This window comes from Vicia villosa, linkage group LG7, assembly GCF_029867415.1.
Source record: "Vicia villosa cultivar HV-30 ecotype Madison, WI linkage group LG7, Vvil1.0, whole genome shotgun sequence".
In the NCBI taxonomy this organism is placed as follows: domain Eukaryota; kingdom Viridiplantae; phylum Streptophyta; class Magnoliopsida; order Fabales; family Fabaceae; genus Vicia; species Vicia villosa.
Window position 1 is genome coordinate 21,519,487 of NC_081186.1, and position 60,948 is coordinate 21,580,434.

At 38.1% G+C, this 60,948-nt stretch overlaps 1 protein-coding gene and 2 long non-coding RNA genes across 3 annotated transcripts; 2 read left to right on the top strand and 1 right to left on the bottom strand.

Annotated features, from left to right (window-relative positions):
• The first annotated feature begins 14,073 nt into the window (after positions 1 to 14,073).
• LOC131617014 (uncharacterized) lies at positions 14,074 to 15,587 on the top strand. Its single transcript, XR_009288393.1, has 3 exons — positions 14,074 to 14,367; positions 14,487 to 14,593; positions 14,809 to 15,587. It is a non-coding gene; the product is annotated as an uncharacterized LOC131617014 (long non-coding RNA).
• Positions 15,588 to 32,114: 16,527 nt separating this feature from the next.
• LOC131617016 (uncharacterized) lies at positions 32,115 to 33,413 on the top strand. Its single transcript, XR_009288394.1, has 3 exons — positions 32,115 to 32,408; positions 32,528 to 32,634; positions 32,850 to 33,413. It is a non-coding gene; the product is annotated as an uncharacterized LOC131617016 (long non-coding RNA).
• Positions 33,414 to 41,698: 8,285 nt separating this feature from the next.
• On the bottom strand, positions 41,699 to 60,627 carry LOC131620376 (uncharacterized). The gene is made up of 2 exons (XM_058891432.1): positions 60,049 to 60,627; positions 41,699 to 58,778 (listed from the first exon to the last, which is right to left on the bottom strand). Exon 2 carries the CDS (start codon positions 58,385 to 58,387, stop codon positions 57,350 to 57,352), a length of 1,038 nt encoding a protein of 345 aa, XP_058747415.1. The 5' UTR covers positions 58,388 to 58,778; positions 60,049 to 60,627; the 3' UTR covers positions 41,699 to 57,349.
• Positions 60,628 to 60,948: the final 321 nt, after the last annotated feature.

Genomic DNA, 60,948 nt, shown 5'->3' on the forward strand with positions numbered 1-60,948 from the left:
AAGTTAAAATTTGTAACAAATGGAAAATTGGTAACAATAAGTGGGGAGCAAGCCTTGATGGTGAGCCATTTGTCCAATTTCTCTTTCATTGGTGCTGATGATGTGGAAGGAACTCAGTTCCAAGGTCTCTCTTTAGAAGACGAATCTTCCAAAAGGAAAGCATCAATCTCTTCTTACAAAGAGGCGGTGAAAGTAGTAAAAGATGGAACTACCACTGGCTGGGGGCAAGTTGTGATCCCGACCAAGAATGAAACTAGAGCAGGACTCGGATGTTCACCAACATTCTCAAACTGCACCAAGAAGGATGAAACCCTTCGTCCGATCAAAGAAACGTTCCATAGTGGAGGGTTCCTTAACCCAATTCCTCAAGAGGTTAATGTCCTTATTGAAGAATGCATCGAAGAAGGTCTCTCTGATACTGAAGAAGAATGGAAATGTTATCTCAATGACTCGGGATACATATCTCAGGAAGAACCATATCCTCCTTCGGAGAAACCCAAAGGCAAAGAAACTGAGCCTGTTCCTGCAGAGATCTGGGACACCTTGGGACAACCCAGTGGAAAATTTGATTATATGGTGAAATACACTGCACCTGAAAGTTCAAAGATTGCGATTGAAGATATCCAACCAACTGGATGGGGAGATCCCTTTGAATATAATAGTCAACCAGAAGAGGCTTACCAATGCTCTCAATTTTCTCAGCAGCCTGAAATTACTGAAGATTTCGGATTCAATGCATCTGCCAAGGTTTATAATCCTGAAGATGGTTATTATCACATAAATGCCATTTTTGAAGATGAAGGGGAAGATGGTCCCGCAACTGACTCGGAAAGTGTCGCTGACAATGAGTCTCTTCATCCTGAAGATTGGGAAATACATCCTGAAAATTCTGAAGATTGTGACTCATCTTATGCTCTTCAAGAAGTAGAAGAAGACCGTTTCAACTCTACAAAGAACAAGGTTGACAAACCAGGACCTTCAAATCCTGCTCGACCAGCGGTCAATGTCAATACTGAAGATGACTCTGGGGAGAATTTTCCTGAATACATAATACACAGAGGAGTTCGTTGCTACTGGAAGGCTGTCGACGTTCCGAATGTTGTTCGCCGCTCAAAGTAATCACCTCGCTGTTATTTTGACCTCCTGCCTGGCCCAAAGCAGAGAGATGTTTTATAGGGCTTTGCTTTTAAATGTTTTGCCCAAATAACTTTGTGTATAGGGCTTTGTTTTAAAAGTTTCCTTCTTTGTCCTGCCCAAGACAAATGAGTTTGTGTTTAGGGCTTTGTTTAAAAAATGAATCATAAATAAAGTGTCATTTTGAATTCCCTACATTATGTATTTTATTTTTTGCTTTTTTCTGGAAATGGTAATCCTAAAAAACCAAAAAAAAAAAACTTTTTCAAAAAAATCTGCATACACTCTTGCATTCATAAATTTTCTGAAATGAATATAAATCATATGTGCAGATTTACTATTGATAAACCCATTGAATGCAATAACCCTATGCCCTCTCCCAACTTTGAGTTTCCTGTGTTCGAAGCCGAAGAAGAGGAAGAAGAGGAGATTCCGGACGAGATCTCTCGATTACTTAAGCACGAGGAAAGAGCCATTCTGCCTCACAAAGAGCCTTTAGAAAAGATCAACTTGGGTTCTGAAGAAGACAAAAAAGAAGTGACCATTGGATCGTTGCTTGATGCTGATGTCAAGAGTAAGTTGACAGACCTTCTCAAAGAATATGTTGACGTGTTTGCCTGGTCCTACCAAGACATGCCTGGGTTGGATACCAATATTCTTCAGCATTACTTGCCATTGAAGCCAGAATGTCCGCCGGTTAAGCAGAAATTGCGAAGGACTCACCCTGATATGGCTAACAAGATCAAAACAGAAGTTCAAAAGCAACTCGACGCAGGTTTTCTTGTCACCTCAGAATATCCTCAATGGTTGGCCAACATAGTGCCAGTTCCGAAGAAAGATGGAAAAGTCAGAATGTGTGTTGACTACCGTGACTTGAACAAGGCCAGTCCAAAAGATGACTTTCCATTACCACATATTGACATGCTGGTTAATAACACCGCTAAGTTCAACGTCTTTTCCTTCATGGACGGGTTCTCCGGTTATAATCAGATCAAGATGGCTCCCGAAGACATGGAGAAAACATCTTTCATCACCCCATGGGGTACCTTTTGCTACAAAGTGATGCCGTTTGGATTAAAGAATGCAGGCGCAACTTACCAAAGGGCAATGACTACTCTCTTTCATGACATGATGCATAAAGAAATTGAAGTTTATGTGGACGACATGATAGCCAAGTCCAGCACAGAAGAAGAACATATTGAATACCTTTTGAAGTTGTTTCAACGGTTAAGGAAATATCAGCTTCGCTTGAATCCTAACAAATGTACTTTTGGGGTTAGATCTGGAAAACTCTTGGGTTTCATTGTCAGCCAAAGAGGTATCGAAGTAGATCCCGACAAAGTCAGAGCTATTCAAGAGATGCCTGCACCAAAAACTGAAAAGCAAGTAAGAGGATTTCTCGGACGATTGAACTATATCTCCAGATTTATCTCTCAAATGACTGCTACTTGTGGGCCAATTTTCAAGCTTCTCCGCAAAGATCAAGGGGTTGTATGGACTGAAGATTACCAGAAAGCGTTCGACAGTATCAAAGAGTACCTGTTAGAACCACCAATATTGATTCCTCCAGTTGAAGGAAGACCACTAATCATGTACCTTACCGTGTTGGAAGAATCCATGGGCTGTATGCTTGGACAGCAAGATGAAACTGGTAAGAAGGAGCATGCCATCTATTACCTGAGTAAGAAATTCACAGACTGTGAGTCTCGTTACTCCATGCTCGAAAAAACATGTTGTGCTTTGGCTTGGGCTTCAAAACGTCTCCGCCAGTACATGATCAACAATACTACTTGGTTAATCTCCAAAATGGATCCGATCAAGTATGTCTTTGAAAAGCCTGCCTTAACAGGAAGGATTGCCCGATGGCAAATGCTGTTATCTGAATATGACATTCAGTACCGTGCTCAAAAAGCGGTCAAAGGAAGCATTCTCGCCGATCACTTGGCGCATCAACCAATTAATGAATATCAATCTCTCAAGTTTGACTTTCCTGATGAAGATGTCTTGTACTTGAAGATGAAAGATTGTGACGAACCGTTACCTGAAGAAGGTCCTGATCCTGGATCAAGATGGGGCCTAATTTTTGATGGAGCAGTAAACGCTTTTGGCAATGGAATTGGGGCAATCATCATCACTCCCAAGGGTACTCATATCCCATTCTCCGCCAGATTGCTATTTGAATGCACCAACAACATCGCAGAATATGAAGCTTGTATCATGGGTCTAGAAGAAGCCATTGACTTAAGGATCAAGATCCTAGACATATATGGAGATTCCGCTCTCGTGATCAACCAAATCAAAGACAAGTGGGAAACTTACAACCCTGGCTTGATTCCCTACAGAGATTATGCAAGACGTCTGTTGACTTTCTTCAACAAGGTTGAATTGCATCAGATACCTCGAGATCAGAATCGAATGGCAGATGCCTTGGCTACTCTATCTTCCATGTTCAAAGTCAGTCACTGGAATGATGTGCCTAAAGTCAGAATCACGCGCCTTGAAAGGCCTGCCTATGTGTTTGCAACTGAAGCAGTCATCGATGATAAACCGTGGTTCCACGACATCAAATGCTTCCTTCAAACTCAAGAGTACCCACTTGGGGCATCAAACAAAGATAAGAAAATTCTAAGGAGACTTTCTGGCAGTTTCTTCCTGAACGGAGATGTGCTATACAAAAGAAATTTCGACATGGTTTTGCTCAGATGCGTGGATAGACACGAAGCAGACATGTTAATGCATGAAGTGCATGAAGGGTCCTTTGGAACTCATTCAAATGGGCATGCAATGTCCAAAAAGATGTTAAGAGCAGGATACTATTGGTTGATAATGGAATCTGATTGTTGTAAACACGTGAAGAGATGTCACAAGTGCCAGATCTACGCAGATAAGATCCATGTGCCACCGACTCTACTCAACGTACTCTCATCTCCATGGCCTTTCTCCATGTGGGGTATTGACATGATTGGAATGATCGAGCCGAAAGCTTCAAACGGTCATCGTTTCATCTTAGTAGCAATTGATTACTTCACCAAATGGGTCGAAGCAGCATCTTACGCCAATGTTACAAGACAAGTGGTTGTGAGGTTTATCAAGAATAACATCATTTGCCGATATGGTGTTCCCAGCAAGATCATTACTGACAATGGTTCAAACTTGAACAACAAGATGATGAAAGAATTATGTGAGGAATTCAAGATTGAGCATCATAACTCTTCTCCTTACAGACCAAAAATGAACGGCGCCGTTGAAGCTGCCAACAAGAACATTAAGAAGATTGTCCAGAAAATGGTCGTCACTTACAAAGACTGGCATGAAATGCTGCCATTTGCTTTACATGGGTACCGTACTTCAGTGCGTACTTCAACAGGGGCAACCCCTTTCTCTCTAGTATACGGCATGGAAGCTGTGCTCCCCGTAGAAGTTGAAATCCCATCAATGAGAGTCCTCATGGAGACTAAGTTATCAGAGGCTGAATGGTGTCAAAGCAGATACGATCAGTTGAACTTAATCGAAGAAAAACGTATGACTGCTCTATGCCATGGACAGTTATACCAAGCAAGGATGAAACAAGCTTTCAACAAAAAGGTTCGACCTCGTGAATTTCAAGAAGGCGGCCTCGTGCTTAAAAAGATCTTGTCTTTTCAACCAGATTCTAGGGGCAAATGGTCTCCTAATTACGAAGGCCCGTATGTTGTCAAAAGAACATTTTCTGGCGGCGCAATGACTCTTGCAACCATGGATGGTGATGAACTCCCACATCCTGTGAATGCTGATGCAGTCAAGAAATACTTTGTCTAAAAAATACAAAAGAACAGCTCGGTAAGTCGAAAACCCGCAAAGGGCGACTTAGGCAAAAATGAGCGTCTCGGTGGACTGAAAACCCGGAAGGGCGGTCCAGGCAAAAATTAGAGACAATAAACAGAAAAAATTCATCCTGGTAGATTGAAAACCTGAAAGGGCAATCTAGGCAAAAATTAGGGATTTATGACAAAGTAACTGCATCAGTCCATACTTCGTCACCTGAAAAGTCTGTACGTTATCAAAGGATCTTCGATCAAATTATCGCCAATCTAAAGCGACCAGCACAGTTGGAACTCAAAGTTGTTGGGGGAAATAGTGGTTATTGCTTTCAATGTAGCCTTTTCCGCATAATTACCATTTCCAACTTTTGTAAATACTCTATGGAATCACGCCTTTAGCTGATTGCCATCCTATTAAATAAATTTGAGCCTTGTGCCCATTTGTTTGCAATCTTTAATTTCTTTCAGCTTGCAAAATGACGCTTTAATTGTGTTATTCACTTTTGAAACAAAAAGAAAAATAAGTTTTAAATGAATTTACCTCATTTTTCTTTTTTCAAAATAAAAGCGAAACTTTCCTTTGAGTTGTGAATAACGGAAGGAACATCAGCAGTCTCCGTAGGATGAACAAAAGGATTCTCCCTGAAAATTGTTAAGACAACGGTATTCTGGTCCCGGAAAGAATTTCTGAAGCAATTACCCCTCGAGGTAAAGAAGCTCTTCTATCCCCAGTGAAGAAGCTCTCCTATCCTCAGTGACGAAGATTTTCCATCTCCAGTGAAGAAGTTCTTCCATCTCAATAAGAAAAGATGCTTATCTTCCCCAGAGAAGTTTAAAGCACACAACATCATTCATCACCTGTGTTATCTACACCGTGTTGAAGAACATTTACCAAGTATCTGGTTGTATTGCGACATTGGTCCATCTCTAGTATATACTTCTTTGTCTGTCAGTATCGTCAGCATGCATGCTACATTCATGACATTCATATTTGCATCATTTATGCATTCTTGCATTTTTTAATGATTGCTTCGAAATCATTCATTCAGGATATATTTATCCTCAAAAAGAAAAAAGAAAGAAAAAAAGAAAAAAAGAAGAAAGAAAAAGAGGAAAAAGAAACAGTATGGGCGTGTCATCTCTCCAAGTAGGTTGTCACCCATAAGCAGAAATAAAATCTTCTTTCTCCAGTTCCCCACTGAGATCATTCCTCGTGGAAGAAGGTTGCTTCAGTTTCTCCTCTCAAAACAAAGGAGAAAATCCCCATTTGAGTTCATTCCTCATGGGAACAAAGTCTTGTTTGACTGTTTCTTTCCAATTCATTCATGGTTAGAACTTTGTCTTTACCAAAATTCCGATTCTCCAAATAGAGTCAAGAAAAAATTGAACCATAAACAATCGCCTCGTCATCTGAGCAGTTTATGTTTCTTTCAAAAATTTCCTCTCAAGGAAATCAATCATGAAGATCATTTGACGATCAGGGCCTTATTACTGTTCACAAGGCTGAATATCCAGTAATTCCCCTATCAAAGTCTCCAGGATCATTTTATCACTCGGCTGATAACTGATCATGTCTTCAAAACCACTATCACGAGGCTGGTAGTCGGTAACCTTTTGTTTTGGTTATATTATTTAACATGTCTATCACAAGGATGATAGTCGGTAATATTAACCGAACCTTTGAAACTCTTTTTACCTTGTCAAGTCTATCGCCATGCTGATAGTCGGTAATACAGTTTCATACCTTTCACCTTCGCATTATTAAACGAGTCTATCCCCATGCTGATAGTCGATAATGTCGATAGGTAAGCTTTTCTTACAAAGCTATCATTCCCCGGTGAAGCATACACTTGCTTTCCCGAAAAGACAAAACGGATTCTCTTCCTAAAACGGATTGAGACATCCTTCCCGATCTCTTTTCCCCAGTGGAGTCAGTTATTGATATCCCCTCGGTAAAGATATCCTTGCATCATTCGCAATTTTGGTATCTTAGGTCCAAAATTTGCGTCTTCTGATATTTAAGTCTCTTCCACCCTATCAAAACAAAGATTTTCAATCTTCATATCTCAGGTTGAAGAAACTTAAATAGGGGCATCTGTCATACCCCAATTTTTGACCTAAGATACCACCTCATATCATTGCATATGCATCATTTGCATCTCTAACAAATTGCATAGTTTGTGTTTGCTACTTGTGACTCAGCAGGGATTTAATCAAGAAATCACTCATCAGTACAAGCAACAATCAACTAGGGTTTTGTTCTCCCTTCATCTCAAATGAATCATCTTCATCAACAATCAACATTTGGTCCCCAGAGATTCATTTCAACAAACTCAAAGACTTTGAATCAACCAGATTAGGGTTTTGACTGAAGACAGTATACTCCTGACTTTTGCTCAGGATTTGACCTAATGACTTGGGACATGACCTCAAGACCCCAAGTACATCATTTTGGCCTAATCTATTGACTCAAGACATCTCCTACACAAGGATTGATCAACAGTGAAATTTCAAATCATCAGATGAGGGTTTTGAACTATCAGGGACTGAAATCAGGGATCACATTTGAGAAACCCTAAAAATCCCCAGGAAGTCAATCAAAGGTTTCAATCATCTTCAAATAATCCCTATGACAACATCCAATGGAAATTACATCTCAATTCAAGATCCACAGTCATCAATTTCATCAGATCGACAATTAGGGTTTTTGACCTAAATCACCTGAACAACTGACTTTTTTATCAGAACATGGTGCCACAACTTAAACCATGGCTCAATATCCTCTAATGCTTCAATATGATCCATTCATACCATTCATTTGGTGAGGATAGCCTGGTTCATTTGAAATCTCCAGAAACGCGATTCGTTTGAAAAAGTCAACTGTACAAGATCACCATTGACTTTTGGGGAATTTTGGTCAACCATGACTTTTGAAGTTTTGAATCATCAATATATGATATATGAAGTCATTTGATCAAGGAAAATCAAGAAAATCAATCAAGAATCAAAAAGTCAAAAGTTTGACTTTTCATACTTAGAAAAATTTCTAAGTGTTTTTCATGGTTTTTTCCAAACTTTGGAAGGGAATTTCTCAAAATTTTACCTACAAACTGAAAAAAACTTCCAGCATGAAAGTTGTAGATTTTGATCCAATAAACAACTTTGACACATATAATTTTTTTCCATAAGATCAACCATTTAAGAGATATGGAGCTTCAAAGTTGGAACTTTATGAAAATTTCACTTAAAATCTCATTTTCTTCAAAGTTCATGGATCTTTTTCACCCATTTCCTTAAAGGTCTTGAAGAAACTTTCAACTAGGGTTTTGAAGTGTGTAATATGAGCTTTCCAAAATGTCCAAGAGCATGAAAAAACATGGAGCATAGCTATGGTTTTGAATTTTGTCATTAGAGGTCCTTATGCATGAAATTATAAGCCATTTTTACCAAAGTTATGCACTATTCTACTAAATGATCCAAGTAATGATGCATAGATGCAATAATTGGTAGATATTTTCTGATTTGAGATCAGAATGGAAAGAGATAAGAAGCTTGGCCAAAATAACCATGGTTTAGTTACTTTAACCATTTGCATTAAATGTAAAGATTCCACTTTATCTCCAAATGCCAAATCACCAATTCTTGAGCAAGTTGCAAAGCTCTGCATTCAGAACTCATGGCCTATAAATAGAGGTCATTTCCACTCTTCAATTCACACCAAAACCTCACAATTATAGGTTTTCTCTCTTCTTTCTTGAATTGCAAGTTTCATGAGTTTCAAAGAGGAGAAAGTGCAAGTTCCATCCCTTGCAAGATCTGAGCAAATTGATTCTTCCCACAACTCATAAACATCATATGGGATGTGTTTGATCCATCCATACACCCCAAAAACACCTAAAACTCAAAATCACTACCTCACTTCTCAAATATGCATAACATGAGACTTATCATGCCAATTTTCATTCAGGCTCAATTCTGTCCAAACTATCACTTCTAACATCATCCATATATCACATATGAACTATCCAATCCATCACATGTAGCCAATAACCTCAGAATCATCAAATTCGATTCACTCTTGAAGCTTATGCAGATCGGGTACCATGGCCATGCCCAGATGAATTCAGATGGTTCCAAGCATCCAGACACCTTCCATAAGGTCCATTGAAGCTATCCAGATCATCAAACAACTTCTGTAACACCTCCAAGCAAGAATTCGATTCTCAGTTGTGCCGTTTTTAAGGTAAGTGCTCATGAACTTCAAACTCATACTTGCACGCGTCATAAATGAAATGTGAGCATACCATCTTGTTTCTGCACCTATGAGGATCATTAACCCTCAATCAATTGCATCATAACTTGCACATACACGATTTCACATTGAATTTCAGTTCTAGGGTTCTTCATGTTCATGCGAAAATTGACCCCCTTAGAGCAAAAATAAATGAATTATGAGGGCACCATCATGTTCCTCGTGAAAAACCGAGTGAGATAGACCCTTTACTTGATCAAAACAACACAGTTTTGGAGATTTTCAAAATTCAGTTGAAGGTGTGTTCTTGGCGCCATTTTTGATTCAGAAATTTCAAATGTTAAGTTTAATATATAATTAAATGGAAGCGTATGTATTACAAGCCACAAGCGTGGCTCAGTTGGCAAGAGTTTTGGCTGGTGAGAGAGAGGACGTGGGTTCAAACCCTGGTGAGGCCAAAAGCTTATTTTTTATCATTTTTTTTCCTTCAATTTCTTCACAACTTCATCAATTAATTTAACCAATCAAATCAACTTATTTTTTCTTCATTTTTTACACACCTCTTATTTAATATACATATTTTGACAATATCAAAAAAAAATCACAAAAAAAGATTTATTTAATATGTTTTTAATTAGGTTTAAAATGATACATTTTTAAGTGTTTTTAAATACTTTAAATATTGTTTTTTCATTTAATTTTTAACCTAATCACTTGTAAATATTTTTTGTGATCAAACCTTAATCACTTAGGTCTTAACTAAGCAAAAGATTTGTTTTTACATTAATTAAGTTGATTCAAACCATTTTAAAACAAGCGATCGCGATTCTTTTCAAAAAACGATAAACCATTTATTTTTGATTTCAAAGGAAACTTTTGATTAAATCTTTGTAATTGATCAATTGATTTTCAAAATGAAGTGGGGCCTCTCGAATATTAGAGAGTGTAAGTCCCATTTCTTTTCTTTTTGTACAGTTTTCGAAACAATAAAACTTCTTAACAAAATCTTTTCAAAACAGTTTTCAAATCATTTTCAAAACAACAAAACTCCAAAGAAACAAAATTTTTCAATATACCATGGGCCTCCATGTAGGTATAAGTCCCAAGCCCCTTTTTGTACAAACCTTTGCCTTTGTACAGTTTTTCTTCAAACAGAAAACTTCTTTCAAAACAACTTTCAAATAGTTTTTCAAACGACGCGTCTGTTAATAAAACAATCAACCATGTTTTATAAAATAAAACATGGGCCTCCACATAGGTATAAGTCCCATTCCAGTACATGAAATTAGGTATTTCATTGTACGCCTTTTGTACATATCTCAATCAATTTGTTTTTAACCTTGAATAACTAATCAAAAATGAAGGTTTTTCTTTAAATCTTCCCAAAAATACCATGGGCCTCCATGTAGGTATAAGTCCCGAGCCCTTTGTAAATATTTGTTTACATAGCCATGGATAAACTCAATGGGTCTCCTCCCCGAGTATAAGTCCCGAGCCCCCGTGTTTACAAACGGATCATGCTTACAGGTATATTTCCTTCATAAACTCCATTATATACACACACTTTGTCATATATATAACTGTTCATATTTGTTCATGTACTTGTTCATGTTTGTTCGTACTTTGTTCATACTTGTAATTGTGTTATATATGCTTGTTCAACTTAGTACAACACTAGGTTCCCCATAGCCTCCTATTGGGCTTCGTGCAAAGAATCTCCCTAGTTTAGGTTAGGACATAGAGTATGGTTTCCCGGTGAAATCGCTCTAAGAGCTCAAACCAACTATACCATGCCTCCCCTTGGGCTTCGTACAAACGAGCGACCCTCCCATAGCCTCCTCTTGGGCTTACAATGCAAGGACCCTGGATTGTCCCTCCCATAGTGTCGCGGGGAAAAAATCGTTCGTCCTTTTTCGGGATGAGACACCTGATGCCTTCTTTGGGCTCGAGTGCTCAAAAAATGATTTTTCTTTTGTACCGACCAAACTTTTTATTGTTTCCAAAGTAGGAAAAGGAAAAAAGCTGCAATAACCTAAAAAGTGGGGGAGAGATTCCGGGTAAGAGGGTTGGTTATACGAAGGGAAGGTATTAGCACCCAACGTATCTATAGTACTCTATAGGTTTCTTTGTTTTGTTTATTCCATTCTTGTTGTGGTGGAGGTTCTTGTGAAATAGGTGCGACCTAAGGTGTTTGTTTGATTATGCTCGCAAAGATCATCGCGATCCTCTGCATACATATCCCTTAGAGGGAATCAGAGCATCTGTAGCTCGGGGTCTACGGGTGCTAAGGTTTGAATGGTTTTTTTTGTTTTGTTTTGCTCGCCAAGGATCGACCTTGTGCCTACGTATTCTCAAAGGGATGTTGAGAAAGTCAGAGCAATCGTAGTTCCCACTTATGCTAGTGGAAGCAAAGGAAAATAGACAAATGTCGTCTAAATGCTAGATGTATCTAATCTATATCATCACATACACCTATTTGATTTGTTTGAAAATCTTTTCATTATAAGCCCGGGGCCATGCCACTTAGGGTGCTTAGAATGATAAAGATGTTTTTGGTGTTTAACCAGCCTTGTGGCAAAAGTTTCAATGAAGTCAGCCTTGTGACAAAAACTTTGATTAATCAGCCAGCCTTGTGGCAAAAGTTTCAATGAAGTCAGCCTTGTGACAAAAACTTTGATTAATCATCCAGTACGGTGGTAAAACAGTTTGATTGATTAGCCAGCCTTGTGGCAAAAAAGTTTGATTTTGATTGATTGATTGTTTGTGATGATATAGAAGAGACACTCCTAGCATAGAGATGAAAAATGTCTAATCTCCTAGGGTATTTGTTTTGGATTATGGGGATGCTTATAAGAAGCCCGTGGGTCCTTGTACGAAGCCCAAGAGGAGGCTATCCGAGGGTCCTTGCATTGTAAGCCCAAGAGGAGGCTATGGGAGGGACAATCCAGGGTCCTTGCATTGTAAGCCCAAGAGGAGGCTATGGGAGGGTCACTCGTTTGTACAAAGCCCAAGGGGAGGCGTGGTATAGTTGGTTTGAGCTCTTAGAGCGATTTCACCGGGAAACCATACTCTATGTCCTAACCTAAACTAGGGAGATTCTTTGCACGAAGCCCAATAGGAGGCTATGGGGAACCTAGTGTTGTACTAAGTTGAATAAGCACACATATCACACATATGAACAAACATGAACAAGTATGAACAAACATGAACAGGCATGAACAATTATATATATGACAAAGTGTGTGTATATAATGGAGTTTATGAAGGAAATATACCTGTAAGCATGATCCATTTGTATACACGGGGGCTCGGGACTCATACTCGGGGAGAGGTCCACTTGAGTTTATTCAAAGCTATGTAAACAGGTATTTACAAAAAGGGCTTGGGACTTATACCTACATGGAGGCCCATGGTATTTTTTTTGGGAAGATTTAAAGAAACCTTCATTTTTGATTTGTTACTCAAAGTTTAGAAAAACAGATTGAGATATGTACAAAAATGTGTGTGTACAATGAAATACCTAATTTCATGTACAGGAATGGGTATGTACAAAAGGGGCTTGGGACTTATACCTACATGGAGGCCCGTGGTATATTGAAAAGTTTTGTTTCTTTGAAGTTTTGTTGTTTTGAAAAATGATTTGAAAATTATTTGAAAAGGTTTTACTTTGAAAAAAGCTTTATTGTTTCGAAAACTGTACAAAAAGAAAAGAAATGGGACTTACACTCTCTAATATTCGAGAGGCCCCACTGTTTTGAAAAACAATGGATGATTTGAAAGTGAATTGATTACTGTTGTAAAAACAGTTGATTGAGTTTTAGGCTTACCTCGAAGAATGAGAAAATTGGATTTCTGAGTTTGAGGTGTTACCGTGATCCTCAAGTGATGTGCTTGGAATAAATTAGGATCTCAACAGATATGAAGCATCCTCACCAGCAGAAAAGAACGTCAGGTAAGTTCACAGCTTACAGCATTCTTTGATCATCCAGTAATTGTTTAAGGACTTCTACAGCAAACGGAAGACCAAACAAAACAGACAAAGCCAGAGAACAACAGAGAAATAATCTCGAAGTCTCGGATGAAGTTAGAAAATTCAAGCAATGTGCAACAGAAATCAAATAGAAACTTAAATGATTAACTACACAAAGATAATATGAAAATATCAAATTCAAACAAAATTAATCTAAGAAAAGATATTTTTTTGTGATTTTTCATGAAGGAAGAAAATAATTAGAAAACATAAAATTAAATATGCATCTAAAATATTTTTGTGTTTTTTTAATAAGGATTAGAAAAGAAAATTAAATCCTATATTAAATAAAATACTAAGTCCTTTTTATGCAAACTATTTTTCTAAAGAAAATTAAAAGAAATAGTTAGTAAAAAAACTAAGTAATTTGGCCAGAGGTGTGGAATCCGGATTGGGGGTATGCAGCCCAAACTGAAACAACAAGCTGAATAAAAAAAAAGATTGCTGGGCCGGACCGGGTCGGGTCAGGAAGGACCCGGATCCGCCTCTTCTCTCCTACAGCAAGATTGGGTTGAAAACCCTAAGGAAAACAAACAAGAGGCAGCGCCTCTCTTTTTTTCTCACGTCTCAAATTCTTTGTTGGAAAACAAACTTTAAGAAAGAAGAACTTCATCTTCTCAAAACAAGCTACAACAGCAACTCGTTCTCTCTCTCTCACTCGATTTCTTTCTCTCTTCCATGGCTAAAACAAGACATAAAACTCTCCTTACTCAGACAACAACAACAGCGGCCTCACTCTCATCTCTCGAGCTCTTTCAAGATTTCCTCTCTCGATGAAACGAAAAATAACAACAGCAAAAGCCTCTCTCTCGGATTCGCGGCCTCTCTCTCAGTCTCTCTTCACTCGCGGTAACAACAACAACTACTGTCAGCGGCCAAGAGGAGCATGAAGAAGCTCAAATATGAACCCAGGTATCTTATTCCTCAAATTTGCATTCTTTTGTTTTTCTTTGATGACAACTCGGTGATAACTTTTTCTCTGTTTCAATTTTTGCTTCGGGTGAACAATAACAACAACATATACCTCTTTCCATGTCGTATTCGTCGCCTCTCTCTTGGTGGACAACAAACAGAGTTCAATTTATATGTTCTTGTTCATCACTGATTTTTACAAGTCCAAAAGATTCAACCAAAAAAACAGACAATTGAAGGTATGACTTTTAAATGATTTCTATGAAACTGGTTCTGAAACTGACATCACCAACAATTAGTTTTGTTTTTTTCCTTTATGTTATAGCAAAAGATGTTTATGCTCTCTGTTTTTTTCCAGTGAAGTACAAGAACAACAAACTTGCAGTAACAATTATAAGTAATATTGAGAGCAAGAGCAGAAATGATTTACCTACGGCGAGAGTCGTTCGCCGGATTATTGTTGAGGTATGCGTATCAATTCTTTATGATTCTGAAACTATGCTATGACTGCTGCGTTTCTGTTGCAATCGATTGTTGATTCTGAACCTTCGCGTTTATTGAACGATTCAAAACCGTGGCTTTGCTGAATTTTTGAATCCGTTTGTGAACTTTTGCTTCAATTGATGTTGTTACAGCCGCTGTTTCGTGAATTGTTGTTGCTGAATTTTGAACTGCTGCAGGTACAATCAACGGTTAATGGATATATGGAGAGTGAAAGAAAATAGGCTTACCTGCGGCGAAGATGTTGAAGATTCATCTATGGAGGCTCGAAGATGGGAGCCATCGTTGAAGGCTGCTAGAAAGCAAGGTATGAAGGCCTTCCCTCTTCCTCTTTCTTTTGTATTTTGTAACTTAGAAGTTACAGAACATTGGCTGCCTTCTCCCCTCCTTTGTAACTATGGAACTTTTTGAAAATTATGAAAAGAGAGAAAGCAAGAACTTAAGTTCTTTTGGTCTGTCCAACTTCAAAGAAATCACTTCTTATTTATAGGCAAAATTTAGGGATGTGTTAGGAATTAAGAAACTTGATTGGGAGGTTATAGTCATCTCAAGAATGAGAATAAGAATAAGAATATATTCTTCATCATTGCAAGATAAGAATAAGAATAAGAATATTCTTATGCAAAGATATTTTTCATGATATAAGCCATGTGTGTAAATTTTTATGTCATTTTATGATATCTCTAAGTTGCATAATTTTATGACATAAAAATCTCTCTTTGACATTCTTTGACTTTTGCTAATCTCACCCCTCTTTTGTTTTCTTTTTCATGTCACATGAGAACTCTTGAAGAAAGAATGAAGAATCTTGAACTTGAAGAATGAAGACTTTGAAGATTGAAGAATTCAAGAATGTCTTTGAAGTTTTATTTTTCTTTTCCTTGTAATTCCAACTTTGTATGAATGAAACTTTGTAATTCTTGAATTTTAAATAAAGTCCCTTCATTTGTAATTCATTTGTTCCATGTAAAAAAAATATCATTTGTGAATGCTTGAATTTTTTGTTAGAACTTGAATGAAGTTACTATTCTTGAATGATCTTGAATTGAATTTGAATTCCTTTTGAATGTTGAAAATTTGAATGAACCCTTTTTTGAAAGGAATTGGTAGAATATCCTTGAAGTAGTGAACTTTTGAATTTCAAGTCTTGAAACATATTATTGCATCATGAATTTGAAATGATCTTGAACTAAAATTCTTGAATCCATGATCTTGAATCATTTTTTTGAAATAATTTTCCAACGATGGTCATTTTCTTTGCAACTTTGATGAAATTCCCATGATCAAATAATTCATATGATTCAAATCTTCACCATGAGCAATCCATGAGCCTAAAAAACCAAGAAATATATTCCAAGCAATCCATGTGAAACACTTTCTTTCATGAATGACAAATCCATATGCCGATTCCTTGAACAAATTCCAAACTAATCTCTTGAATCGCACAAATTGAAAATGGCACACTTCAAATGAACACAAATTGATGACTATGGATCTTGAATTGAGACACAATTTCCATTGGATAATGTCATAGGGATTATTTGAGGATGATTGAAACCTTTGATTGACTTCCTGGGGATTTTTAGGGTTTCCCAAATGTGATCCCTGATTTTAGTCCCTGATAGTTCAAAACCCTAATCTGAGGATTTGTCTGATCAATCTTTGTGTAGGAGATGTTATGAGCCAATGGATTAGGTCAAAATGATGCACTTGAGGTCTTGATATCATGTCCCAAGCCATTAGGTCAAATTCTGAGCAAAAGTCAGGAGTATGCTATCTTCAATCAAAACCCTGATCTGGTTGATTCAGTGCCTTTGAGCTTGTTGAAATGAATCTCTGAGGACCAAATGTTGATTGTTGATGAAGATGATTCATTTGAGATGAAGGGAAAACAAAACCCTAATTGTTATTTGTACTGATGAGTGATTTCTTGTTTAAATCCTGTTGAGTCACAATTAACAAACACAAGCTATGCAATTTGTTAGAGATGCAAATGATGCATATGCAAATGATATGAGGTGGTATCTTAGGTCAAAAATTGGGGTATGACAGATGCCCCTATTTAAGTTTCTTCAACCTGAGACATGAAGATTGAAAATCTTCGTTTTGATAGGGTGGAAGAGACTTAAATATCAGAAGACGCGAATTTTGGACCTAAGATACCAAAATTGCGAATGATACGAGGATATCTTTACCGAGGGAATATCAAGAACTGACTCCACTGAGGAAAAGAGGTTGGGGAGGATGTCTCAATCCGTTTTAGGAAGAGAATCCGTTTTGTTCTTTTTGGGAAAGCAAGTGTATGCTTCACCGGGGAATGATAGCTTTGTAAGAAAAGCTTACCTATCAACATTATCGACTATCAGCATGGGGATAGACTTGTTTAATAATGCGAAGGTGAAAGGTATGAAACTGTGTTACCGACTATCAGCATGGTGATAGACTTGACAAGGCAAAAAGAGTTTCAAAGGTTCGGTTAATATTACCGACTATCAGCCTTGTGATAGACATGTTAAATAATATAACCAGAACAAAAGGTTACCGACTACCAGCCTTGTGATAGTGGTTTTGAAGACATGATCAATTATCAGTCGAGTGATAAAATGATCCTGGAGACTTTGCTAGGGAAATTACTGGATATTCAGCCTTGTGAACAGTAATAAGGCCCTGATCGTCAAATGGTCTTCATGATTGATTTCCTTGAGAGGAAAAATCTTTTGAAAGAGACATAAGCTGCTCAGATGATGAGACTATTGCTTATTGTCTTTTTTTTTTCACGACTCTATTTGAGGAATCGGAATTTGAATCTTTGGTAAAGACAAGGTTCCAACCAAGAATGAATTGGAAAGAAACAGTCAAACAAGACTTTGTACCCAATGAGGAATGAACTCGACTGGGGATTTTCTCCTTTGTTTTGAGAGGAGAAAACTAAAGCAACCTTCTTCCACGAGGAATGATCTCAGTGGGGAACTGGAGAAAGAAGATTTTATTTCGGCTTATGGGTGACAACCTACTTGGAGAGATGACACGCCCATACTTGTTTCTTTTCTTTTTCTTCTTTTCTCTTTTCTTTTTCTTTTACTTTTCTTTTTTTTTTTGAGGATAGATATATCCTAAACAAGTGATTTTAAAGCATACATTGAAAAATGCAAGAATGCATAAATGATGCAAATATGTATGAATGATGAATGTCATGAATGTCGCATGCATGCTAACAATACTGACAGATAATGAAGTATATACTGGAGACGGACCAACGTCGCAACACAACCAGATACTTGGCAAATGTTTTTCAACATGTTGTAGATAGCACGGGTGATGAATGGTGTTGCATGCTTTCAACTTCTTTGGGGAAGATAAGCATCTTTTTCTCACTGAGATGGAAAAATCTTCTTTACTGGGGATAGAAGACCTTCTTCACTGGGGATAGAAGAGCTTTTCCTATCATAATCCTTGATTCGTCCTATGGAGATAGCTGTTGATGTTCCTTCTGTTGTTCACAACTCAAAGGAAAGTTTCGCTTTTATTTTGAAAAAGTGAAGTAAAATTCATTTAAAACTTTTTTTCTTTTTTTTTTTGTTTCAAAAGTGAATAACACAATTAAAGCGTCATTTTGCAAGCTGAAAGAAATTAAAGATTGCAAACAAATGGGCACAAGGCTCAAATTTATTTAATAGGATGGTAATCAGCTAAAGGCATGATTCCACGGAGTATTTACAAAAGTTGGAAATGGTAATTATGCGGAAAAGGCTACATTGAAAGCAATAACCACTATTCCCCCCAACAACTTTGAGTTCCAACTGTGCTTGTCGCTTCAGATTGACAATGATTTGATTGAAGATCCTCTGATGAAGTACAGACTCTTCAGGTGACGAAGTACAGACTGATGCAGTTACTTTGTCATAAATCCCTAATTTTTGCCTAGATTGCCCTTTCAGGTTCTCAATCTACCAGGATGAATTTTTTCTGTTTTTTGTCTCTAATTTTTGCCTGGACCGCCCTTTCGGGTTTTCAGTCCACCGAGACGCTCATTTTTGCCTAAGTCGCCCTTTGCGGGTTTTCGACTTACCGAGCTGTTTTTTTGTATTTTTTAGACAAAGTATTTCTTGACTGCATCAGCATTCACAGAATCTCCTTCTTGAAATTCACGAGGACGAACCTTTTTGTTGAAGGCTTGTTTCATTCTTGCTTGGTATAACTGTCCATGGCATAGAGCAGTCATACGTTTTTCTTCGATTAAGTTCAACTGATCGTATCTGCTTTGACACCATTCAGCCTCTGATAACTTGGTCTCCATGAGGACTCTCATTGATGGGATTTCAACTTCTACGGGGAGCACAGCTTCCATGCCGTATACTAGAGAAAAGGGAGTTGCCCCTGTTGAAGTACGCACTGAAGTACGGTATCCATGTAAAGCAAATGGCAGCATTTCGTGCCAGTCTTTGTAAGTGACGACCATTTTCTGGACAATCTTCTTAATGTTCTTGTTGGCAGCTTCAACGGCGCCGTTCATTTTTGGTCTGTAAGGAGAAGAGTTATGATGCTCAATCTTGAATTCCTCACACAATTCTTTCATCATTTTGTTATTCAAGTTTGAACCATTGTCAGTAATGATCTTGCTGGGAACACCATATCGGCAAATGATGTTATTCTTGATAAACCTCACAACCACTTGTCTTGTAACGTTGGCGTAAGATGCTGCTTCGACCCATTTGGTGAAGTAATCAATTGCTACTAAGATGAAACGATGACTGTTTGAAGCTTTTGGTTCGATCATTCCAATCATGTCGATACCCCACATGGAGAAAGGCCATGGAGATGAGAGAACGTTGAGTAGAGTCGGTGGCACATGGATCTTATCTGCGTAGATCTGGCACTTGTGACATCTCTTCACGTGTTTATAACAATCAGATTCCATTGTCAACCAATAGTATCCTGCTCTTAAGATCTTTTTGGACATTGCATGCCCATTTGAATGAGTTCCAAAGGACCCTTCATGTACTTCATGCATTAACATGTCTGCTTCGTGTCTATCCACGCATCTGAGCAAAACCATGTCGAAGTTTCTTTTGTATAGCACATCTCCGTTCAGGAAGAAACTGCCAGAAAGCCTCCTTAGAGTTTTCTTATCTTTGTTTGATGCCCCAAGTGGGTACTCTTGAGTTTGAAGGAAGCGTTTGATGTCGTGGAACCACGGTTTATCATCGATGACTGCTTCAGTTGCAAACACATAGGCGGGCCTTTCAAGGCGCGTAATTCTGACTGTAGGCATATCATTCCAATGATTGACTTTGAACATGGAAGATAGAGTAGCCAAGGCGTCTGCCATTCGATTCTGATCTCGAGGTATATGATGCAATTCAACCTTGTTGAAGAAAGTCAACAGACGTCTTGCATAATCTCTGTAAGGAATCAAGCCAGGGTGGTAAGTTTCCCACTTGTCTTTGATTTGGTTGATCACGAGAGCGGAATCTCCATATATGTCGAGGATCTTGATCCTTAAGTCAATGGCTTCTTCGAGACCCATGATACAAGCTTCATATTCTGCGATGTTGTTGGTGCAATCAAATAGCAATCTGGCGGAGAATGGGATATGAGTACCCTTGGGAGTGATGATGATTGCCCCAATTCCATTGCCAAAAGCGTTTACTGCTCCATCAAAAATTAGGCCCCATCTTGATCCAGGCTCAGGACCTTCTTCAGGTAATGGTTCGTCACAATCTTTCATCTTCAAGTACAAGACATCTTCATCAGGAAAGTCAAACTTGAGAGATTGATATTCATTAATTGGTTGATGCGCCAAATGATCGGCGAGAATGCTTCCTTTGACCGCTTTTTGAGCACGGTATTCAATGTCATATTCGGATAACAGCATTTGCCATCGGGCAATCCTTCCTGTTAAGGCAGGCTTTTCAAAGACATACTTGATCGGATCCATTTTGGAGATTAACCAAGTAGTATTGTTGATCATGTATTGGCGGAGACGTTTTGAAGCCCAAGCCAAAGCACAACATGTTTTTTCGAGCATGGAGTAACGAGACTCACAGTCTGTGAATTTCTTACTCAAGTAATAGATTGCATGCTCCTTCTTACCAGTTTCATCTTGCTGTCCAAGCATACAGCCCATGGATTCTTCCAACACAGTAAGGTACATGATTAATGGTCTTCCTTCAAATGGAGGAATCAATATTGGTGGTTCTAACAGGTACTCTTTGATACTGTCGAACGCTTTCTGGCAATCTTCAGTCCATACAACCCCTTGATCTTTGCGGAGAAGCTTGAAAATTGGCCCACAAGTAGCAGTCATTTGAGAGATGAATCTGGAGATATAGTTCAATCGTCCGAGAAATCCTCTTACTTGCTTTTCAGTTTTTGGTGCAGGCATCTCTTGAATAGCTCTGACTTTGTCGGGATCTACTTCAATACCTCTTTGGCTGACAATGAAACCCAAGAGTTTTCCAGATCTAACCCCAAAAGTACATTTGTTAGGATTCAAGCGAAGCTGATATTTCCTTAGTCGTTGAAACAACTTCAAAAGGTATTCAATATGTTCTTCTTCTGTGCTGGACTTGGCTATCATGTCGTCCACATAAACTTCAATTTCTTTATGCATCATGTCATGGAAGAGAGTAGTCATTGCCCTTTGGTAAGTTGCGCCTGCATTCTTTAATCCAAACGGCATCACTTTGTAGCAAAAGGTACCCCATGGGGTGATGAAAGATGTCTTCTCCATGTCTTCAGGAGCCATCTTGATCTGATTATAACCGGAGAACCCGTCCATGAAGGAAAAGACGTTGAACTTAGCGGTGTTATCAACCAACATGTCGATATGTGGTAAGGGAAAGTCATCTTTTGGACTGGCCTTATTCAGGTCACGGTAGTCAACACACATTCTGACTTTGCCATCTTTCTTCGGAACTGGCACTATGTTGGCCAACCATTGAGGATACTCAGAGGTGACTAGAAAACCTGCGTCGAGCTGTTTTTGAACTTCCACTTTGATCTTGTTAGCCATATCAGGGTGAGTCCTTCGTAATTTCTGCTTAACCGGCGGACATTCTGGCTTCAATGGCAAGTAATGCTGAACAATATTGGTATCCAACCCAGGCATGTCTTGGTAGGACCAGGCAAACACGTCAACATATTCTTTGAGAAGGTCTGTCAACTTACTCTTGATATCAGCATCAAGCAGCGATCCAATGGTCACTTCTTTTTTGTCTTCTTCAGAACCCAAGTTGATCTTTTCTAAAGGCTCTTTGTGAGGCAGAATGGCTCTTTCCTCGTGCTTAAGTAATCGAGAGATCTCGTCCGGGATCTCCTCTTCTTCCTCTTCTTCGGCTTCGAACACAGGAAACTCAAAGTTGGGAGAGGGCATAGGGTTATTGCATTCAATGGGTTTATCAATAGTAAATCTGCACATGTGATTTATATTTATTTCAGAAAATTTATGAATGCAGGAGTGTATGCAGATTTTTTTTTGAAAAAGTTTTTTTTTTTTTAATTTTTTTATTTTGGTTTTTTAGGATTACCATTTCCAGAAAAAGCAAAAATAAAACATATAATGTAGGGAATTCAAAATGACACTTTATTTATGATTCATTTTTGAAACAAAGCCCTAAACACAAACTCATTTGCCTTGGGCAGGACAAAGAGGGAAACTTTTAAAACAAAGCCCTATACACAAAGTTATTTGGGCGGAACATTTAAAAGAAAAACCCTATAAAACATCTCTCTGCTTTGGGCAAGGCAGGAGGTCAAAATAACAACGAGGTGATTACTTTGAGCGGCGAACAACATTCGGAACGTCGACAGCCTTCCAGTAGCAACGAACTCCTCTGTGTATTATGTATTCAGGAAAATTCTCCTCAGAATTATCTTCAGTATTGACATTGACTGCAGGTCGAGCAGGATTTGAAGGTCCTGGTTTGTCACCCTTGTTCTTTGTAGAGTTGAAATGGTCTTCTTCTACTTCTTGAAGAGCATAAGACGAGTCACAGTCTTCAGAATTTTCAGGATGTATTTCCCAGTCTTCAGGATGAAGAGACTCATTGTCAGCGACACTTTCCGAGTCAGTTGCGGGACCATCTTCCCCTTCATCTTCAAAAATGGCATTTATGTGATAATAACCATCTTCAGGATTATGAACCTTGGCAGATGCATTGAAGCTGAAATCTTCAGTAATTTCAGGCTGCTGAGAAAATTGACAGGGCTGATAAGCCTCTTCTGGTTGACTATTATATTCGAAGGAATCTCCCCATCCAGTTGGTTGGATGTCTTCAATCGCAATCTTTGAACTTTCAGGTGCAGTGTATTTCACCATGTAATCAAATTTTCCACTTGGTTGTCCCAAGGTGTCCCAAACCTCTGCAGGAATAGGAGGAATTTCTTTAGCACTTGTTTTCTCTGAAGGAGGATATGGTTCTTCCTGAGATATGTATCCCGAGTCATTGAGATAACATTTCCATTCTTCTTCAGGATCAGGTAGACCTTCTTCAATGCATTCTTCGATAAGGACATTAACCTCTTGAGGAATTGGGTTAAGGAATCCTCCACTAACGAATGTTTCTTTGATCGGTCGAAGGGTTTCATCCTTCTTGGTGCAGTTTGAGAATGTTGGTGAACATCCGAGACCTGCTCTAGTTTCATTCTTGGTAGGGATCACAACTTGCCCCCAGCCAGTGGTAGTTCCATCTCTCACTACTTTTACTGCTTCTTTGTATGAAGAGATTGATGCTTTCTTCTTGGAAGATTCGTCTTCTAAAGAGAGACCTTGGAACTGAGTTCCTTCCACATCATCAGCACTGATGAAAGAGAAATTGGATAAATGGCTCACCATCAAGGCTTGTTCTCCACTTATTATTACCAATTTTCCATTTGTTACAAATTTTAACTTTTGATGGAGCGTAGAAGTTACTGCCCCTGCTTCATGGATCCATGGTCGTCCTAACAGACAGCTATAAGCAGCTTGAATGTCCATGACCTGGAAGGTGATTTGAAATGTATGTGGACCAATTGTCATGGGAAGGTTGACTTCGCCAATAACAGACTTTCGCGATCCATCAAATGCTTTGACAACTACACCACTGAACTTCATAGGCATTCCTTGGTAAGACAAGCGAGCAAGAGTCGTCTTTGGCATCACATTCAAGGAAGATCCGGTGTCTACCAATACATTGGACAAAGAGTCTGACTGACAGTTCATAGAAATGTGCAAAGCAAGATTGTGATTTTTACCCTCCTCGGGGAGTTCTTCATCACAGAAGCTTAAATTGTTACAAGCTGTTATGTTGGCTATTATCCCATCAAAGTGATCAACAGTCACATCATGATCTACAAAAGCTTGATCCAAGACCTTCATCAGGGCTTCCCTGTGGGCTTCTGAGTTAACAGCAATGAAAGTATTGAGATTTTTGAAGGAGTCTGCATAAGCTGATCCACAATCTTGTATTCACTTCTTTTGATAAGCTTCAAAATTTCGTCAAAATCTGGATTGACATTGGTTCCACTGGACTGAGCAACATCAGTGTTTGTATTACTGACAGGAGTTTCCACAGGATTTCCCACTGGAATATTGACATGATTTTGTTCGGTCGCAGGAGCAACAGGCTGCTTTGGAGGTAGTGGAGTATACACACGTCCACTTCTTGTTACTCGACTCACATCAGCGATGTTCACGACAGATGAAAGAGTAGGTAAAGGAACTTCTTGTCCATCCTTTATCATTTTTGCATTGTAGTTGTATGGAACTGCCTTGTCAGAGTCATAAGGAACAGGTCCAGGTAGACAAATGATCAAAGGAGCAACAGGAACCTTCGGCTTGTTGTAAGTAACTTCCATGCGCTCAGGCATGTTGAAATGAGGAACGATGACGTTAACTGTAGGCATTTCCGAGTTGATATCTGAGACTAAAAGCTCATGCGGATAACATCCTATCATGTTAACTTCATTTTCATCCCTATTTCTGTAGATCTGAAGAGTACCATTATCTAACAGCACTTGGAGATCTCTTCTCACAATCGAACACCCGTGAGGATCCACACAACATATTCTACAGGAACCGTATTGATGTTGGCGAAAATTCTGCCCTCGACAGAGAGTAGCGTGCATTTGTACCAAATCGGCTCTTGAGTAATTGATATTATAGACCCGGTATGGACCAGGACATCCGTACACCATGTTTACAACATGCCCTCCATGATTGGGCAGCGGATTTGCTTGCACATTTGGATTCAAATTTCTGAAAGAGAGGAGATTAGATCTAACCAACCTCTGAACTTCATATTTCAAAGCTATGCAATGCTCAAGATCATGGCCAGGTGCTCCTTGATGATAAGGGCATGAGACCTCAGCTTTGTACCACCATGGAAGTTTCTCAGGTACTGGTGGTGGTGCTTTAGTTTGAACAAGACCTCTTTCAATCAAAGCAGGGTACAACTCTGTGTAGGTCATTGGAATCGGATCAAACTGTGGAGCTCTTTGTACACGATTCTGATTATTGTTGAACTGCTGAGCCTGTTGTCGAGGCTGTTGTTGTTGAAACTGCGGGGTAAATCCCGGATTCGGCGCTGTATTAACGACTGGCGCAATAGCTGAAACCTGTTGTTGACGACTGACATTTCCTCTTGGCTTCCCTTGGGACACCATGTCAACACTTTGTTCTTTCTTCTTTGGGAAACCACTTCCGAACTTTTTGGTTCCACTCGAAGATCCACCTTCTTTAGTTAGACGTCCAGTTCGGACTCCTTCTTCTAGACGCATCCCCATGTTTACCATTTCGGTGAAATCACTTGGAGCACTAGCAATCATGCGTTCATAATAAAACGGACTGAGAGTATTCAAGAAGATCTTTGTCATCTCTTTCTCTTTTAACGGTGGATTAATCTGAGCAGCAGTTTCTCTCCATCGTTGGGCATATTCTTTGAAAGCTTCATGGTCTTTCTGAGCCATGGACCGAAGCTGATCTCTGTCCGGAGCCATATCCGAGTTATACTTGTATTGTCGGACAAAGGCCTCACCTAGGTCATTGAAAGTCCGAATATTAGTGCTATCCAAGCCTGTGTACCACTTCAGTGCGGCACCAGTCAAACTGTCTTGAAAGTAATGGATAAGCAACTGATGATTATCTGCATAAGTAGACATCTTTCTGGCATACATCACAAGATGGCTTTGTGGACAAGAACTTCCTTTGTACTTCTCAAAGTCTGGGACCTTGAACTTAGCCGGTATTTGTACACTGGGAACCAAACATAGCTCCTGGGCATTCTTTCCAAACAAATCTTTTCCACGGATAGCTTTGACTTCCAGCTGAATCTTGTTGAACTGTTCTTGGAGATCTTCCACAAGGTTACGCTGATTTGTGCTATCACCTTGATCATGATAAATCTCATTGCCATCATAAGGAACAGTGTGAACCGTAGGGGTCGGAACTGTCATAGTGGGTTGAGAAAGTGCCATAGTGATTTGGGAAAAAGTTACCCCTGAATGCGGAATAAACGCCGAACCTTGTGCAGCAGGTGCTTCAGTTGTAGCTGTTTGAACCCCAGAGAAATTATGGCGGAAACCTGTACCAAAGCTGAAAGGCGGGCCCCAACCTTCTGGCATGGAGAAAGATGGAATAGTGAATGCAACCGTAGAAACTGGAGTAATGACTTCAGATGTTACCGTTGCTTGACTGTTGGGTGGCGGCGGCTGATTCTGTGCGGCCATTAAGGAGTCAACCAGAGTAGTGAGACTTTCCAACTTTTCCTGAAGGGTGGTCACTGTACCACGGAGCTCAATATTCTCTTGTTCAGAGTGTTCCATTACTCTTCTTCTGCTTGAACGAGTATTGTATCTGTGATCTGATTGCGAACGCGGTCGAGAAACTTTGAGACGCGACAGCTTGACGATCTATTGGAGAAAGATCCAAAAGATGAGACTCTATACAACAGACTCGATATGCAGAATGATGTATGCAAAAAGAAATTTATGATTTTTCCAAACATTTTAAAGATTATTTCCTTGCAAACATTTGAACACAAACAATTCTTTTATTGAAATAATGGGAAATGTTACAACATTGGAGCGTAGCTCCTTACAGAATCAAATGATAAATGAAAATCTAAACAAATCCTAAACATCCTCATCGGACGAAGAACCAAATGCGTTGTGCAGCTTGAGCTTCATGATTTCTTTCCCATAGTAAGCTTTCAACTCGGCCTTTTCAGCTCTCAGCTTGTCAACAACATTCTTCCAATTGTCAGGCATCGGAGCGTTGCTTGTCGAGGCTTCAAGATTCTTCTTGCTTTCTTTGATGTATCTTCTGATTGCAGCATCTTTCTGACGAATCTTCTCATCTTTACTCATGAGCCAACCATCTTGATAATAAAGAGTTTCTTCGTGATCTTTCACTCTTTTCTTCAACTTTCTATTTTCCTCATCAGTTTTACGAAACTTTTCTTCCCAAGCGTCTTTTTCTGACCTCATCTTGGCTAAAATCTCTTGGTATTCTTCCGTAGTGTCAATGGGAATGTTGGGTAGTCGAGATACCACAGGGAACATGGGTTTTTCATAATCATAAGGCATTTGAAACTCCTTTGCTCTTTTCTTCACCCAGCTGGTGTAGGCGTTCGTAGCAATGCAGTTCCTTATCTCACCTTTTCCTTTCCATCGGACGTCGTACCAAGCTCTCACCATTCTTGTTTTCAACCCTTGAGGATCCTCCCCTTCTTGGTAGAAGTAGCTTTCCACTGCGAGACCAACAGGTTTAACTGAATTTGCATACCCGAGTTGTCGTCGGGCTAGGACCGGATTGTAGTTAATTCCTCCTTGTGTACCAATGAGGGGTACATTGGCGAATTCTCCACAACTATCAATGATTTCTGTGCCGCAGCGAGCCAGAGCATACCAATGGATATCATTATTAGTAAGGGACATAAGTCTTCGAGGCCAATGCAAACCTTCTCGGTTTTCCGTGAAAATAGGAGACTTAGGTAATTGTGAAACAATCCATTTGTACAAAAGAGGTGCACAACATACAATGATTCCACTACCTTGGCGATTTTTGTGATGAATAGAGAAATACATGTCACCAAGCAAAGTCGGAACAGGATTTCCATTCAGAAAGATCTTTATGGCGTTGATATCAACAAAGTCGTTGATGTTGGGAAACAGAACCAACCCATAGATGAGCAAGGCTAATACAACTTCAAAAGCTATCATGCTACCAGTGTCAATGAAATCAAAAGCTTTCTTTATTAGAAACTGCGAAGTCAAACCCGGAAGGTTTCCTTTGGTAGTCCAATTACTTTCTATTTCAGATTTCTTCAAGTGGATACCTGCTGCAATGGCTGGTGACTTAGGAATGGCTTCCAAACCATTGAAAGGTATTTTGTCAGACACAGGAATACCCAAAAGATTGGCATATTCTTCCAAGGTTGGTACCAACTGATAGTCTGGAAAGGTGAAACACCGGTAGACGGGATCATAGAACTGAACCAGAGTTTTGAGAAGTCCTTCATCAACATGAGTGTTCAAGATAGGCAAAAGCTTTCCATGGCTTTTCCTAAAATCGGAAGGATCTTGTACAAAAGATGCTAACTCTTTCAGTCTTTCTACATTAGGAGCTTTGAAACCGTACTTCTTGGTATGCCTTTTTACCCACTCCATAACTTAATCCTATAATGTTTGCAACGAAAATTTCTAAATTTTTTTTGGAAAAATCATGTTTTTATGGAAAAAGATGGGTTTTTTAATGAATGTATGAATGCATGGATGCATGGATGCCACATATTCAAACATGGTAAAGCAAACATGGTAGTTCAAACATGGTAACGCAAACATGGTACTACAAACATGGTAACACAAACATGGTACACACAAGTTCAACGGTCCAGCGTCACGAGCATGAGGTCAGAGAACCAAACATGGGATAGTACTAGGGTTTATCACCTGCAAAACATGTTCTACTGATACGTCAGAGTCCACATTTTTCTTTCGGATATTACCGGCTTGCACAACTGAACTTGTGAGCCAGCAATATTCTCAAGAAAAACTCGTCTGAGTGTGGTTCTCCGCATGACAACTAATCCAAGTCTACACCTGAATAGTTTCTGCACCACAACCTAATAAGGCCAGGATGGGTTGGGGTTCTACAGCCAACTCAGCTTCTACAGTTCAATGAAAGCAATAATGTCTTCGCAACTGAACTTGCTAAACATATACTACCAACAAGGAACCTCCACTGAGCGGAAGGATTCTCATGCTGACTTTTTAAGGACTGAACTCCTTGTATGCCATACATGACTATACCCTCCACCTAATTCTTATGTGTACTTAATCCGGGTTAGGATTTGTCCATAATGTATCACTTGTAACAGAATCACACAAGTAACAGGACCAAGGAACCACACATGTAACAAAAATAAAAACAAAACAAATAGAAATAACCCTTTCTTTGGAAACAACAAAAAGTTTAGTCCCCAGTGAAGTCGCCATTTTTCTGTCGCGGGGAAAAAATCGTTCGTCCTTTTTCGGGATGAGACACCTGATGCCTTCTTTGGGCTCGAGTGCTCAAAAAATGATTTTTCTTTTGTACCGACCAAACTTTTTATTGTTTCCAAAGTAGGAAAAGGAAAAAAGCTGCAATAACCTAAAAAGTGGGGGAGATATTCCGGGTAAGAGGGTTGGTTATACGAAGGGAAGGTATTAGCACCCAACGTATCTATAGTACTCTATAGGTTTCTTTGTTTTGTTTATTCCATTCTTGTTGTGGTGGAGGTTCTTGTGAAATAGGTGGGACCTAAGGTGTTTGTTTGATTATGCTCGCAAAGATCATCGCGATCCTCTGCATACATATCCCTTAGAGGGAATCAGAGCATCTGTAGCTCGGGGTCTACGGGTGCTAAGGTTTGAATGGTTTTTTTTGTTTTGTTTTGCTCGCCAAGGATCGACCTTGTGCCTACGTATTCTCAAAGGGATGTTGAGAAAGTCAGAGCAATCGTAGTTCCCACTTATGCTAGTGGAAGCAAAGGAAAATAGACAAATGTCGTCTAAATGCTAGATGTATCTAATCTATATCATCATATACACCTATTTGATTTGTTTGAAAATCTTTTCATTATAAGCCCGGGGCCATGCCACTTAGGGTGCTTAGAATGATAAAGATGTTTTTGGTGTTTAACCAGCCTTGTGGCAAAAGTTTCAATGAAGTCAGCCTTGTGACAAAAACTTTGATTAATCAGCCAGCCTTGTGGCAAAAGTTTCAATGAAGTCAGCCTTGTGACAAAAACTTTGATTAATCATCCAGTACGGTGGTAAAACAGTTTGATTGATTAGCCAGCCTTGTGGCAAAAAAGTTTGATTTTGATTGATTGATTGTTTGTGATGATATAGAAGAGACACTCCTAGCATAGAGATGAAAAATGTCTAATCTCCTAGGGTATTTGTTTTGGATTATGGGGATGCTTATAAGAAGCCCGTGGGTCCTTGTACGAAGCCCAAGAGGAGGCTATCCGAGGGTCCTTGCATTGTAAGCCCAAGAGGAGGCTATGGGAGGGACAATCCAAGGTCCTTGCATTGTAAGCCCAAGAGGAGGCTATGGGAGGGTCACTCGTTTGTACAAAGCCCAAGGGGAGGCGTGGTATAGTTGGTTTGAGCTCTTAGAGCGATTTCACCGGGAAACCATACTCTATGTCCTAACCTAAACTAGGGAGATTCTTTGCACGAAGCCCAATAGGAGGCTATGGGGAACCTAGTGTTGTACTAAGTTGAATAAGCACACATATCACACATATGAACAAACATGAACAAGTATGAACAAACATGAACAGGCATGAACAATTATATATATGACAAAGTGTGTGTATATAATGGAGTTTATGAAGGAAATATACCTGTAAGCATGATCCATTTGTATACACGGGGGCTCGGGACTCATACTCGGGGAGAGGTCCACTTGAGTTTATTCAAAGCTATGTAAACAAGTATTTACAAAAAGGGCTTGGGACTTATACCTACATGGAGGCCCATGGTATTTTTTTTGGGAAGATTTAAAGAAACCTTCATTTTTGATTTGTTACTCAAAGTTTAGAAAAACAGATTGAGATATGTACAAAAATGTGTGTGTACAATGAAATACCTAATTTCATGTACAGGAATGGGTATGTACAAAAGGGGCTTGGGACTTATACCTACATGGAGGCCCGTGGTATATTGAAAAGTTTTGTTTCTTTGAAGTTTTGTTGTTTTGAAAAATGATTTGAAAATTATTTGAAAAGGTTTTACTTTGAAAAAAGCTTTATTGTTTCGAAAACTGTACAAAAAGAAAAGAAATGGGACTTACACTCTCTAATATTCGAGAGGCCCCACTGTTTTGAAAAACAATGGATGATTTGAAAGTGAATTGATTACTGTTGTGAAAACAGTTGATTGAGTTTTAGGCTTACCTCGAAGAATGAGAAAATTGGATTTCTGAGTTTGAGGTGTTACCGTGATCCTCAAGTGATGTGCTTGGAATAAATTAGGATCTCAACAGATATGAAGCATCCTCACCAGCAGAAAAGAACGTCAGGTAAGTTCACAGCTTACAGCATTCTTTGATCATCCAGTAATTGTTTAAGGACTTCTACAGCAAACGGAAGACCAAACAAAACAGACAAAGCCAGAGAACAACAGAGAAATAATCTCGAAGTCTCGGATGAAGTTAGAAAATTCAAGCAATGTGCAACAGAAATCAAATAGAAACTTAAATGATTAACTACACAAAGATAATATGAAAATATCAAATTCAAACAAAATTAATCTAAGAAAAGATATTTTTTTGTGATTTTTCATGAAGGAAGAAAATAATTAGAAAACATAAAATTAAATATGCATCTAAAATATTTTTGTGTTTTTTTAATAAGGATTAGAAAAGAAAATTAAATCCTATATTAAATAAAATACTAAGTCCTTTTTATGCAAACTATTTTTCTAAAGAAAATTAAAAGAAATAGTTAGTAAAAAAACTAAGTAATTGGGCCAGAGGTGTGGAATCCGGATTGGGGGTATGCAGCCCAAACTGAAACAACAAGCTGAATAAAAAAAAAAGATTGCTGGGCCGGACCGGGTCGGGTCAGGAAGGACCCGGATCCGCCTCTTCTCTCCTACAGCAAGATTGGGTTGAAAACCTTAAGGAAAACAAACAAGAGGCAGCGCCTCTCTTTTTTTCTCACGTCTCAAATTCTTTGCTGGAAAAAAAACTTTAAGAAAGAAGAACTTCATCTTCTCAAAACAAGCTACAACAGCAACTCGTTCTCTCTCTCTCACTCGATTTCTTTCTCTCTTCCATGGCTAAAACAAGACATAAAACTCTCCTTACTCAGACAACAACAACAACGGCCTCACTCTCATCTCTCGAGCTCTTTCAAGATTTCCTCTCTCGATGAAACGAAAAATAACAACAGCAAAAGCCTCTCTCTCGGATTCGCGGCCTCTCTCTCAGTCTCTCTTCACTCGCGGTAACAACAACAACTACTGTCAGCGGCCAAGAGGAGCATGAAGAAGCTCAAATATGAACCCAGGTATCTTATTCCTCAAATTTGCATTCTTTTGTTTTTCTTTGATGACAACTCGGTGATAACTTTTTCTCTGTTTCAATTTTTGCTTCGGGTGAACAATAACAACAACATATACCTCTTTCCATGTCGTATTCGTCGCCTCTCTCTTGGTGGACAACAAACAGAGTTCAATTTATATGTTCTTGTTCATCACTGATTTTTACAAGTCCAAAAGATTCAACCAAAAAAACAGACAATTGAAGGTATGACTTTTAAATGATTTCTATGAAACTGGTTCTGAAACTGACATCACCAACAATTAGTTTTGTTTTTTTCCTTTATGTTATAGCAAAAGATGTTTATGCTCTCTGTTTTTTTCCAGTGAAGTACAAGAACAACAAACTTGCAGTAACAATTATAAGTAATATTGAGAGCAAGAGCAGAAATGATTTACCTACGGCGAGAGTCGTTCGCCGGATTATTGTTGAGGTATGCGTATCAATTCTTTATGATTCTGAAACTATGCTATGACTGCTGCGTTTCTGTTGCAATCGATTGTTGATTCTGAACCTTCGCGTTTATTGAACGATTCAAAACCGTGGCTTTGCTGAATTTTTGAATCCGTTTGTGAACTTTTGCTTCAATTGATGTTGTTACAGCCGCTGTTTCGTGAATTGTTGTTGCTGAATTTTGAACTGCTGCAGGTACAATCAACGGTTAATGGATATATGGAGAGTGAAAGAAAATAGGCTTACCTGCGGCGAAGATGTTGAAGATTCATCTATGGAGGCTCGAAGATGGGAGCCATCGTTGAAGGCTGCTAGAAAGCAAGGTATGAAGGCCTTCCCTCTTCCTCTTTCTTTTGTATTTTGTAACTTAGAAGTTACAGAACATTGGCTGCCTTCTCCCCTCCTTTGTAACTATGGAACTTTTTGAAAATTATGAAAAGAGAGAAAGCAAGAACTTAAGTTCTTTTGGTCTGTCCAACTTCAAAGAAATCACTTCTTATTTATAGGCAAAATTTAGGGATGTGTTAGGAATTAAGAAACTTGATTGGGAGGTTATAGTCATCTCAAGAATGAGAATAAGAATAAGAATATATTCTTCATCATTGCAAGATAAGAATAAGAATAAGAATATTCTTATGCAAAGATATTTTTCATGATATAAGCCATGTGTGTAAATTTTTATGTCATTTTATGATATCTCTAAGTTGCATAATTTTATGACATAAAAATCTCTCTTTGACATTCTTTGACTTTTGCTAATCTCACCCCTCTTTTGTTTCCTTTTTCATGTCACATGAGAACTCTTGAAGAAAGAATGAAGAATCTTGAACTTGAAGAATGAAGACTTTGAAGATTGAAGAATTCAAGAATGTCTTTGAAGTTTTATTTTTCTTTTCCTTGTAATTCCAACTTTGTATGAATGAAACTTTGTAATTCTTGAATTTTAAATAAAGTCCCTTCATTTGTAATTCATTTGTTCCATGTAAAAAAAATATCATTTGTGAATGCTTGAATTTTTTGTTAGAACTTGAATGAAGTTACTATTCTTGAATGATCTTGAATTGAATTTGAATTCCTTTTGAATGTTGAAAATTTGAATGAACCCTTTTTTGAAAGGAATTGGTAGAATATCCTTGAAGTAGTGAACTTTTGAATTTCAAGTCTTGAAACATATTATTGCATCATGAATTTGAAATGATCTTGAACTAAAATTCTTGAATCCATGATCTTGAATCATTTTTTTGAAATAATTTTCCAACGATGGTCATTTTCTTTGCAACTTTGATGAAATTCCCATGATCAAATAATTCATATGATTCAAATCTTCACCATGAGCAATCCATGAGCCTAAAAAACCAAGAAATATATTCCAAGCAATCCATGTGAAACACTTTCTTTCATGAATGACAAATCCATATGCCGATTCCTTGAACAAATTCCAAACTAATCTCTTGAATCGCACAAATTGAAAATGGCACACTTCAAATGAACACAAATTGATGACTATGGATCTTGAATTGAGACACAATTTCCATTGGATAATGTCATAGGGATTATTTGAGGATGATTGAAACCTTTGATTGACTTCCTGGGGATTTTTAGGGTTTCCCAAATGTGATCCCTGATTTTAGTCCCTGATAGTTCAAAACCCTAATCTGAGGATTTGTCTGATCAATCTTTGTGTAGGAGATGTTATGAGCCAATGGATTAGGTCAAAATGATGCACTTGAGGTCTTGATATCATGTCCCAAGCCATTAGGTCAAATTCTGAGCAAAAGTCAGGAGTATGCTATCTTCAATCAAAACCCTGATCTGGTTGATTCAGTGCCTTTGAGCTTGTTGAAATGAATCTCTGAGGACCAAATGTTGATTGTTGATGAAGATGATTCATTTGAGATGAAGGGAAAACAAAACCCTAATTGTTATTTGTACTGATGAGTGATTTCTTGTTTAAATCCTGTTGAGTCACAATTAACAAACACAAGCTATGCAATTTGTTAGAGATGCAAATGATGCATATGCAAATGATATGAGGTGGTATCTTAGGTCAAAAATTGGGGTATGACACATAGCCTCCTCTTGGGCTTACAATGCAAGGACCCTCGGATAGCCTCCTCTTGGGCTTCGTACAAGGACCCACGGGCTTCTTATAAGCATCCCCAATATCCAAAACAAATACCCTAGGAGATTAGACATTTATCATCTCTATAATAGGAGTATCTCTTCTATATCATCACAAACAATTAATCAATCAAACTTCTTTTTGCCACAAGGCTGGCTAATCAATCAAACCGTTTTGCCACCATACTGGCTGATTAATTAAAGTTTTTGTCACAAGGCTGACTTCATTGAAACTTTTGCCACAAGGCTGGCTGATTAATCAAAACTTTTTGTCACAAGGCTGACTTCATTGAATGTTTTTGCCACAAGGCTGGTTAAACACAAAAACATCTTTATCATTCTAAGCGCCATAAGTAGCACAGCCCAGGGCTTATAATGAAAAGATTTTCAAACAAAAATCAAACAGATGTATGTGATGATATAGATTAGATACATCGAACATTGAGATGACATTTGTCTCTTATCCTTTGCTTCCACTAGCATAAGTGGGAACTACGATTGCTCTGACTTTCTCAACATCCCTTTGAGAATACGTAGGCACAAGGTCGTATCCTTGGCGAGCAAAACTTCTCTCTCAAACCACTCAAACCTTAGCACCCGTAGACCCCGAGCTACAAATGCTCTGATTCCCTCTAAGGGATATGTATGCAGAGGATCGCGATGATCTTTGCGAGCATAATCAAACAAACACCTTAGGTCCCACCTATTTCACAAGAACCTCTCAATAACATGGAATGAAAAACAAAGCAAAGAAACCTATAGAGTACTATAGATACGTTGGGTGCTAATACCTTCCCTTCGTATAACCAACCCTCTTACCCAAGATCTCTCCCCCACCTTTTAGGTTATTGCAACTTTTTTCCTTTTCCTCCTTTGGAAACAATAAAAAGTTTGGTCGGAACAAAAGAAAAATCATTTTTTTGAGCACTCGAGCCCAAAGAAGGCATCAGGTGTCTCATCCCGAAAAAAGGATACGATTTTTCCCCGCGACAAATAGCCCTCAATCAATTTCATAATTCATCAATCATACACAATTTCAGATTGAATCATAGAATTAGGGTTCTTCGTGTTCATCAGAAAATTGATAGCCTTAGAGTGAAAATAAATGAAATTAAAGGTCACCATCATGTTCCTTATGAAAAAACGAGTAAGATACACCCTTCACCTGATCAATTTGGTTCAGTTTTGAAGATTTTCAAATTCAAATGGGGATGGTGTTCTTGGCGCGTTTTTTGGTTCAGAAATTTCAAATTCTTGTTTGTTAATATAACTAAATGGACGCGTGTATGTTACAAGCCACAAGCGTGGCTCAGTTGGCTTTTGTTTTGAGAAACAACCTCCAGGTCGTGGGTTCAACACCCTTAGGGACCAAAACCTCTTTTTTATCACTATTTTTTCTCTACTTTCTTCACAACTTCAACCCATTAATTAACCAATAAAACTAATTCATTTTCATTTCATTTTTTACACACTCTTTATTTAACACATATATTTTATGAATATCCAAAAAAATCACAAAAAAATATTTATTTAATACATTTTTAATTAGGTTTAAAATGACATGTTTTTAAGTGTTTTTAAAATACTTTAAATATTGTTTTTCATTTGATTTTTCAAACTTAATCATTTGTAAATATTTTGTGATCAAACCCTAATCATTTAGGTGTTAATTAAGTATAATCTTTGTGTTTATCTTAATTAATTTGATTTCTGTCAAAATTTCAAACTGTTTTAAAACAAACGATCACAGTTTTTCAAAACGATAAACCATTTCTTTCTGGTTTTCTTTTCAAAGGAAACTATTGATTAAATCTTTTTTGGATTGATCAATTGATTTTCAAAATACCATGGGCCTCCATGTAGGTATAAGTCCCGAGCCCCTTTTGTACATACCCATTCCTTTTTTCTTTGTACAATTTTTCTTTAAACATAAAACTTCTTTCAAAACAAAACTTTCAAACTGTTTTCAAAAGACGAAACCCTGCGTCTGTTAATAAAACAATTAACCATGTTTTGTAAATAAAACATGGGCCTCCACATAGGTATAAGTCCCATTCCTGTACATGAAATTAGGTATTTCATTGTACACACACCTTTTTGTATATATCTCGTTCAATTTGTTTTTTTTAACTTCGAACAACAAATCAAAAAATGAAGGTTTTCTTTAAATCTTCCCAAAAATACCATGGGCCTCCATGTAGGTATAAGTCCCAAAGCCCTCTTGTAAATACTTGTTTACATAGCTTTTGAATAAACTCAATGGGCCTCTCCCCGAGTATAAGTCCTGAGCCCCGTGTATACAAATGGATCATGCTTACAGGTATATTTCCTTCATAAACTCCATTATATACACACACTTTGTCATATATATGTAATTGTTCATACTTGTTCATGTTTGTCCGTGTTTGTTCATACTTGTTCATGTATTTGTGTTCATGTATATACTTGTTCAACTTAGTACAACACTAGGTTCCCCATAGCCTCCTATTGGGCTTCGTGCAAAGAATCTCCCTAGTTTAGGTTAGGACATAGAGTATGGTTTCCCGGTGAAATCGTTCTAAGAGCTCAAACCAACTATACCATGCCTCCCCTTGGGCTTTGTACAAACGAGTGTCCCTCCCATAGCCTTCTCTTGGGCTTACAATGCAAGGACCCTCGATTGTCCCTCCCATAGCCTCCTCTTGGGCTTACAATGCAAGGACCCTCGGATAGCCTCCTCTTGGGCTTCGTACAAGGACCCACGGGCTTCTTATAAGCATCCCCAATATCCAAACACAAATACCCTAGGAGATTAGACATTTATCATCTCTATGATAGGAGTATCTCTTCTATATCATCACAAACAATCAATCAATCAATCAATCAACTTAACTTTTTTGCCACAAGGCTGGCTGATCAATCAAACCTTTTTGCCACCATACTGGCTGATTAATCAAAGTTTTTGTCACAAGGCTGACTTCATTGAAACTTTTGCCACAAGGCTGGCTGATTAATCAAAACTTTTTGTCACAAGGCTGACTTCATTGAAAGTTTTTGCCACAAGGCTGGCTAAAAAGCATCTTTATCATTCTAAGCACCATAAGTGGCATGGCCCAGGGCTTATAATGAAAAGATTTTCAAACAAAAAACAAACAGATGTATGTGATGATATAGATTAGATACATCGAACATTGAGATGACATTTGCCTCTTTTCCTTTGCTTCCACTAGCATAAGTGAGAACTACGATTGCTCTGACTTTCTCAACATCCCTTTGAGAATACGTAGGCACAAGGTCGTATCCTTGGAGAGCAAAACTTCTCCCTCAAACCACTCAAACCTTAGCACCCTTAGACCCCGAGCTACAGATGCTCTGATTCCCTCTAAGGGATATGTATGCAGAGGATCGCGATGATCTTTGCGAGCATAATCAAACAAACACCTTAGGTCCCACCTATTTCACAACAGAACCTCCACCATAACATAGAATGAAACAAAAACAACAAAGAAGCCTATAGAGTACTATAGATACGTTGGGTGCTAATACCTTCCCTTCGTATTACCAACCCTCTTACCCAAAGATCTCTCCCCCACTTTTAAGGTTATTGCAACTTTTTTCCTTTTCCTACTTTGGAAACAATAAAAAGTTTGGCCGAAACAAAAGAAAAATCATTTTTTGAGCACTCGAGCCCAAAGAAGGCATCAGGTGTCTCATCCCGAAAAAAGATACGATTTTTCCCCGCGACAGTATCCACCCATGTTTGTTTTATTCTAAGGGTGTATCAATCTAAAGCTTAATTACTAAGGGAATGCATGCAAATGAAAGAAAAGAAACACGGGGAAAATAAGGTTTTTAAATAGTTGTGCTCGCTTAGGCCCCGCGACCCAATGCCTACGTATCCTTTTCAAGAATCAGAGCGCCGTAGTTCGGCTCTTTAGTTTTTGTTTGTTTTTGTGTTTTTTAGTGGACGAAGTTACATTCGCACTCCGCTGCTCGACCTCTGGAGTCTTAAGCTGGGAATGGAGCGGAAATAACGTGTCCGATTAAAGAATGCCTCGGAGGCGAGATAGAGAAAAGAGTTTGAGCGTTCAAGTGGCACCCTAAAGCAAGGGAGACTCGAGTTGCTCTTTGGTTTGTGTTTTTTAGAAATTGGGAACTTATGCTCGAATGGTTCCCTAAAGCAAGGGAGATCCAAGCACTCGAATGATTCCCTAAAGCAAGGGAGATTCAAGCTTCCATTCCCTTTTTAATGATTTTCACTTTTTTATTAATGTTTTATTAAGTGTTTTCTTTGTATTTTTTATAGGGATTTTATTTTGATATTTATTAGATGTTTTAATGTTGAAAAGGAAAAGAAACTAGCCTAAGTTTGAAGGGAATTTCTACCTAATGTTATCATGGTTTCTACCTAATGTTAGGAATTAAAGAAACATGGAAATTAAAGACCACAATTAGAAACAAAAATGAAGAATGATACAATGGTACAAAGTTACACACAAGCATGAAGTAACAAGTTAAAATATAGTACAAAAATGAAGTAAAATACTACTATTTTTATATTAATTTTTATATGAAGAAAAATTGAATTCTAATTAACCAAAAGGAGCTAAAAGAGTTAGCCTAAAACTAATATTTTTATGTGACCATTTTTATATGTCAAAAATGTGTATTAAAGCCTAAAAGGATAAGAGAAAAAAATAGCATGCTATCACCTAAAAGAAATTGGTAAAAAGCTAAGTAAAATCTAAATCTACTAATTAAAATAAAATGGAATCAGGGGGTGTAAAATTGAATTGATGGTGCAGGGAAATAAGCAAAGGGCGCAGGGCCCATCTGGGGGAAGCCCACACAGAATTTTTGCAGAGATCTTATTTGCCAAAAAGAATGGCATGGGCCTCAGGGGGGTGTTTTTCTGTACAGATTTTAATACAAAAAAGACAACGGGCCTACAGGAGGGGTGGATAGCATAGCAGGCCCAAGATATATTTTTGTTCGATCCACATTTAGATTTACTATTATTCAGAATTATAACCAAGACAATTAGATCAATTAATTATTGACTAAACCTTATATTATATCCAATTATCAATTAATCAAAATAATAACATTAATAATAATAAAAAGAAATAAAAATGGGATTAGAGTTCAATTGTGACCATTCGACTTTGTTCTGCTCTCTCGCGAAACGCAAACGGCGTCGCTTCAACCTTCTCCGACGGGACGATCCCATCGCCGCCGTTAACGAAACAGACCCCTCTTTCTCTCTCGTCTCCGTCCCTTATTGTTCCGTCCAAACATCTTTGATTCAAACAAAACTCAAAATCCCCAATCCGAACCCTAACTCACTCAAATTGAAATCAAACAAAACTGGAGTGAGAAGTGTCGAAGAAGACCGAAATGAAGAGTCTGTGTTCTTTGCCGATGCTCGAATCGCGAAATAAACGTGAGAATGAACCTTGGCTCAGGTGCATCTCGATCTTTTTCTTTATTCTTTTGAATCGTCTTCTTCTCTCCTTTCGTTTTGTGAGCTTCGTGGAGATGACGTTCGTGTGCTGTTGTTGTTGTTGCGCAGAATTGATGATAGAGGAGGATTGATGATGTTGAACGTGGAGATCGAAGAATGAGGATTGAATGGAGATGAAGGTTGCAGAGGTGAAGAAGAAGGGAGTGAAGATGGAATGGTGATGGTGAAGAGATGAAGAATGATTATGGAGAAGATGAATGAAGAAAAATGGTCCCCGAATGGAAAAATGGTGGATGGTGCGTTTATATAGCATCAGGGAATTGGTTAAAAGGTTAGTTTTTTCTTCTGAGTTTCTGTTACTGATTCTATTGGATTCTGTTATGATTGGTTAGAACTGTTATGTTAGTTATTGAGTAGCTGAGCTGTTAACAATTGTTGGTAAAAGGGTTTGCTGAATGTTATGGTGAGAGGTTTAGAAATTGGTTAGAGGTTAAGAAGTAATTGGCTGTTGAGTGGTAGTTAGGAAAATAAGAACATGGAAGTTAATTCTGTTAAAATTTTGTTAGAATTCTGTTAGTGAAGTTGTGCTAAGCTAGAAGTTTTAGAAATGAGGTTAATTGCTTGGTAATTGTTAAGGATGGTTGTGAACTGATATTTACTTTCTTTGTATTTTCTGTATGCAGTAGCATGGTATGTATGCAGGGCTGTGTGAGCGACTTTGGATGATGCTCATGACTGTATTGGTGTGTCACGAAAGTTTGTGGATGAACACTTAAGAATGGAGTCACAACATGGAAGATGAAGTCACGACGAAGTTGAATAAAGACATGGCTTGAAGCTTGAGGCCAGAGTGGTGCATTTGAAAGACTTTGAAACATTTTTTTTATGTAGTTCTCTTTGTAGCAGTGAATAGAATGATGTAGACCTTTTTTGTAATGGATAGCTTGGATTTATGTCGTATGGACTTGGAATGACCTTGAATATATATATTTGTATCATTAAAAATCAAATCTTTCCAAAGATTTCCTCGTGTATTTTATTACTAAATCCACAATCCTTAAACTTCTTCAACAACCCTTATCCAATCTTGGACTTGAATGAACACCTCAATTTGGATAATTATTAAAGGAAAATCCCACCTTTGAACTTCAGAGCTGCGCTTGTGTTTCAATCCAGCATGATAATAATACCTTGAAGTGGATAGGAATTGAAGCCTAGAGGCAGAGAAAGTCTTAATTCCGGTCTTTAATTAATGAATTCCAATAAGCTTAAGCAATGAACCAGAGTATGCACTCGATGTATCTTTTTTTTTGAGAAATCTTGATAAAATGTTGCTATAGCTCAATAACCTTGAAGGAAGAGGAGAACCTTAAAATCATAGAAAATGCTAATTACTAACATCCTTGATCCCAATACCAAGTTTTTGATTAATGATGCATGATGTGTGAAATGACCCAGTGGATGAAATTGTAAGATGCATAAGCCAATTAAGAATAATTAGATGGGCAAATTTTGGGGTGCAACACACACAAACACAAAAGAATCACATTGTGAAAGATGAAAAAGAATGGAGAAATTTACCAAATCCTGAACAAAACTTAGATCCTCTTCAAGAACAACCAACACAAATCTTGATCTCTCAACAATTGAAGAAAAAAGTGAGATGGATGATGGTTTAGCTCAAAGTTAGTGAGGTTCAAGATGTAACTCACTAACTTTATGAAAGAAGAAAGAGCTTTAGGTGAATTTGGTAGGGATGAGGAGAGAAATTGCAAGAGTTTATTTGGCTATTCAAGCTTGTAAAATGAGGAGGTGAATGACTCTATTTATAGAATTGGAGAGAGAGGTGTGGGAAACTTTGTAATTGTTCATTTGGTAATTAACTTGTGTTTAATTTGGTAAAGTGGGGTTAAAGTGAGGTTAATGAAAGAAATTAATTTGTGGTAAGGTGGAATATTGGTAAATGACAACGAATAATCAAGAAAAATGTGTTTGGTGCCAAAATGATGTCATGCTTCCCTCTTTTTTTCCAAACTCGTCCAGGGAAATCGATTTCCTATATGGGTAAATCGATTTCCATAGTGAATTTTTCAAAAATCCATTTTCTTGCACTGTTTTGATTTTTGCCCGATCTCTTACCTGTAAAACTCAAATAAAAGAAACAAAATACATATTTTTGAATTCTGGTTAGTTTAAAACAAATTAGACAAATATAATGTTTGGTGGTTCCCCTCAGAGACAAAGTGAGTATAAAAGAAAAAATGATACCTCAAGATTATGATTTTGATTGATGATTGAAATGCAAATGATATATGATCTTAGGGTCAAAAATTGGGGTATGACATATCCTAATCTATAAATGACTATAAAGTAAAACTAGACATAATGCAACGAAAAAAAATTGCAAAGAGTAAATTGAAATGGTTAGACAATAAACATAAATGGCTTCGACATAAATATAAAAGAATGAAACTGTAAATATAAAAGATTCGATGAGAAAATAAAGGAATGTTAAAAGACTTTGTTCTTATAAAGGAAAGACAAATATATAAAAGGTAATGGTGTTACACGTACATTTCTCAACGAAAAATCTTTCTCTAACACTTGGTACTTGAGTGATTTGTGAGTAATTTGTACAAAATGAACACCCTTGGATCCTACCACTAAGACCCTTATTTATACTAATTCGACCTTAACGGTCCTACTCTAACGAAATGCCACATTGCTCGCTTGCATGCGCTTTGAATTCCTGGGGCTCCACATGTCCTCCTTAATTCAAACGAAACTCTTTGAATTTCAAATCTTCCCGCTCGAACCTTCTTCGGCTCACAGCAACGTGCCCTTTGTGAGAATATATCAAAATACTCTAAGTTTCTTCGACCCTTAGATCTCGAAGGCCACCTTAGGTTTCGAAGGCCACCTATTCAAATTCAGCTTCGATTTAGGAACCTTCATGATATATAACAATCTCAAAAATAGCCATTCAAAGCCATGCTTTCTTCGAGACCTAAATCTTCGAAGAGCATAAATATTATTCAAAATCTCCAGCTAACAAATTGCCGCCAATAAATGTCTGTTTCGAAAGATAAGTAGAAATGGGCATTTCTTGATACTTTGAGATTTCGATTTTCTCAAAACTTTTGAGTTCCAAGATAACGTCATAATCATTTATGACCTTTCTTTCAAAACGTCTTGTCATTTTCAAAAAAGTCTCTTCAGAACATTCGTTCCCACGTCTTAACATTACTTGTGATCATTGCTCCTAGGTACTAGGAGTCAGGCTAATAACTGTTGGACCGTCAAACGGATAAACCAGCTGCTGACGCGTGCCTCATTAACTCAATTAACCGAATAAAATAGAAAATTGAAGGGTTTTTCCTAAACCTTTAAATAAAAGGTTTCAGCACTTGCAATACCTTCTTTTCTTCTCACAATCGTTTTCTCCGTTGGCATCTTCAAACGCAGAAACAAAACCCTTTTTTCCATTTTCTTTATCTTTTGAAGAAATTCATCCATGGCTTCGTCAACCGATCAAAACCAGATGATGCAAACCGTGAACGCTTCTCAACCTGTTCATCAACTTCAACGTCCTTCACAAGTGGGGTCAAACCGTGAACAAAATCTAGAAGAAACTCGCGCCATTTACGCTTCTCAGGTAATTATCCCTTTCACGATTTCTGGAAAAACTCATGCTTTCATGGGTCCTTTACTTGGTCGTGTTACTCATCTTCAAAATAAATTCTTTCCTGCTTACTATAAGACTAGTCCTTTAGTTAGTAGAAACAAGATAGATGATGAGGTCAAACCACTCCTCGTTGAAAAACACTATGGTTGAAGGTTCTTTAATTAAGACTTCTATAGTCCAAGAAACCATTAGTTTAAAATATATGACTAATATCCCTAGGGTCTTTAGAGAAATTCCCTTAGAAAAAGATCCTGACCTATATTATGCTTGGTTGGCTAAAGTTGAAGTCAAAAAAGCCTTGTTTTGGAAAGAATGAGGGATTTACAATTTGATCCAGTTATCGAAAACTGGTTTAGAATATAACCAAACCATGTTAGTAGCGTCCATGTATTTCTGAGATGCTTCTCATAATACCTTTCATCTCCCATGTGGGATGGTTACGCCAACTCTCTTCGATATAGCTGCTATCACAGGGCTTCGACCAACGGGGGAAGATTGCGACCCCAACTATATGGATATCGATAACATAAAGTTTGGTGAGATTAAAGCTACCCACACTGGGTTTACTATAAAACACCATGATAAAACCAACGACAAAGTCTCGGACGAAGAACATATTGCATTCTTGGCGCTCTGGCTCTCGAGATGTGTCTTTTGTTCAAGGTCTCTTATAGTAGCTAAGAGATATCTATGTATGGCCAATCAACTTAATGCCGGGAAGAAATTGAATTTGAGCCAACTGATAATGGGGTATCTCTATGAAAGTCTTGGCAAATCCGTAGACTTCTTGAAGACATAAGAAACTGGGACTTCCTTGCTTTTTGCTGGGCCTTTTTAGTTATTGCAGTTGTGGCTTAACGCCACCTTCGAAACTTTTCTCCCAAAGAAAGGTGTAGTTGATGAGAAAGACACAACTATTCATAACCGAACAGTCGAAGGAACAAGACTTGCCTACTTAACTCCCCCAGAAGAAGGAGGTCAACTGTCTCAGGCATTTCAAGCATATATAATGATGTTTGCTAAGCGCTACAGTTTTATTCCCTCGATGGCTCCATTTGTAAAAAGGGAAGTAGGCCCTGAGTGGTTCACACGAAAGTTTTCTGCTTCCTCCCTAGATCAACAAGCTGAATCAATGACTATTTGGGAAGCTTTCTTATCTCCTAGGATGTTATATCATCGGCTGCGGATTACAAAGAGCCATTATGGTCTTATCAGCTATCAACTCAATCTAGTATCGAGAAAATTTGGCTTGTCCAGCTTAAACCCAAATGTATGTATGACAGAAGGAGTCATATGGGTCTGCATACCATGCATTCTACTGAGGAAAACTATGCACCCAAGATCTCCAGATATGTTGGCGTTATAACCCTCATTCCTATCCTTTTCGAACCTACATTCTATTCCACCATGGAATTTCATCAGTGGTGGGCAGAGTATTATGACAATCAGATCTTCAACGTTGTTGGTCTTTCACATGAGCTGACTGAGGCTTTTGCTATCGTGCAGGAGCGCTTTCAGAAAGGTACTTCGACGCACATTAAAGAAATCCAAGATTTCCAAAAATTCTTTGAAACTATCTCTAAGCCTAATGATCTTAGTCGAACCGTTCATGAAGCAGCGATTAATTTACGCGAAAAGTTTTCTAACAAACTGGATAAGTTGAAATTGCCCACACATGTTCGTCCTGAACAATGTTATGAAGTGGCTTTCAAACTATATCCTCCCAAATTTCCTCCACTACCCAGCGCTGACTTTGGTATGGCTCTAAGCCCTCCTTTCCGAGACTGGTTTGTGTGTGGGAATGTCCCCAAAATTCTTCGTGAACAATCTAAAAACATGCTGAATGAGTGGATCCGACTAAACATACCTTGGATAATTTCAAAGGACATCTTCACATAGGTCTCGAACACGTTAGTGTTCTGACTCCAATACTTGAAGGTTTGGAACTGGATAACCTTTCGATTGGTATTTCTTCTTTTTGTCTTTATACTAACTTGCCTTATTTTGATTATAGCTCTTAGTCGAAGAAAAGTTATCAAAGATTCTGTTGCGAACACTCGTAAAGCTGCTGCAGCTTCGAAAGGCAAGAAAGCAAGTGGAGACGATTCCACCAATACTGGAAAAAAACCTGTGGTAAGTACTTTGACCTTTTGTTTATGCTTTGTTCTAATGTCATTTAAATTTCTGACATAATTATTTCCATAATACAAAACCTCCAACGAATCCCAAACAGAAAGCTTCGGCTACAAGCGTCACCATTGCCTCAGATGGCGAAGATGGGTCTCCTCCTCATACCAAATTGACGATGAAGAAAAGACAAAAGAACACCGTTCCCTCGATTAAAGGAAATGGATCTGGGACTTCGAAGACTACATCTTTGAGTGACAAAATCTCTTCTGACAAACAGCCTCAAAAGATAGTTGGAACTATACCCGTCGGTGAGAGTCATAATTCGAGCCCAGACAATATTCTGGAAAAGGTAAAGAATCTAATCTTTTATCACCTTGCTGCAGATTCCATTCTGACTTTTAATTTGAGTTAAACCCTTCTGAATTTGTAGGATGATGTGGGTACTGCCACCTCTGATCTCAAGACATCAGATCCTTCTGCTGATATTGAAAATCCTCAAGGTGCACTCTTATGCCCCCTTTATTTAATAATATTTTCCTTTCGATAAATCTTGATTTGATGTAAGTAACACTTATGGCAGCTACTCAACAACGAAATTCACCAGCTCTCTCTGGTTATCGAGAATGATGAGCCTTCTACAAATGTTCCTTCTACTGAACATACTGAAGGTGATCACTCAAATGATTCATCTCCAGTCATCGATTAAAATATTGAGATGGAGGACAATCCCCAGCTATCTAATACTGATGAAGGATTCGAGCATTCTATGAGGAGCGAGGAAACTAATCCTAAAAATGAAACTAGGGATGAAGCTTCCAGCCAACTTCAACCAGAAAATAAAGAGAATCAACCCTTTGGGAAGATCGTTGTTCATGAGACTGTTTCGACCAATACTCCTCCAACACTTTCTTCAGTTGAATTAGAGTCTCTCAAAACTACCAACCCTGTGGGCTTCCTCAAAGCCATGATGAGTGCAAAGTGTGGTTCGCCTATCAAAGATGGAGCCTCTTCGACCACTTCTGGGGACAACAATGCAGAATCTAATGGCCAAAACCTCCTTCGCAAAATAAAGGACAAATTCTTTGACATTGACTTTGTCGAGGTATTGGGAAAAGATGCTACCACCTGTTTTGGGTTAAAGACCCTTCTAAAAAAAGTGGATCTTCTCAATGTTTCTGAGGGGGTTTCGCAAGTAATTGTCTCACTGGGTTTCTTACTTGACCAACTTCAGTCAGATAATATTCGAAGACAAGAAGTCAGTCAGAAGTTAAGTACGAAAGTAGCTACCCAAACCTCTTAATGGAAAGCTGCTGGTGAATCAACTATCAAAGTCGAGACTCTGGAGCTTGATCATTCGAAGTATCAACAAGAGTATGAAACTTGTGAGGCAAATATCAAATCATGGGAGGAAGAGATCAAACGTCTCTAAGAGAAAGTAAAGGTAGCAAATGATCGTCGGGATAAGATCCGAAAGATAAACCTAAAAGAGATAGATGAAGAAGTCCAAATGGGCATTCATCATATCGAGATGGCCCAAAATCTGGAGCCAGAGATCGAAGAGTTGAAGAAACAACAAGCTACAATCGAGCGACAGTTGTCCATATTGGCTTCTCAATACTCTCATATGAAGAATAGTCTCCCTAACGACTTTAACCATTAATCTGTTGTAATAGCCTTTAGAGTATTTTCCACCTGCTAGCTCTTTTGTAATCGAATATATTAATGGATATTTCCTTTCCTTAATTACGTTCTGGCACGTAATATTAAAAATATCACTTTTGGCAAGTTTTTTTTTAATATATATATATTCACCTTTTTAGCCATAATAATTGCCTCGAGACTGCGAACACGCGAGATAAACGTTCCTTGCAGCCATTACGTTTCGATTTGACGTTCCAGTCACCCATAGGTCATAATTTCTAGTTAATTATGACTCACCTTTTCCCAAAACGTCTCATTAAGATGTTCACATGCCGGTTATAGAATGATTACACTTCAACTTCCAAGACCAATAAACGGCGGACTTTACCTCTTCCCACAGGGATCCAACACGTGGCCCAATGTTAACAGCATAGCGTAACCAATTCCATTGTAAGTTACCCTTATATAAACTCTTCACATTTTCGCTATTGCTTCACATCTTTTCAACTCCTTTCATATCTCTTCATTTTGTTTTCACTTTTCTTCATTTCTTTCTTGTATCAAAAATGTCTTCCTCTCACAGAGACATCATTTTCTCTATCCACAAAGAGTTCAACCCTTCATTTGATGAGTTCAACAAGCATGGAGTTGATCTTGCCGGCATGCTTGCTACCCAGAACTTGGAGCACTATCTCACCATCTTAGATGGTCCAGTATATCCTAATTTTCTTGCGGATTTTTAGATGCATGCATCCATCCAAAACTGGATCGGGAAGGAAACACTATCATCTGCTCTAAGGTCTTTGGTTCTACCTTAACCATCTCTGCGAAACTCATTTCCAGAGTTATGAAGTGTGAAGATACTGGGGTTCTCTGTGAATATCCCTATAGCAAAACTATTTCTGATGTTTAAAAAAGCATCTTCATCGGTCTTGATCATGATTTCTCTGCCTTGTTGGGCAGGATATGGCATCAACTTATGGTGGGGAATTTTCTCCCATGAAAAGAAAATCAGCAGAACATAATGATGTGGGATATCCAATTACTGTACTGCTTCTTGCTTAAGAGGAAAGTCAACATTCCTCTTACTATCTTCAAACATCTAAAATATTTGACTTATACGTTTTTGCAATTTTGACTTCATGCATAAATGGTCTATATCTCTTCAAATATTTCCCATTTACTTTTAGGATCCTACGATCCTCTACTAATTCTTCTATTTCATAAGCATTATTCGAAAATACTTTTAAAATTCGGAAAGGGCCTTCCCAATGTGGGGACCATTTACCTAAGGCTTGATTATTTTGATCCATGGGTAAAATAACTTTCCAAACTAAGTCATTAATAACAAACATTTTACCTTTCACCTTTTTGTTATATGCTCTTGCTACTCTTTCTTTCTGTCTCCTTATCATCTCCAATGCCCACAACCTTTCTTCGTATAGATCTACCAGTTCATTCATCATCATGTCCCAGTATATGTTTGGGGAAATCTCTTCTTGTTTATGAATTCTGACTGACTGCAAATAGATTTTGACTAGTAATACTGTATCATGCCCAAATGTGAGTTGAAAGGGTGTAGTGTTGGTTGCTTCCTTGGGTGATAATCGACAAGCCCATAGTGCCTGATCTAAGGTTTTATGCCAATTATTTGGTTTCTTTCCTACATGTTTCTTTATCAAACCTATTATCACTTTATTGGCTGCTTCGACTTGTCCATTTCCATGAGCATAATAAGGTGTGGATGTGAGTAATTTGAGCCCCATTTCTTTTGCAAACTCCTACATCTTTCGACTAGTGAATACCGATCCTTGATCTGTGGTTATGCTTTCTGGAATTCCGAATTTGTATAATATTTGTTTTTGAATAAATTCAATCACAACTTCTTGGTCTACGATGGCTAATGGAATTGCTTCGACCCATTTGGTAAAATAATCTATTCCTACCAAAATATATCTTTGGCCTTTAGATGATATGGGTCGAATTTCTCCAATCAGATCCATTGCCCATCCTTTGAAAGGCCATGGCTTGATGATCGAACTTAATTCATTAGTAGGAGAATGTTGGATACTTGCATGTACCTGACTTTCTTGACATCCTTTGGCAAAATCTATACAATCTTTTAACATAGTGAGCCAATACATTCCATAGCGAAACAACAACCATTTCATCTTATGCCTAGCTTGATGGGCTCCACATGCTCCACTATGTACGTTTGACAGTGCTACATAAGCTTCTGTTTCGCCGAGACATTTTAATAAAACTCCCTCGGGAGTTTTCTTGAACAATTCGTTCCCCATCAAAAAATATGACAAGGCTCTGTATTTCACCTTATCCTCCGTATCACTCGAAGGATATTTCAAGTAACTAATAATCAGACTTCTCCAATCCGTGTCTGCCAGAGTGTCTATGTTCAGTACTTCAAACTCCTCCTCATTGGCAAAGCCCAATTTTGTATTTTCTAGGTTGGTTGGAGATAACCTGGTTGCCATTGCTTTTCCTCTAGCTTGAATTAATTCTTCCAGCCTTTCCTTCGACACTTTATACCCCGAAGCTAATTGTGCCAAGTCATTTACTTCTTGATTCTTTATTCTGAGGACATGTTTCAAATCGACATAGTCAAATTTTTTGAGCAGCCTATTCATCATAACGAAGTACATAATTAAGTTCTCCTTTAGACACTTGTATTCTTTCGTCAGCTGCTTTATAACTAATTCAGAATCTCCTTTAATTTCGACTCTGGTTGCCCCTAATTCCAACAAGGCTTCAAGTCCTGCAAGCAATGCTTCATATTCTGCTTCATTGTTGGAGCATAGAGGGCCTTCAATTTTGTACTTGAGCTTTGTTGGAATTCGTTCAGGAGAAATTATGAGTATTCCAACTCCACTCCCCTCTTCGTGTGTTGAACCATCAAAGAATAACTTCCAAGGTTTTATTTCAACATATTGTTGAGGGTTTTCGACCACTGCGTGGTCTACAATAAAATCTTATACTATTTGTCCTTTCATTGCCTTAAGAGGGCAAAAGGTCAAAGAGTGTTCAGTAAGGGCTAAAGCCTATTTACCAATTCGACTGTGCAATATTGGTTTAGACAGCATATGTTTAATGACATAAAAAATGAGATGAAACATAAACATCAACTAGTTTTATATAATACTTAAGTTTTATACAAGAGAAATATAAACAAAGGCATAGTTTTTCTATAGCAGTATACCTAGTCTCTGCATCATTAAGTACCTTACTTAAGTAGTAAATGGCTCTTTCGATGCCATTTTCATCCTCTTGAGCTAGCATGCTACCTATGGTAGTATCAGAGGCTGATATATAGAGTCTCATATGTTTCTTCCCATTTGGAAGTGATAGGATGGGTGGATGAATCAGATATTGCTTTAACTTGTCGAAAGCTTCTTGATGTTCAGCACTCCATTCGAATCTTCCTTGCTTCAGAAGGAGTAAGGGGGAAAAGGCTTGTGTTCGCCCACTTAAGTTAGAGATGAATCTCCTCAGGAAGTTTATCTTCCCTAATAGTGATTGTAACTCCTTTTTCGTGGACGGTGGTTTCGTTTCCATAATGGCCATCGTTTTATTTTGATTAATTTCTATCCTCTTCTTATGGACCACAAAGCCCAAGAAATCTCCAGCCCTGTGGTCCTAATGAATTTGCAATGAAGAAGCCTTTCGACTTCTATTTTAATCTTCGAGGGAATTTCTGGTGCGAATCTTCTTGGAGTTTGCTTGATGGGCTTCTTCCCTTCTTTTATTGGCAATCTCAATTCGACCAACTCTCTCTCTAAACCAGGCATCTCGTCATAGACCCAAGCGAAACAATATGTATTCTCTTTTAGTAAGGCGATGACTTTTGTTTTCAAGCCTGGATCCAACTTCACGTTGATATACACGACCCTCCTTAAACTGCCGTCTCCAAGATCTACTTCTTCGAGGGGGTCTTGTGCCAACATCTTCACATTTGGCGCCATTGGATCTTTCTCGAATCCCAAAGGTTCTTCATCATAAATGGCATCTATTATTTGACTTATTTGTTCACTTGAGACCTGTTCGTCTGAGATTTTCACGTCGGGGGGTTTTGGAATAAAGTGCACCCCTGGTCCTGGTACTTCTGATTCTTCTCTTATGGCTTTGACAACCATGCTTGTCATTTCGCCCTCTAGAGCCGCTTTTCTTTTATTCTCGGCTATGTAAGCCGAAATCTTTCAAAGAAGGATGACTCAGACATATTCAACATCTTCGTCCCAGCTAGTCGGCCGTGTTCCAGGTAATCCTTTGATATGCTCTGTTTCCTCAGGATCTCCCATTATCTCTCTATTCCATTGAAACCCGCTAGGGTGAATAGATAAATAATACAAGGCATTTTTGTTTGGAGAATATATATCCTCTGCAGCCTGGCATGGTCCTATGTTGGCCAAGTTTTTGTCTAAGCTTGTTTTATTGACTTGGTTTACTTCAGACATATAATAACTCTGGTCTCCTTCTATGTTCTCGACTATCCTGTCTTCTCTCCAGATAGTTAGTCTTTGGTGCATTGTTGAGGGCACAACAGCCACTCCATGAATCCATTCTCTATATAACAAAAGGTTATAATTTGCTTTTGCCGGTATTACCATGAACATGGTGGGTCTAGTCACTGAACCCACAATAAGGTTCACTTGGATAACTCCTAAAGTGTGCCCCAGTTTTCCTTCATAGTTGGATATGACCATGTTATGGGGTTTTATATCTGTATCGAACATCCCTATCCTCTTCAACGTATATTGGGCATTAAATTCACCGCTGCCTCACCATCAACAAGGACCTTATTGATGCCCACATTTTCAATCTTGACTCTTATGTAGAGGGGTTTCAGATGATTCCTTATTCCCTGATCAGGCCTTTCGAAGAAAGCATTTTTTCTTCAACTGCACCGTTATTCAACACATAATAACATACTGGCCTATGTTTTGCCATTTCCTCCTCGTCTGCCTCTTCACAGTCTTCGACTTCTGTCTCCTGATAATATTCATGAGGGAGGACTGACACTACGTTACAGTTGAGATTCATAGATGAGACCCCATCAGAGTCAAAGTCATATGTCATCATGTCTTCTTCCTTCACTGGGCTGGATTACGCCTTTTCATCAATCTTTTCCTTTTCTGAAACAAACAACTTACACCCTACAAGAGGTTTGTTTACTCTTGCTGCCTGTAGTGGATTTTGCTGCTGTTGGATTCTCCAACTTCTTTTGACTTCGACTCTTTTTCAACTTTCTTCGTCCTTTGATGTCTCCTCCGTTGAGACCTAGACATTGGATTCTTTCCGTTATAGTTTTCGAGCCTGTATATCTCTCGATTGGAAGTCTGAAACTGCCTCCTGTATGCCATGGATGTTCTTCCACCCTGGTCAAAGTTTCGCCACTTATTATTTCCTGCGCCAGCCTGAATCCATTTGTCAATGGGCACTTCCGCTGGGAGCTTAAATGTGACTCTTCGAGCCTTTGGGTGAGGGCTTTCAGGTCTTTTCGATACTCCTCGATTGTCGAAAACGTACATACAGGGATTGATTCCATACATGTCCCAACCAGTAGAGAATGACACTCTTTCAAACATTTCTGTCGCCTGGCTATCATAAACTGCCCCACACCTGGGACACATGATGATTTCAGATTTCTCCTTGTGACAGAGAACCAGAAAACTTAAGAGGCTTTTACCAGGCCTTGGGTAAACATTCAACAACTGGTTCTCCTGTCTCCAGTGTCCTTGTGTCTTGATCCGTTGGGCCCTTTCGTAGTTCTCTTGGACCCTTCGACTCAGCATGATTGAGCATATTGGACACATCAGCATTCGTCCAGCATTCTTCTCATGGCACCTCCAGAGATAATCCTTCAGACTCTCATTTGCCTTTGGATTTCCATAGTCCCCTTTCTCCTTCTCCCTTATCAGACATCTTTCCACTTCTTCAATCTCAGACAAGGGTTGTCCAACATTCACCATGTTGACTCATGCTGGAGAAGCCTCCGAAATCCTATTTTTCTAGAGCTTCATCCTAAGGTCCTCAGTAGCCTCACTTGTTTTCTCTAGAAGACCTTCAGTAGTCTTTGATTCAAACGAACCTCCAACTTCAGTATTAAAGATCACGCTGCATCTTAGGCTTTCAGCAGCATGCTTTCCTGTCAAAACTTTCTCCCACTCCTTGGGATCAACCTCAGTCACGTCCACCATGTTAATATCAACAGGTTCAGCATAGTTGGTGTCAGTGACTGTAGATGTTTTTAAATTGTCTGCATTTTATGGTAAAATATTCCTGGGTGTTTAATGTCTTTACAAATGTCATGACATGCTTTATATGGTGTTATGTAGGCTGCATATGTTTAAGCTAATACAGGTTTTGTTAGTGAATGTCATGACCGATGTCATGACATCCATGTCTGACAGCAGGAGATGTTATGTTTTATTATTATGTTTCCTGATTTCTCTTAATCTACAATTTAGGAAACCTTTTATTGTATGCTGAATATTTTGTCTAGAAGATTTTGTTAACAGCACATTCTGTAACAACCTCATGACGTGTAAATTAGGTTAACTTGGTTAACCCTAATTTGGTTCTTGGAAGCCCGAGGCCCAAGAGCTGCACATAAGAAGACTGCAATCCTAATGTGGAACGCAGAGAGAAAGATTTCTTAATTGTGAAGAGCCGTAGCTCTGTAGCTATGTGTTTAGTCTCTTGTACTCCAAGCAATTGTCTTTTGATGATTGTATTGGAATAGGTTGTTTATGTACTTTGTCAATGATCGATAAAATAGCAAGTGTACTATTTTTCCTCTTGTAATAATAGGGAAACTTCCCCGAATATCGATCTCAGGGACTGCGTAGGAATAATGAGTTCAATTAAAAGTTCAATTAAACAAAAACTTCAATTGGGTTTTCTTTGGTGATTATCACTTAGCGAAAAGTAAAATAAGCAGTAAATGAAATTGACTTTTTAACAAATATGAGTAACATGCTAGGGATAGTGGATGATTGACAATGTAACAACTCTGAAATTTCTATTGCAACAACTTCTTTTCAATAATCAATTACCGGTTCTTAAGGTTGTTTGATCCTAAGTCCTTAGCGAAAAAACCTTTGATCCTTCATCCTAAACCCTAAGTCCTTAGAGATTTACAATCAAATCAAGCAATTAAGTTATCAAGAATATCCGGTTACTATAAGGTAATCCTAGTCCTAGGTAATATCAATTATAGCATATTCTCATGAAAGCATTATCAATGGTTGTCCAACCTAAACGATAATCATACATCAATTCCGATTTTGTCTGAAAGGAAAAGCATTATAAACATCAAGAGAATAAATCAACAATGAAAAACATGATTGTTATTGCAATGGCAAACTTAGAGTCATTACAAAGTGAAATCAGAGCCACCCCCTAGCATTGGGGGGTTTAACTACTCATAGTATTCAAAGAAAACATAATAATGAATAGAGACATTACAAGAAATTGGAGGAGATTGAATCTTCAATTGCTTCCGTTCATGAAGATCTTCTTCTCTCCCAAACCCTTGCTTTCTCCAATATTCTCTTATATTCTTTTCTCTAATCCGTCAAAAGTTCCCTTCTCCTTGCACTAACTGTGTTTAAATAGTATCAGCATTAGTGTCAGCAAAAAGTCCACAGTGCCCTTCATGACTAGACAACTTAAACAGATCAAAAAGTGAAGTTTCTGTCTGCATCCATCTACACGAGCCGTGTTGATTAACACGGGTGCCCGTGTTGATTCACTGACTGGCATAAGGTTGTAATTTTGCGCAGGCCCATCAAAACGGGCCGTGTTGATTAACACGGGTGCCCGTGTTGATCCTCTGTTTTCAGCTCGTACATTCCTTTACTGAAGCTTTCAACACGGGCCGTGTTGATGTACACGGGTGCCCGTGTTGACCTCCTGATTCAACAATTCCCATCTTTCAGCCTTCCGGAGTCCCTCAAGTCCTGCCATTAGTTCCTCTGTTCACACGCATCAACCTACAACACTAACACTACCAAACAATGGCATAAAGAGGATCTTTTGACATAAACTTTAAACCAAATGCAATGCAATACTATAACTTAATAAATATGATAAACTTAGCTTAAAAAGCAATAAAACAACCAAATGTGTTACCGAGATGATGAATTTGTGCTGGATGAAAGACATAACTTAATAGAAATGGTGACCGATCACAACCCCAAACTTATCTCATTGCTTGTCCTCAAGTAATGTAGTGAGACTAAACAGAGGTCACCCACGAATTTCTCCTCTCCACAACACAGTCGGTGTCTTTCGCGACTTTGATTTTTCCTTCCCGATCAAGCTTCTGGTTTCCTGAATCGAATTGTCTACCACACTTTCACATCAGAGGGCTTCTTTACCTGCAAACTTTTCACACTCTCACCAGATCTCTCGGGGTTAAAGTGTTTGCACTCACAGTATCAAAGTATGCAATATCAACTCTTAATTTTGAATTTACTCTATCTTCACTACACAAACAGATTCCACACACTTTATGAGGTCTTTTGGGTTGTAACGGGGCTCAGTTACGGTAGGATAGACAAACGAATGGATAACAAAGGGTTTTGGATTCGGCATTCATGTTATTTTTCTCATCTTTGTGCCTCACTTATAACCTGGGTGTTTATTCCCTTTGATTCTTCACTCAAATTTTCTATGAGCATGTTTGATTCTTTAGTAATGGCAAGTGCTTTTATCTTCTTTCTTTATTATTATTATTATTATTATTATTATTATTTTGATTTCTTTTTACGCACTTGGTCTTTTTCTACGAATTGTCACCCCAAACTTAGCTTTTTGCACACTTTATAATTTACAACAATCATGCCGAACAAGGGTAGGAAGTGTATAGTTACGGATGAATAGGGGTTTAATTCAAACAAAAAGGCTAAGGCTCAACGGGTTTCACAAAGGATAAACATAAAGTAAAGGATGGATAGAAAGGCTAAGTGTTAAACAAACAACATGCCTCAGCGTGTGTCCTCATGTTGTGCTGTGTAAAAAGAACATACGCAAAATCAGAGTGATAAGGTCATACCTGACTGAACTCTCATGATGATATTTTAGTGTTTGGCATTTGTACTCTCACCATTTTGGTTATGCTTACAAGCTCTGAAGCCTCCTCGTGTCATGTGGTTTCTTTTCCGACTCGGGTATACCATACAACCATTTTGGTCCGGTGTTAACAAATCGCGTCCAACCTTTAATTTTATCATTTCATGGCTGCATCAACTTCTGGGGTGCCTCGGGAGATCAAGTATGGGGAGTATCTTTCATCCACTAGCTATCAATCTCGGGTTCATCCAACAACTATCTCTCACTCTGTAACACAATGGTAGTTGCTACTAATTGTGACGAATAAAAATGCTAAAAACAAAAGAAAAACAGAAACAAAAGAAATGCAAGAAAACCCCCCCACACTTGAACTAAACATTGACCTCAATGTTTTAGCCCACTGCGGAAAGGACTCACATAGGGTACATCAACTCCAGCTACCGCTTTCAAGCTTTCACCAGAGAAATCCCCTTTTTATTACCTGGCATAAAACAAAACAAAAGAACAAATTAATTATTAAAAGTGTGGGTTTCCTCCCACAAAGCGCTTCGTTTAACGTCGCATGGCTCGACGGTCCATTACCCTTTATAATGGAGGGTATTTTCTCTTCCACACCTGGTTGCTTTTCACCTCCGCAACCAAAAACTCATGATGATGAAAAGTATGGACAACTTTTCTCTTCAATTCACTTCCCTCATTCAGCTTTTCACCTTTCTTTTTCTTAGAACATTTGATGGCTATATGAGTTGGTTCCACCCGAGAGGCTATGCTTGACACTTTTTCTTGGAGCTGTTTAGGCTTTTTGTCTTTTTCCTCACTTTCTGTCATACCACCAGAAGTTTGATCATTTACAACTCCCCTATTTTTCTTAACTCCTAACATCTTCAAGGTTACTTCTTCATCAAATGATTTCAGCGTTAATGTCCCTTTTTCAATGTCGAAGTTGCAGCGGCCTGTCAACAAAAATGGTCTCCCAAGAAGGATAGGAGTTTCTTCGTCTTCCGGAATGTCCATGATGTGGAAGTCAACAGGGAATACAAACTTATCAACTTCCACTAGTACATTTTCAGCTACTCCATAGGATTTCTTAATGGTGTGATCGGCGAACCTTAACTGTGTCTTACTTTCACTAATCTTTTCCAATTCAAGCTTTTTGAAAATGGACAGAGGCATTAAACTCACACTAGAACCAGAATCGAGGAGTACCTTTTTAAATGTTATATTCTTGATAGTGCATGGTATCACCACCGCCCCAGGGTCTTTCCTGTTTATTGGGATTTTTCTTGCTGATGAGACTATACCACACTTCTCAGTTGCAATTTTTGATTCCCCTCCCTGTGATCTCTTTCTCGCCATCACCTCCTTCATAAATTTCCTATACAAGGGCATGTGCTCTAGTGCTTCGAAGAAGGGTAGATTTACCTCTAACTTTTTGAACAAGGCAGTGAACTTCTCAAAGTCTTTCTCTTTTGAATTCTTCTTTGTCACTCTGGAAGGGAAAGGTAGTTTGATCACCGGTTCAACAACTTTCTTATTTTTTTCTTCAAATGGTTTACCCGGCGGTACCACAACTTCTGGCTCTTTTGGATTCTCTCTTATTTCCAAATGCACCTCTATTACCATGGGATCATCTATTTCCTCTTTTTCTTTTTCAGATTCTGCCACTTTCTTACTTCTTGTAGTAACAACATTAATCTTCTCTCGGTCTTTCGGATTTTTCACAGATGCGCTCGGAAAGGTACCTTGTGCCTGTAGAGTGAGATGCTGTGCTATTTGACCCACTTGAACTTCCAGATTTTTGATTGAAGCTATGGTGTTCTTGTGGTTGTTTCTGGTCTCTTCTTGAAACTGAGAGCATTGTCCAGCCAATCTCTCAATAGCTACCACCCACTCTGCCTTCTGAGGATTTTGTTGTTGATCTTTCCAAGCGAAGTTGGGATGACTCTTCCACCCTGGATTATAGGTGTTAGAATACGGATTGTTTTGCCTCAAGAATTTGATTTCTTCAATTTGTCTGGGAGTAGCAACACAACACACTGTTACGACCGGCTTTAAGTTTTAAGTTTAATAACCTAAATTACAGAGTCGCCACCTATGTTTTTATTCTATCCTAAGGATAAGGGTAAACATGGGAGAAAAACCTAATTTTAAAGAGAATGGGTAAGTTGAGAAATTAGGGTCAAGGGAAGGTGTTAGGCACCCTTAACCCTTACTTAAGGTTTTCTAAATGTCTCTAAGGTTTATAAGAATATTACGGTAAGGTTTATAAAAAAGGTTGAGGTTAAAAAAATGCACAATAGGGTAGAGAATAAAATCTCAAACCAACTTAGTTTTGGGGAAAGGGGACTCGCCTTGTTGCCAAGTGCCTACGTACCTCCTTAATGGAGGATCAGAGTCAACGTAGTTCGTAGGGTTTGTTGGTGTTTTTTATGGGATTGTACACCATTATTTTTGTATGTTGAATTGTGTTTTAATGGGTATAAAAACGTTCGCAGTTTTTTCGTAGTTCGCAGTTTTTTCGTAGTTCGCAGTTATAAAAAAAGAGGTTTTGTGTACAATCCCTATTTTTGTATTTTTTATAATAATAATTAATGTTTTAATTTGAATTAGAATAATTATATTTAAATAAATTGAATTTTTAAATTGATTCTGCGTTCTTAGTGACATGTATTCAATTATCACTCAAGGCATTAATCGATTGCGCATGATTTTTTTATAGGGCTTCGGATATTTGATCGGTGCGACATAAAGAGTCGACCAATTCGAAGAAGGGATGAAATAGATATTCACCCACCATTTATTCGTAAAAGCGGAATTAGATTGATATTTTTAACAATTAAAAGCCTAAACTAAATTAACAATTTAATAATTAAATTAATATTAATTATTTAATTAAAGCTAAGACTAACAGAAGTTGCAATTTTTTTATTATTATTTACGCACATGTGATGTTTATTTATAAACGATGGGGATTTAATTTAAATGAAAAAACTAACAACTATATACAAATCACCTTATTATTTTTTAACTAAAATGTAAATGTGTATTTTTTTTGTTTCTTCACATTTTGTTATTAACCTAAGTGAATTAATTGAATCTAATTAAACTAATTTTGCAAACTGAAAGCCACGCAAACAACACAGTCACTCTTCTCTCTTCATAAAGAATAAACTAATGACCACACAATAAACACTTCATTCTCTTTGTTTTTTTTACGACAAGTAAATATCCAGCCACACAATAAAGCACAAATCGGATAAAAAAAAGAGAGAAATAAACGCTACCGGAATTGGAAGGCAGGTACGTCACGGCCTTGTTGTGTGCTTCATGGTTTGAGTGGATTGTTGGTCGGAGATGAGTGCTTCACGCGGTGGACGGCGTGCAGCGAGTGGATCCGTGGCGGTGTTGATGTCAGAAAAACCCACCGGCCCCTTTTCTTTTCTTTGTTGTTTCTCCAACCTGTTGTTACTGTAATCAACAGAAAATGAAGAAAGGATTTTGTTGAATTGGAAGGTTAGAATAAATTGAAAATTGTCATGTGAAATAAATAGTAAATCATATATGACAAAAGAATTAGTAAAAAACAATGTTAGTAAATCACAAAAATTATCCCTATTAGAACTGTTTATTAATTATTAGATAAAAAAGATTAGCATGGATAGTGATGAAACTGGTTTTTAAGAGGTAGTGTGGAATATACACAAGGGTGGGTGTGGATAGGTTTGCTGTATTCTTCCCATCACATATATATTATGTATTTGAAAGGAATTCTCTTTAATTAGAATGAATGGAATATATATTTATTGAATGAATGATATTAAAGGTAGATGGATGAAATTGAATGGAGAATCAGTATGTCAATTATTTACAGATACATGCTATGAATAGCAAGAAGTGAAATTGAATTATATTTAAAGTAATTAACGTGAGGTATAAGTGATGAAATCAAATATATTCTTTTGGGACTTTTATGCCTGAAATAGAATACTAAAGTTTTTTTTTTTTTTTAAAAAAGATAGAATTTGTAAAAATAAAAGGTAAAATAAAAATAACAAATTTAATTAAAATATACCAAATTATAGAAAACTAGAATATTAATAAACACACTTTTAATTTTATGACATTTTTGTGACTTTTTTAGAAATAAAGCTAAAATGAAATGAAACTAACAAATAAAATACAAA

Bases quoted from the DNA above. Each gene is read 5' to 3' on its own strand.
- LOC131620376 (XM_058891432.1), bottom strand. From the start codon at position 58,387: ATGGTAATAGAGGTGCATTTGGAAATAAGAGAGAATCCAAAAGAGCCA.